Source organism: Quercus lobata, chromosome 3, assembly GCF_001633185.2.
Source record: "Quercus lobata isolate SW786 chromosome 3, ValleyOak3.0 Primary Assembly, whole genome shotgun sequence".
Taxonomy (NCBI): Eukaryota; Viridiplantae; Streptophyta; class Magnoliopsida; order Fagales; family Fagaceae; genus Quercus; species Quercus lobata.
Window position 1 is genome coordinate 26,967,707 of NC_044906.1, and position 72,089 is coordinate 27,039,795.

General features: G+C 34.3%; 4 protein-coding genes and 1 long non-coding RNA gene across 5 annotated transcripts; 2 read left to right on the forward strand and 3 right to left on the reverse strand.

The window, feature by feature from the left end:
* Window positions 1–4,713: 4,713 nt before the first annotated feature.
* LOC115980099 lies at window positions 4,714–8,322 on the forward strand. The gene is made up of 3 exons (XR_004089334.1): window positions 4,714–4,801; window positions 7,366–7,496; window positions 8,112–8,322. It is a non-coding gene; the product is annotated as an uncharacterized LOC115980099 (long non-coding RNA).
* On the forward strand, window positions 4,799–7,311 carry LOC115980097 (pentatricopeptide repeat-containing protein At3g04750, mitochondrial). Its single transcript, XM_031102367.1, has one exon. It carries the CDS (start codon window positions 5,102–5,104, stop codon window positions 7,052–7,054), a length of 1,953 nt encoding a protein of 650 aa, XP_030958227.1. The 5' UTR covers window positions 4,799–5,101; the 3' UTR covers window positions 7,055–7,311.
* Window positions 8,323–8,773: 451 nt separating the features above from the next.
* On the reverse strand, window positions 8,774–19,971 carry LOC115980100 (mediator of RNA polymerase II transcription subunit 14). Its single transcript, XM_031102369.1, has 8 exons — window positions 19,352–19,971; window positions 16,123–17,202; window positions 15,675–15,772; window positions 15,137–15,311; window positions 13,969–14,986; window positions 12,820–13,838; window positions 11,088–12,151; window positions 8,774–10,104 (listed from the first exon to the last, which is right to left on the reverse strand). The coding sequence occupies exons 1-8, from the start codon at window positions 19,628–19,630 to the stop codon at window positions 9,294–9,296; spliced, it is 5,544 nt and encodes a 1,847-aa protein (XP_030958229.1). The 5' UTR covers window positions 19,631–19,971; the 3' UTR covers window positions 8,774–9,293.
* Window positions 19,972–26,424: 6,453 nt separating this feature from the next.
* On the reverse strand, window positions 26,425–27,467 carry LOC115979490 (zinc finger BED domain-containing protein RICESLEEPER 1-like). The gene is made up of 3 exons (XM_031101541.1): window positions 26,862–27,467; window positions 26,663–26,759; window positions 26,425–26,549 (listed from the first exon to the last, which is right to left on the reverse strand). The coding sequence occupies exons 1-2, from the start codon at window positions 27,445–27,447 to the stop codon at window positions 26,674–26,676; spliced, it is 672 nt and encodes a 223-aa protein (XP_030957401.1). The 5' UTR covers window positions 27,448–27,467; the 3' UTR covers window positions 26,425–26,549; window positions 26,663–26,673.
* Window positions 27,468–51,096: 23,629 nt separating this feature from the next.
* On the reverse strand, window positions 51,097–52,678 carry LOC115981630 (auxin-induced protein 22D-like). Its single transcript, XM_031103911.1, has 4 exons — window positions 52,189–52,678; window positions 51,813–52,015; window positions 51,597–51,696; window positions 51,097–51,497 (listed from the first exon to the last, which is right to left on the reverse strand). Exons 1-4 carry the CDS (start codon window positions 52,404–52,406, stop codon window positions 51,422–51,424), a joined length of 597 nt encoding a protein of 198 aa, XP_030959771.1. The 5' UTR covers window positions 52,407–52,678; the 3' UTR covers window positions 51,097–51,421.
* Between the last annotated feature and the right edge of the window lie 19,411 nt (window positions 52,679–72,089).

Genomic DNA, 72,089 nt, shown 5'->3' on the forward strand with positions numbered 1-72,089 from the left:
AGCCATCTTACGTTGTAGTTCCTGAAATTCCTCCAAAGGAATGCTAGGAACCCCAGATGAATAATGCTCATCTGAGGAATCTCTACAGGATGAGCTACCTACACTACTTTCATCACTACCCTCACTCCCAGAAGAATCGTCCTGGTACTTGTCTATCTCCTTCTCTAAACTACTAGACGAAAACATGGTTGAAATGTAGAAAGATTTAAGATAAAAGCCTAAAAAGGAAGAGGAAACACCTGATAGAACTAGGAGGAGAGCTAGACGAGGCTCTTGGACGAGATGGCAGAAAGGAAAATGAAAGGAAAGTGAGGGGCATGAAAGAGAATGCACTATTTATAGGCCCCAGAAACAGGGTTAGTGAAACAACGCGCGCCACTCAAAAATTGACACGTGGCGGTTCCTTTGGGAAATGAGATCAACACGACTAGCCAACCAACAGCTTCGCGACACGTGGCTCACAAAAAAGTAAAATTTTGTTAAAATCACATAAACACACGTTAAATCACGACAATATCTTGGACGACCCTTTGAACAAAAGGGCAACTGATGGGATAGTGAAAAATTAGTCCGACTCCAGTTCGTCCATAAGGATCGTCCAGAGCCAATAGAGCAAGCAAGATCAAGAATCACCCAAGAAGAAGAAAAGATGTTCATAGACAATAATATCTCTCTTGAACAATGAAGTCTCCCATGGAAGATAAACTCGTCCATAAAGGTTGTCCATGGACGATTATCAGATGTCCAGGGACGACCAAATCGTCATACAATGGACGGACGAACACGCAACACTTAGGAAACTTTCGACTCTTTGGAACGGTTACTAAACCCGTAGCTATCGCCATGAATTCCTCGAATGAGTTAACTTCCGTTAGCGATTACAACTTTAGTAGCCGTTGAGAAAGTTATCTCCGGATTCATTGGCTTCCACAAATCTTGGGGAAGTTATTGGACAAATAACCATCCCCAGGGTCTCTATATAAAGGACCGGTCTGAACCAAATGAAGGTAAGAACATTCTGAGACTTGACTCCCAAAAAGTTGGAATTCCATTCCTGTGAGAGACTAACTTTGCCATCGGAGGGTGTTTGGCCGGTCTTCTCCGATCCCTTTTTGATAGCATGTTTACTTTTGTAGGCCTTCCATAGTTCAGTAGCCCACCGAAGCCAGAGTGTTCAACCTACTGATTCTAAGCGATATCACTTTCAATGCGAACGAAATAAACCAAAAGACATAGACCATCAATCCCCTAGTCCTCCATTGGAAAGGAAAAATTGATCTTTTTCTTTTTACATATTTTCATTAATTAATTTTTGAATAAATTATAATTTCAGTTTAGGACAAAATTTAGTTACAAAATTGGTTATAACCTAAGGCTACAACCTTAGTCAATAAAATGAACATTATTACATATTTTGAAAATCTAATCATTAAAGTACATGTTCTTTACGCTCTTAATACACATGTCAAATTTTGTATTAATCATATATTATTTACTATATAATCTATAAGCTTATATTTTATGCATAATTTTAAACTATAAAAACTTTCAGTTTAAACAATTTATTGATGACATAACTATTGATCTTTAATTTTCTAAAATATTTGTAAGTATGGAGGATATAAAAAGAAGATATAATCCAATGGTGAATTTTTCAAAATTCACCTCCAATAAAAAATATATTGAGTAAGGTTGTAACCTAAGGCTACAACCAATCTTATAGCTAAACTTTGTCCTTTGATCTATACTTTAAAGTTAGCCTCAAAGTTTTTTTTCCATAATTAATCTTATTGTTTTCAACTATATTTCAATTCTATATAAACTCATTACATGTGAAGCTATTAATGGAATAATGTAAAACAAAATGACGCCATTTGACTTGGATTAATAATGTTCATATATATTAAACATATGTGTTGAAATAATCAGTCTGGCATCTTTTATGCTATGTTTGGATGTTGGGGAAGGAGGGGGAGTAGAGTAGAGGGAGGGAGAGTAATTTAAATACCTTGTTTGGATGTTTTTTAAGGAAGGAGGGAGAGGGGTTTGGAGGGGTTTGAACTACTTCCAACCCCTCATTTTTAATTCCCCCAAATTAGAGAGATTTGGAGGGAGAATGGAGCATACAAATGGTTGACCAAATGAATTATCAAATTTACCCTTACTATATTAACAAAATTACAAATGAAAAGACTAATTATTCCCCTCCCTCTTACTTAATTTTAAAAACATCCAAACAAGGTGGAGGATAACCATTCCTCTCTACTCTCCTCTCCTCTCCTCTACTCTCCTCTCCACTACTCTCCTTCCCTCTACTTCCCTCTACTCTCCTTTCTCTCAAAACTTCCAAACATATGGTTAATTTAATAGTTAATATTAATAATATCACTAGAAATGAGTTTGTGATTGGAGTGGAAATGTTTTTGAACTTTAATGTTTAATTTAAAATCACTGTTAATTTGTAGGTTTAAATATAGTTGTCAGTGTCATAAAATATGTGGTACATATTGTATTGTATTCAAATAATTTCATATTGTAAGTACGCATGAATAATACAATACATAGGTATATATCGTATGAATCATATCGTATCGTATGTTAATTAAAATAGTCATTAGTTAGATATGTTCCAATATTATAATAAATATACCATTAAATATGTATATTTATAATTTTTTTCATAAATTTTATATAATTTTTTGTATTGTATGATACAAAATACATAAAAATGAAAAAAAAAATTAGTAAGATTCACATTTTGACAACTATGGCTTAAATTTAATTTGCCATTACCTTTTTATCCCTATCTTTTCTTTTTGTCATTTTTTAATTAGTTGGAAGAAGAAATGGATTAAAAGTTTCATAGGCTTATAAACCCACCACAAAAGGATATTAATTCATAATAGATTACCCCAATTCTCAAAATAGCTTAAGTCCATAGAGAGGAAAGATAAACTCTTAGATTTTAGCAAATATTGGGCCTTTTTTTATCATTTAATTTATAAGATGTCATTACAATATGGTAATTCTATAAGATCAATAGGATATACACTTCACCAAGAACCTTGTAGCTCAATTGATTTTTTTTTTTTTTTCCAATAGACACATTCAAGGTTCAAATCATCTCTCTCCCATTTTTATCACTAATTATATAAAATAAAATAAAAATGAAATATTTACACTTCTAAACCTTTATAAAATATATATTATGCAAATTATGATATGGAGCCTAAGTATCCGTTTGGCTTGAGTTTATTTGCCCATCTTTTAACTTTCATGTATGGTTTTTTAAAACCTAACTTGTTTTTTTCACTTTGTTGAAGTATAGATATACTTTAGCATATTTTTTAGCAAAAAATTCTCAACATAAAGTTAGATAAATTGTTCCCAACTGAACACTAGGTGTCTCGTTAATCTCTTCAAAAGTTTTTAGTCTTTCTTTCTAAGCTCATTGGTTCAAAATACAATTATATCTAGATTAAATGAAACTTTAAAAGAAGCGTATATATGAGCAGCTTCTTCCTCTTTTTTTGAGAAGAAGTGTATATATGAGCTAAAGATTGGAATATCTATTTAAAAAAACAAAGAGTAAGATAATCAGCTGGGCCATCCGTTGGATCTAATAACGTGATTCAGTTCAGCCCAAAATGGAAACCCAACCCAATCAGAATAGTTAGACCCGACTCTCTCGAAATTTTAGGGCTTTTTCTAGCACAGCTAGGGTTTTGATCTTTATTCCTCTTTACAAGATAATCTAAGCCCTTATTGAAATTTTAGGGCTTTGATCATTATTCTTCTTTCACACATTTCAGTATCAATTGGTAAGTTTTACTTTCTTTTTTCTTCTTTTTTTTTTCCCCTCTCTTTCCATTGAAACCATGTGCTTATGTTTGAGCTCGAATTTGGTATAATTTCTTAGCATTTGAGTTTGATCATACTTTCACTTTGATTTTTCAGCTAACCCATTTCTTTAAAAGTTTAATAGTACAAGTTTTTTGATGAAAAAAGAATTTTTCTACACTTAGTATAATGCATATGTGGTGGTGAATTATTATTGGGGGTTTAATATTATTTCTTGGTTACATTAGCTTGATACTGTATTTAAGTTTTACAGAATTAAAGATGCTGTTTTTGTTTTAGAGAAGACAAGAAATTATCATTATTAATGTATGTTAATTGAAATTCTGGGAATGTATGTTTTGGGGACCCTGATGTGAATTCTACTGGGAAAAGATCAAGAATTTTTTTAGAACATGTAGAATTAGAGACTTTTGTCAAAATTCTTGAAGCTACAGCTGAAATCAGATTTTGTGTGTGAATTTGATAGGATTGTCTGTTTAGATGCTTTAAAATGGAGCAATGTACAATGATTTCTATAGAATGTCTGTGTACACCATTCATGTTATGCGAGCATTCTGCATAGTTTGTGTTTGATGGGAAAACCGTTTTGAAAAAAATGGTAATAACCCATGTAGAATTGGGAGAAGCCTTCAATGCATATTTAAAATTGGATTTCTTAGTTGGTATTCATTGACCAACCGTTTTGATACCCAATATGGCCCTGGGGTCAGAAATGATTTCCGCTGCCTTTTGAAATTGATTTTTCCTATCAGATTGTAATGAGCATTTTTACTGTTCATTGTGGAGCTCTGCATGTTTTCATCTCAAGCACGAGGATGGGTTCCTGAGAATTGAGAAAGCTATGTGCATTGTATTAACGTGCAGACTTTTAACCTTGAAGTTTCAACAAGGAAGTGAAAGTGGCTGATTAAATGGAGCTCTTCAGGGTCATGGAGAAAAAGTATGCTCTTTTGGATTTTTAGGTGGTGACAATTTCAATATTAAAGATATTATTGGTCATTTTAAAGCTGGGGACTACAATCTGCATGATTGCTTTCCATTTGATCCAAATAAAAATTTCATGTTGATAGAAATATGGTCATTATTGTAGAAAAAGTTATTTGTAATAGTCAACACTGCTATATTTTCACAATTGATCCGAAAACAAAAGGTGATATTTTTAGACTATTTTGAATATAAAACAAAACTATTCTGTTCCCAGCACATATAGAGCTTTTTAGTATTCACTGAATGTTTATTTATGCATCGGTGTGGCCGAGGTATTCGCTTTCTTAGTTCATCTTCAAACACCCGGATCAACTGGGATCCAACTGTATCACTTGAACTCAATCACCCTACCCTTATTCTGCTTGAGAAATGTTGCATAAGGGATCATTTCAAGCAGATATTGGGCCAGATGATGAGGACCAATCTCATTGGGCAAACATTTCCCATGAGCAGGCTCCTCTTATACTCAGCAATCTCACATCCTGAAAATCTAGACATGGCCCTCCTCCTTTTCAACAATTATACTCCACATCCAAATCTCTACATTTACAACACCATGATCAATGCCTTATCGTTCTTGACGAATCAGTCATTTGCTCTCTATAATTCAATGCTCCAGTCAGGTATATACCCAGATAAACACACTCTGCTTTACCTGCTACAAGCCTCCCAATGTATATTAGAAGTAAAACAGATCCACTGTCATGCTGTTGTGTTGGGTTTGTTGTCTTATGGTTATCTGCAAAACTCCCTGATCAAAATGTATTTGGAGAATGGACTTTTGGGGCTTGCATATCAGGTGTTCCAGCATATGCCTGTATTAGATGCTGTCTCATTTAATATTATGATTGTTGGTTATGCTAAAAGGGGATACAGTTTACAAGCACTGGAACTATTTCGTGAAATGTTGGTTTCAGGTCTTGAACCTGATGACTTTACTATTCTAGGTCTTCTTGTGTCTTGTGGGCAGCTAGGAAATGCAAAATTGGGGAAGTCTGTTCATGCATGGATTGAGCAGAGGAAGTCCAATAGTTCTTCAAATTTGATCTTGGGCAATGCTCTACTTGATATGTACATCAAATGCAAGAAATTGGAGTTTGCTCAAAGAATTTTTGATGCTTTAGTGGAAAAGGATACCATTTCATGGAACACCATGATTGCAGGATATGCCAAGGTTGGGGAATTGGACCTTGCCCACACTTTTTTCGATCAAATGCCTAGGAGGAATCTTTTTTCTTGGAATTCTTTAATTTCTGGCTATTCCCAGAAGGGTGACTATATGATGGTGATGAGTTTATTCAGCAGCATGGTTGTAAATAATGTTATGCCTGACAATGTCACAATGGCAATCTTGGTCCATGCTGCAGCAGAAATAGGAGGACTGGACCAAGGGAAATTGATACACAGCCGGGTGGTTAGGATGCAGATGAAAGTAGATGCGTTTTTGGGTTCAGCATTAATAGACATGTACTGCAAGTGTGGGAGTATTGAAATAGCTTTCATGGTTTTCAGGGGGCTAACCAAAAAGGATGTTAATGTATGGACTACCATGATTACCGGATTTGCATTCCATGGTTATGGAAGCAAAGCTCTTGAATTATTCTCTGAGATGCAAGGGGATGTAATGCCAAATAATGTGACTTTTGTTGCTATTCTTACTGCTTGCAGTCATAGTGGACTTGTGGATGAAGGGATCAAAATATTCAATAGCATGAAGGAAAAATATTGTATTGAACCAGGAATCGAGCATTATGGGTGTTTGGTGGATCTTTATGCGCGATCAGGGAGGCTGGCTGAAGCAGAAGAAGTGGTTGACAACATGCCAATGAAACCAAGTCGATCCATATGGGGATCAATTGTGGGTGCTTGTAGAGCTCATGGAAACATGGAACTTGCAGAGAGAGCTTTGAGAGAGCTACTAAAGTTAGAACCTGAAGAACCAGGTGGATATGTTTTGTTGTCCAACATATATTCTACCTGGGGAAGATGGAGTTGTTCAGACAAGATTAGGGAACACATGGAAAGGAGGGGAGTAAAGAAGACTGCTGGTTGCAGCAGTGTGGTTATTGATGGAGTTTTTCATGATTTTGTGGCTGCAGATAAGAAGCATCCAAGATGGGAAGAGATTCAGTCCATATTGAATTGTATGAAAAGTGAAATGATGTCCAGCTCTGCTTTTTCATTCTTCTTGCAAATGTTACTATAGACCTATGTTGATTTCCGTTTGAGGCCTGACACTTGCTTTTTGACTTTGACGACAGTGATGCAGATATGGAATATTTTTAGTTTGCTGGTCATGTGAAATTAACTTCTTGTATGCTGTTCTTCTAGTATTTTCTCTTGACTATGCACGTCTTAGGAATTCTCTTCAAGGAATTTTCCTAGCGGGCTTTTGTTTTGCATATAATTTCATATAGAGCCTAACCAAAAAATATTTACTGGCTTAGCATTGCTGTTTGTTCATCACTGTATTTCCATTTTATATTATTGCATTTGTTGGGATGGTGAACATGTCAGTCTAAGCTGGAGGGAAGTACACAGAGTAGGCAACAGGTTTGTCAAACCTAATGCAGCATATTATGGCACTAGCAGATAGTCTTCATGCTGACAGTCCTCAGGGAGACTCATTTTACCGTGTATGAGTGAAGGTAGTCTTGAATGCTATGTGACTCATATTTTGGTTTCACTTATTCGTCTTTCTGACTGCTCATGGTCAGGTGTACTTTTAAACAATGAATTTCTATATAGTTACAGTTTTGTTAGGTCTTCTTACCCAAAATAAATGCTTTGTAACTGAATGTTATAGTGCTCAAATTGGGACTATTTGTGCCTTATGGGCAGTAAATGTTTGAGCAACCATTATATATGATATAGACACTAATTGTTCGCCTGTGCCAGTGAATGGTTAGATATGAAGGCAAAATCATGTGATTGCATGCTTATCTAAAATTTCCAACATACTATCTTTGGGGTGGAGATTACAATACAATTGTATCCCCGAATCGAAGGCCATGGGCTGATGACCTAGAACTATTGAACCTCCCTCCTTTTGGAGAGAGGCAGGAAGTGCTAGTCAACCCACAGGCCAATGACTGCTGACATGAATCAGTAGTGTCTTATAGTTCCCTTAATACCTTCAGATAGTTCCATTATACACATGCACACGTACACCCATCAATGACTAAAACTTGCTATAGTTATTGTTTTAGTATTTGCTAAGAACTTTTGTATGAATTAATTATGCTTCTTTTCGTTCATTTCAGGTGTGGCTCAACCTAACTACTTGGCAAGCTAAAGCCAGCTTTGAGCATAAAGAGCAATGTTGAGAGGACTGAAGGGTGTAAATACATTAATATTTGAGGGTGTAAATACATTAATATTTGCGTAGTTGAAAGGTTTCTGTTGTCAGTGTCTTTCTTAAGAGTGCATCTGAAATCCATTACTAATTATTAAATAAATCGTGTGATTATTAAATGGATTACAAGTAAATCTTTTGAACTGCCACCTAACAATTTGAAAGGATGACATGGAAGAAAATTCTCGATGAAAAATATTGAAATATATCAAAACCCATCAAGGCATATGTTACCTAGATCCTTATATACTGCTTACTGCAATTTGGTTTTTATAATGAACTTGATCACATTTTTCCTTACACTGATCATTTCCATAACCAATATTTCATTCAGTGCTTTTGGCACGCCACAACGTTGAGAAAGTGAACAAGTTCTCACCCGTGTGTGTGTGTGTGTGTGTGTGTATATATATATATATATTATAAAAATCATTCTCCTACAATACACTACAAGTCTTAAAGTAAGATTTGATGGATTTTCTAGTTGAGGTAGACCACCGAGTAAAGGCGTCTTAGGTTTGAACTTTTTTGCCAACGAGGACTCTAGAAGTCCACAATGAAGTCCTTGACTAAAATTGTAATCACAGGTTAATTATCCTTGAATCGCTTTTAGAGAAAATGAGCATCCTTAAAAGTGTCCCATAGGGGTATACAACTCCAGCTGAAACAAATTTTTTACAAAGTTCGTATCTAATTTGTCTAGTGTGACCTGTACAAGGAAAAACCACTGCCCCAAAATTATGTTACCAATGATAAAATATACTAATCTTCAAAAACATTTTACACCCTAATTATCAGATGATCTACGTCCAAAAACATCATCCGCCCTACTTATGAGAGGTCTAAGTCAGCTCTGTCAATCTCCCCCCCGCCTGCGAGCTCTGTGAGTTCATCATTCAAACATCTTTAATCACGTTTTACCCGGACTCTATTCACCCATCACTGCAACTCCCTCCATCGACTCAATTGCATTACCTAAGAATAGAAGAAAGCACATTCCATGACATATCTATACAAGACCCCCAAGAGACTCGCTGGCAAATACCAATATTTCAGAACCATATATTGCTACTGACAGGGTGCCAATTAATCACGTTGACCCAGAGCTTGCAGTAACCCCACCACCATCCCTTAACCCTTGAAGGAACTTATGCAGTGTTCTTTGCACACTATCTGCAACTATTCTCAATCTACCTTGACTAACATCTGCTGTCGAAGATCCATTAACCTCCACAGCTCGAGCCACCCCCACTCTACATTTCTCCCAGTCATCAACACGGAACCAGCAAGCTCGGCCTCCATGGCTTCCTTCCATACCAAGAAAAGACACATTCTGGTTTTCTCCAAATGAAAATCTTAACCTAACAGAAACACAGTAGGGCAACCAAGCAGCACCACCAGCAGCATTTATGTGAGGTATGTGTGCAGGATCCAGAACAACAGTGAGAGCAAAATCAACAGAATTATGGGGCCGATCATAATGGATATTGCTTTTCGCTACAGATGAGTTCTCAGAGTTCTCTTCCGTACTCAACCCTGTGTGATTTTCAAGACATAATTCAATACGTGGTTTCTGCGCAGGGGCTAAGTCTCCACCTTGTACCTGGGCTAATCCTTTTTTCCATGCTATTAATTTCAAGAATTCTCTTAGAATTGATATGGGTAAGGTGAGAAGAGTAATGAATGAAGCAACACGTGAAGCATCATATGGCTCTGATGCAACACGACGGCTAAAGTAGTCACATATCTCACTAATTTCAGGTTGAGTAAGTTCTTCCTGTGCAGCAGCGGAGTTTGGCTGCTGTTGTTGTTGCTGCTGTTGATGATGGTGGAAGCGCTTCACACTGAGGACTTGAAGAAGAAGTTGAACTCTATGGACACTTACAGCAAATACATAGCCCCTGCAGAAAGGCGTGCAATCAGATTTAGGAATCATATGCAATGCGCAAGGAATAAGCAATTAACTTTCTACATTATCCAAGCAGCATTAGAGTGCTTCCATTCCCTTATACAATGCAACAACTTATGAGAACAGAAGCTTTCAAGAATTTTCATTTTTCTAATTCATGGCTTTAACACCTCAAATTGCCAACAGAAGTAAAGTGTGCATGAGGTCCAAGCAATCAATTCAAAAACAACCAAAAAGGGTGGGGATCAAGCTACAATTATGAATTTGAGGGTAACAACTACATATGAGAAGTTGAATAATAATAAAACAGTAGATCAACTATCTCAATTCTGATGGAGAAGGTGTCTTGTAAAAAAGTTTTACATCCATACATCAGAAAATTGACACAGAACACGGTGGAATTTGTGAGGAGAAAACTGGAATTTATAAATAAATCCACTAAAAGTATGTTTAAACATTTTTCAAGTTGAGTAGTGTCAATTTCAACAGATCTCCGCATGATATGGCCTAGAGAACAATAATCTATGTCCTAAATGTTCCAGAGCCAACCATGTGCAGATCAACAAACAAACTATCCACGTCTCAACACTATAGAATCCTCATGCCAAGAGATTTGACGTTAAGCCATAAATGGGGATGCTACATCCTAAACTCCTAACGATATAAGAAGCTGTATCCTTACATTACAGCCATAAATCTTTTAATCTTCCCATTTTTTATAAACCCGTTAATGTTCCATCTTAAAAAGCCCAATTTGTGAATTCCACTACTTAGTTATTGCACGCACATCTGTGCTTTCATTTTGATATCATCAATGATAATACGAAGAAATTGAAACTAAGTAATTTGCAAAGCACACCATGTAAGATCATGGGCACCATTCTCTAAATAACAAAAGGAGAAACAAAACGTAGAAAAAGGAACGTTTTTAAGATGTGAACAGAAACAGCCAAAACAAACAGGAAACTATCTTACCCTACAAAGAAGCGCAAGGCAGGCTGCTCCTGGTCCAAATTCAGAAGTGCACCTTCATTGTCTTTCAAAATTGATCCTAGGATCTCTTTCAAAAGATTTGGTAGCTGGGCAAATAGCCATAGCACTCCAAGGTACTTGAGTATACCTCTTAGAACCTTCTTTAGTGCAACCAGAGGAACCCAACCACCTCCATACCCTCCATCATCCCCAAGACCAATAATGGCAGTATTCAGTTCACCTCGCAGATGTGCAGGGACACTTGTGCCTGGGGATCTACGTAAAGCCACTCCAGAGCCCATAACAGCTAAATTTGAAGTTCCTAGAGCATTTCCCACACGGTTTATACCAGCTACTTGGTTTCCTGCCCTAGACATTGCAGCAGAACTAGGGAGGTTAACTCGGTTTCCATTGGCAGCAGACAACTGAGCAACTGTACTTGGGTTTTGACCATTTGAATTTGCTAGCCCAGCCATCTGTTGAGTACTGGCAAAATTAGGATCTAAACAATTGAGTTCTTGGGCAACATGCTCCATAATAAAAGGGCGAAACTGTGGACATGGCAATGACCCTCCAACTGCAGAGCCCCCCTTCGGCGGTGTTGCCGGTTGCAACCACACCTGATCTCCAGCAAAGCAGCGCATGTCAACCGCAAAGTGCTTACGATATATGATTCGTATCCAGTAAGGACCACGTAGCACAACTGAGACATCAATAGGCAACAGAGAGCTTGGAACAATGCCTGGGCCACCACGCCCAGCAGCATTTAACATTGGCGCTCCATGAAGGCTGTGATTGGGAGGAGGACCTGTAGCTGAAGATGGAGTTGGGTTCCCTGGAGGAACAGAGGTAGCCTGACTAACATTTGTTGTTGAACTGCCAGGCAAGAGACCTGGAGATGTTATGTACCCTGGCTGTTTTGGGAAAGCTACCCCAGGGACCCCTGGAACAGGACCAGCTCGTGCCGGTCGAGTTGCACCTGAAAGAGCATGCAAGGGCCCTGTAGTGAGGCGAATGCAGTCCAAAAGTGATGCAACTTCAGCTCCATTTATGAAATCTTCCAGAAACTGTACAGAACAGAAAAGGCTTCATATACTTATTAAAAAAATAATAATAATAAATAAATAAAAGGTTTCATATATAAATTCACAGGAAAATTTTGCATTTTTTTTTTTGTGGGATGGGGGAAGAGCTACATATCTTATTTTCAATAATAAACACAAATATTAAAGTATTAGGAATTAAAGGAAAAAAGATAATCTTGCACAAAACATCTTGATATTTCACAGGATTTACTGCACTAAATAACAACACTGGCATATAACATAAATCCATTTCTGAAATTCCATGAAAGCATGGTTGCATTGTTCTTGATCATGAAATTTTCTGGAAAGGGTGCAAGCTGAAAAATTTTTTGATTTATATACATAAGGAGGAGTGTGAAGAAAGCAAAAGGGGGAAAAAAAGAATTAAACATGCTACAGTAGAGAAAAGACTAGGCCAGATACAGGCATAAAAGCCAGCACAACGCAGAGTGTATGTGAAGCACAAATTCAACTCTAGATTAATCCCAAAAGGATAAGGAAATTATTCACACCACTTTCTGATCCCCAGCCTCCCCCACCCCCCCGCCACCCCCCACGGGGGGCGCCCGCCCCCTTTGACCCCCCAAAAAAATAAAAGAACTTAAAGAAAAAAGACAAAGCAATACACAGTTAAGTAAAATTGAACAAACCTTTGTATGTGGCCAAAGTTGGTCGGGAGAAACATGCATTGTGCAACCCTCTTTACCTGATTCCCACTCAACAACAAAGCGAGCTAGAACACCTGAACCAAAACTAAACCACAAGCTCATTAGTCCAACTGCCTCAATTCTAAATGCCCTTCTCATCTGCTCTGACAACTTATCAGCTGTCTCAAGAGCACATTTGGCTCCAACTGGTGTTTTAACATCAGAGTTTGCACTGCACTCTTCTGGCTTCTCATCTGCTCTTACTCCAAGGAGTTTCCGCATGCCAAGGGCAAACATTCTTGCATTAGAGAGCCTTCGGATATCAGCCACCAACTTCTTTATACTGTCAGCCTCAACAGATTGATAACTCAGAACAACACCATCTGGATCATATCGAATATGTGAATCGATATCAGATGTATTGGCTATGCGAACGCCAGAACCCCATGGTGTACTACTGCTTCCTTTCTGAAGCTCCCATAAATCCCTGAAGTGCTGATCATTTATTTTGACGTCCCAATGCATGCTTCCGGGTCTGCCAAGCCGCAAGCAAATGTGTTGCCATGAGTCACCTCTAGCAAATGGAAGCCGGAACCATATGTTCGAGGATGCATTTCTTAACCCCACCTCTTCAACATAAGGGATCTCTAGTGTCTCCATCTGGCTAGTCAGTCTGGCATGCTTGATAGAGAGTGAACAGTGTCTGACCACTTGAAGCAGAGCTGAAACATAAATGCCGGAAGGCACATTGCCTTTATTTGCTTCAGCTATAAGATTCCCATAGCTATATCCTTCACTTTTAGCAACCATCTCTATTGATAAAAGTGCCTGAGATGAAGGCTGTTGAGAATGAGTGGACTCCGAGATTTTCCTTCTCTTATAAAATCCTGTATTTTCTTCGAGACCTTGAAGTGATGGAATTGAACTCAAAATATCTGAAACCATACGCTTTCGAGGATTTTTATCATGCTTGGAAACATCTTGACTAGGACTTTGACAAATTGCAGGTTCTGGTGTATGGGCTGAAACGAGACCAATCTCTAGTCAAACATTGATATCTAAAGAGTAGAACTGAACTGGGAGGTAAAAAAAAAAAAAAAGAAGAGTATATAGCCCAACTTAATGTAGATAAACACGGAGAAGGAATCTTACATACGGGAGTTGTAGTACATGAACTTGATCCAGCAACTCTGAAAGATCCAGCTAGAGGCCCGGTAGGTGAACTTCTAAGTCCATTAGGTTTTGCACCTGGCACAGGCATTCGAGGGCCAGTGGTTCGGGAAGGAGATAATAGTCGAGCTGACCGACTCCCATACACTGAATCCTTTGAAGTATCATTTAGCAATCTGAGCTGATCTTCATCTGTTGTGGCCTCAACTGAATGTGGAGATCTAAGTGAAGCCAAATCCTGCTCAGACTTCGATGCTGATAGCTTTTTCACAGTTGCACTCCTTCCTGTGACAGAAGATAGTGAACCAACTGAATTGGACTGTACAGGGCCCTTCAAATTGCCCGATGAATACAAAGATCCATTATAATGAGTTGCCATACTCGAAACTTTTGCAACATTATTGATCTGTGATATCTGCATACCTCCCTCCCACTTAGGAGAAGGGGTTCCAGCTTTTAAACTATGAAGATTCATTGGAGCAGAGCCAAAATGAGAAGCAGGAGATGTGTTGTACGATGAGGAGAGATTCTGAACAGAGAATGGAGGCACAGATGACCCTTTCTCAAGTTCAAACACCTCATCAACAACAGATGAAAAACTAGAAGAAGGACACTCTGCAAGCTGCATAGAACTCTCAAGACCAATATCAGAAAGAATACCATGTTCAGAAGTCTGATTAGGACCTCCTGCACTAGGCAGAAAGGAATGTCGTTTTCCCAAGTCAAGTAGGCTCAAATTCATTTCATCTTCAAGCATCTGCATCTGGCCAATATCAATATTCTTTATACGCATCACATTATTTAGGTCATTAAAAGAATGGGCTTTTCCAGATGGATCTTGCTGAGTCTCTAACAACTTAAACAGGGGTTTAAAATCCTTATCAAGTAACATCAACAGAAAATATGAGCTCCCACAGTCTGGAAACCCCATCAGCAACATAGATGAACCATTCCCAATGTTCTTGGGTACTTTAACTGCAGCAAAACCTTGCTCATATACCTGCAAGAACCAAATTATACAACCTTAAAGGATACAAATTGAAGTCGTAAGTTTTTTTTTTTAATACACATTATCTATGAAGCTGGTGGTATGTATAATTACTGATCGCTTTTCTTCTTCAAGAGAAAGCAAAAAAGAACAAACATTTACCTCAAGGCCTAAAAACCTGCCAATAGATGCAAATAAATGCAGAGTACTTTTGCTTCTCAAGCTTATGAAAACCTCAGCTGCAGTCATGCTTCCTTGGTTCAAAGCTTCTTCACATTCTGTCAATACTGAAGGTTCAAGAATATTCCGGGATGACTGAAGGAGAAAGCGACCATTCCTACAAGACACGAACACTTAGATATTCTACAGAAAATGATGAAATTGTGTCCTGAAACACCACAAAGTACAATTTAGAAGGGACTATTGTGTTTGCTTTTGTTTCTTCACTTTTTTCCTATGAAACAGATGACTATTTTAAAAGGAGTAGGAAAAGGAAAAAGAATCCATGAAAATTTTTCAATAGCTTTTCTTTTGTAATGCCTAGCCAAATCAATTTTAATTGTGAGTACAGTTCTCCTTCATTTTATCAATCAAAATAATAAAGCTTTTATTATGTTGCAGACCAAGTTAGCCCCAAATTAAACTGATGTCAATATAGGAAAACATAGAAGGTCACTATAGTTGTATGGGTAGAGGATACCTTATATTAATTCCAAGGGTAAAGAAAGATGAGCCATAGGCACGAACACGTAATACTTCCTGCCCCTCATAATCCCTAGTGCCAGACTTATTGTCCTTCTGCAGACAGAAATTCAAATAAAACAAAATCAAGTTCAGGAGATTCATCCCTTTAAAAACAGAAAAACAAAAGGAAAGCTCATAAGCTCTAGAGAGAAAATGCATGAGAAAGAAGAAATAGACTCCTGACAACAGTAAAGGAACAAAGACAAATAAATGAAAGATCCATGATAGAATTTTCCTGGTACAAAACCATCTTCTGCAAACACATAAGAGATACCATGCAATACTTTCATTTACAAACAAGTCAACAATCTCAACAGATTTGAAACAATAAAAGGCGCATGGCATTCTGCCAAATGAGAAACTTCAACACATGAGCAATGATTCCATAATAAAAGTCAACTGACCTTTCTATAGTCAATATCAGGTTCTTCCAAGTGTGACTGAAGGACAACATCACCTACCACTCGGCAGATCTGCACATTTTTCCCCAGCTCTTTCTGAATTTCAAGCAAACGAGTATACCTATTACAACATATAGCTCTTAGTAGCAACTTCTCAACATCAATGCAACTTTGGTCAAGAGAAAATTCTGCCTCCTTCCCAGTTAATGGATCTATAACAAATGTGCTATGAAGACACTTTATGTGCAGATCTGGTCCTGGCTCAATTTTAATAAATGGACATGATCCTGAGTCAGATGTCCCGGAGTTCTTATCAAAATCTAACCAGTATAAAACTTTTAATCCAGGTGTTCGGAGACCAGATGAATCAGCTTCTCCGTCTGGATTCAATTGTGTGGAACCAGCACTCCCTCCATGACCTGTACTACCATCAGATATGAGCTCAAATCGAATTGCATCTTTCCACCTTCCTTGTCGAAGAGCTTGTACTTGCCTTATGACAGTATCCATGACAAGTGCAACGCAAAGCTCATGGAGAACTGTATATAATGTTATAAATGGGTTTTCTGCTGCAGCCATTCTACGCTCTAGGTCATCTCCAAGAGCATGCCGTCGTAATTCCTCCAGCTTCACAAGCCCACTTCTCTCACCAACCAGCAGTTCCAAATGTAATATCCTCCACATTGATAGATGTCCTCGGTAACCAAGCGTAACTAAAACCTTAAATTCCCCATCTACACGAAGCAGTGCAGTGCCATCAGAAACTTTTACCTCAGAAATTTCTTTTGGCAGTGAAACTTCAAGTAATTTAGACCGCACAAGCGTGTCCAACTTTTTCAAAGCTGGCTTTTGCTGATCCTCAGTTAATGTGCTCTGAATACCCACGTTCTCTATACATTTTGGTAAGCGCTCATAAGTCCCTGTAAGGAGGACTTCTATAGCAGAAGGCACATCATAGACAGGAGCACGAGCTTGCTGTAGCCCCTCATGCATGAAAAACAGTGAATCTGCAGCTTGGGTGAAACATGTATCATGACTTGATAGTGTGGATCCAAGTTGCTGACAGTACTGTATCAAAGGAACCTGCAGAGTAGGCCAGATGCACGAAAAAGAAAATGCATTTAAAAAATTGTATAACATCTCTTTAAATATCTGTAATTCTATAGAAATAAAGAATGGGAGCAAATGAAGTTTTTTCAACCAAAATAACTAAAAAGGTTGAATTCAAAACTTCATATATTTGTTCATTTTCCTCCATTCTTAACAACCAACTGGAGAAGAAAATTCTATCCACTTAAAACATCAATGAAACATCGTAGGTTAATCACTTTCCAAAATAAAAACTAAACCCATCACTAATTTGAGAAGTGCAAGTGAACCGAGTTCAAAAGAACAACACTTGTTATTCATTTTCTCAACAATTAAAAAGTTGATGGCTTCAAGCAAGTATAACGAATTTAAGCTGAAAATGTACATTTGAGTAGTTAAAGTCAACTGATAAAACTGAACTGAATTTATTATTATTTTTTAGCCTAGCTGGCTACTGAGACAGATTCACAAATAGTAGAGGTTGAAAACCCCAACATGCAACCTAAATTCAAATTTTTCAAAAAAAGAAGTAATTAATTAAAATCTTGAAAATTGACATATTTAAAAACATGCATTTAACAAAAGAACCTAAATTCACATATTCTTAACCTAATTAGAGGCTAAAAGACAGAAAAAATTACATTTTCCAAACAAAATTCATTTAAATTATCAAAGTCCACATAATTTAACCTGATTGGCCTTTAAGTCAAATCCCACTAAACCGTCCAAGCATAAAACCCAAAACATCAATTAAACTTACATTATCCAAATAAAAGTCACATATTTTGCAAGCATAGGCTCAACCAAATTGACCTACTTGAGCCAATGAATCCAATGCATCAATAGAGAAACCTAAACTCCCATTTCTATCAGTTCCTTCATGTTCTGCAGCAATGAAAAAAATGGCAAATCCAATTGAACCACCCAATTTCACTATTTGTTTATAAAAAAATAAAGTTAAAACAGATATTAGCCAAAATTAATGAATCTCCAACCCTAATTGGTTAATAACCTAAATTCATAAAATTTAACCCTATTGAGCTACTTTTTTTCATTTTATTGGTAAGTCACCCTATTGAGCAACTTAATGAAACACCCTTCCCAAACTTACATTTCTTTCTACTTCTCAGCAACCAAAGATATAGCAATCCGACTAAACCACAACCCAAATTAGCCTAAACAAATAACTCTTCAACACTGATTTTTCACTAAACCGAAACCCACAACTTGGCTGAGTCCAAAACACAATTTTCTTTGCTTTTTTTGAATTTACTCCACTTCTCAGCAACCATTTCAAAATAAAATTAAACCATGCCAAGTCACAGTCTCTTAAAGATTGAGCTAAATTAAATTACATCCTCAATTATCCTAAAATTCATAAACCCTCAACCCTAATTCACCACCAAATCAAACATTCGCAACCCATCCAGGTCCAAAAGACAGTAGTTTTAGCAATTCTCTTTTCTTTTCAATTCTTCCTCTGGAAGAAAAGGAACACTTATTCCAATCAAAACCACCCAAAAGTCACATTCTCTTACAGAATCAATGCAATTCAACCAGACTCAAATTATCCCAAAGTTCAAAAAACCCTCAAACCCAACTGGCCATGAAATCAAACATTCACAACCCTTTCAGCTGCAAAACACCAAATTTCACACTCTCTCTGCTCCTCCTCCACTTCCTCATCAACCAAATAAATAAAATAAAATAAAACCCAAATCCAAATCCAATTAAACCACCCAAAAAAATCACATTTTTCAAAAAATAACCAATCCAAACCCAATAAAAAAAAAAAAAAAAAAAAAAAAAAAAAAACACCAAATTTCACATTCCTCCCCCAACCCCAAATCCAACTAATTCAACCCCAACACAAATAAACCAGAAATTCATAAAAATTTGTCACTAAAACCAATACACCCACACACACAAAAATCCAAAATTTCAAATTCTCTTTGTTTCTCCTTCCACCAACCAATGAAAAAAAAAACTTCAGATTCAGTTAAAACAACTAATTCAACCCCAAAACCAATAACCCAAAAAAACAAAAAAAAAAAACAAAAAAAAACCCAAAATTTCCTCAATAGAACGAACTAAATCCAAAGAATTTGGACATTCTCAAACAAAAGGAACAAACTTTCAGAACCTGTTGGCACCACTTGGCGAGAACGTTGAGGCGGAGCATGCGCTGCTGGGTTTTGACGATGTACTTGAGCAAGTTGATCTTCCTCTCCGTATCCAGCTGCGAAGCTTCGCCCGAAGACGACGACGACGTCGACGTCGATGTCGAAGACGACAACAACAGCGACTGAGACTTCTCCTTCTCCTTCTCCACCAGCTCCTTTAGGGCTACGAAGGAGTCCTCCGCCGCTCGGCTCACCAGCGCCGAGAACTCCACCGTTTGTTGCCCTAGCTCCGTCCCCATTGCTATTGCCTTAAGCCTTTCAATACGGTGTCGTTTTTGTTTTGGGGGGGTTTCAGAGATTCGAAGTCTCTGAGATCTACGGTATCCACCACCTCATGGACCCCAAATTAGGGTTTTTAGAGAGAAAGAGAGATAATTTAATTAGTGTTGAGATGTAATAAGAAATGGTATATTATAGCTGTAATAATAAGCTCTGTATTTCCAGCTCTCTCTCTCTCTCTCTCTCTCCTATTTTTTTCGTGTCTGTGTGCGTTTGTGTGGATTCTGATTTGGGAGGGAGAGAGAGAGAGAAAAGGGGGGAAGAAAAGAAAGGAAGGAAGCGAGAAGAGAAGAGAAGAGAAAAATGCGATAAAACCTCGTCCTCCTCTTGTCCACCTAGGCTTTATTGCAAAATGAAAAAGGAGGCCATGGGTGTGGGGAGATATTGCCACGTGGCTCCATAATATTGGTCAATCTCTACTTCTTCTTCTTTTTGACCTTTACTATGAAAAATGGTAACACACGACCTAGATGTTTGAGAGGAAAATCATGTGAAAAGAACAAATCATGAATTACGAGTAAATCTGGTCCTGTTTGATATGTGATTTCAAACAATAGTTTTCAGTGTTAAACATTGAAAATTGTGATTCTTAAAAAAAATAATGCATTTAATAAGAGTGTTTGAGTTATGTTACTCATTTTAAGATGTTTAAACACTAAATTTGGAAAACTCTTCTTACTATTTTTTGATTTCAAACAATATTGCTCAATGAAACTTTTGTAAATATTTTGATAAACATGGGGCCACTTGATTAGATAACACATAAAGCTTTCTTTTTCAAATATACATTTATGTTTTTTCATACACTGAAACATGTTATTTGAAACATATATGGTACTAAATACAATTTTTGCTTTATGAATACTGTAAACATGTGTTTTCATAACACTTTTTAAACCACAGTTTTCACATCATTTTAAACAACAATATTAGAAATCTCCAACCAAATGGACCATTTTTTATTATTAAGCCACTAATTGTCGAGCACTATTTCATTGTCTAGATGTTTCGTTCCTTTGGATTTCAACTTATGATATTTATTCCATTATGATTTTTTTTTTTTTAGTCAAGATACTAACTGGGTTTTAGTGTGGGTTGGGATTAAATCCTAGAACTGTTATCTGAGGATGACAAGATATTTTACTAGTTAAGCTAACTACAAACTATTACTTTGATTTTTTTTTTTTTATGGGACTTTGATTTTATTTCAATTAAGAATGAATGGTATGTAATAACTTATTTACTTGATTTTCAAAAAAAAAAAAACTGATTTACTAGTAACTATTACATATTTGTTTTTCTATAAATGATAATTACAATAATGGAGAAGAAAATTTAAACCTGGTTTTCTTTGTAAAGGAAAGTCGTTATAAGTAGAATGTAAAACAATATCACTTAAGCTACGAAAGAGAGAGGGGATGTACCCGTGCCCGGATAAGGAAAATATCACTTCACTCTATAAGTATCCATTTAAGGATTAGGTGGTAAATGACATCTACAATTAGGGTCTATTTAGATACCATTTATTATTGAAAACTGAAAATACTGTAACAAAATAAATTTCAAATGTGTGAATAGTGTCGTGGGATCCATTTTTAATAAAAGTTTTGTTAAAAAAAGAAGTTTGTGGGTCCCGTAAACAGTGTACAGAACCCACTGACAAATGCTAGATGCAGCTGAAAAAAATTTCAGCTATATCCAAACGTTCACTTAGTGTATGTTTAGATACCACTTATTTTGCTGAAAACTGAAAATACTGTAGCAAAATAATTTTTAAATGTGTAAATAATGTCATGGGACCCATTTTTAATAAAAGTTTGTGTAAAAAAGAGATTTGTGGGTCTTGTGAATAGTGTACGGGACCCACTGGAAAGCACTGTCCACAACTTATTTTGCTAGTCAAGAGGTAGTGGGTCCCATAGTGCATGGGACCCACTGACAGACGTGATGGAGCGCTTCTCAGTAAAAAAAAATAGAAAAGAAAGAGAGTTGAAAACGCAGACACCAAAACGCAGCCGCTTTCCAAACGCTGCTTTAGGGTCCGTTTGGATACAGCTGAAAACTGAAAACTGAAACTGAAAACTGAAAAACACTGTAGCAAAATAATTTTTAAATGTGTAAATAGTACCGTGGGACCCATTTTTAATATTTTTTTCTGAATAAAGTGATTGCGGGTCCCATGAACAGTGCGTGAACAGTGTATGAACAGTAAAATTTGTCTCCCGCACAGTACATGAACAGTACTTTTACTGTTCATTCGCTGGAAAAAAAAAAAAAAAAAATTTTCCAGAAACGCAAACGCGTTTGGGAAGCGCAAAACGCGCTTCCCAAACGCACTCTTAGTGTCCTCTTGAGTGTGAATTTATACTTTATAGAGTAGAGTACACATGAAAAAAAACAAATTTCAAAAAAATAGTGGGAGTTTGAGTAATTAATATTGACAGTCTTATTTGAATAATAATTCCTATTGTACGCATCTTATAATTCGCATCTAAAAAGCATAAATTGTTTCACAAAATCATCCAAATGTTGTAATACAAAAAGTATTAGATACAATTTGTTGACTTTTTTTTTTAAATAAATACAACTATAATTTAATTTAGTTTGTTTTTAATAAAATAAATCAATAAAAATAAGCTTATTCAAGCACAACATTAAAGAGATTCATTTAGCTTTTGAATTTTATAAGCTGAAGTATTTCTATGAAGAGCATTGATTAGTTTAGGTGAATAGTACCATCTAAAGTTTATATTATTGGCAAAAATGTGACTAACATTTGCCACTTCCAGAGAAAGTGAACCATTCTTATAACTACAATGTAAAAATATATTGCTTTCCCTCTCTAGAAAAATTCTACAAAATCTCAGCAAATGGAACTTGCATCTTGTTCCATTTCTTTTTTCTTTTGCTTAAGAGTTAAAGATAACTATAGAAGATAACTATAGCATTTTTTAATGCTTTTTCGGAGCCATCCTAGCCGGGTTTAGACCTCCCCTCCCTCATTGTAACTAATAAAAATGAAAAAAATAAGCAAATATCAAAATATTGTAACTTTGTTTGTCCTCTATTCCATTTTAGGATGTCCCAAAATATTGTCCTATTTCTAAAAATAAAAGTCATTAATTTACTAATGTTCCTATTATACCCCTATTAATTTACTTATTCAATTTTTTGATAAATTTATTTAAGAGTAGTTTTGGAAACTTATACATTTTTAAAAGGTAGACAAGACAATAAATGATGTTCCCTTAAAAAATTTGACTTTTTAAATAGGACAAACAAAATAGGACGGAAGGAGTACCATTTAATGAGTTCCCGGTGAAATAGTTGATCACATTTGTCAAAACACAATAAGAAAACAATAATCAAAATGTCAAATGTGGCTTTGGATTTATTGCAGTGGCATAAGGCTAAATTACAGACAAGCCAGGTTCGAATCTTGGCAAATAAAAGGAAACAGAAGCATCAAAATCACAATGTTAATATATACAGTAATTAGGGGCTTATAAAGGGTTGACTCATTTGATAGACTTGAGTTTGTAATTTGGTCACATTAATTACTCTAAGACAATGATCATGTTCTACCATTTAATAAGGGGCATAAATGACAAATTTTAATATTTATATGATCTATCTAACTTTTACTATTTAATATAAACACACACGAGTTAACTCCTATCATTTAACAAGTCTACTGCAGTAATATTAAGGTCAATTATTGATGAATAAGTAAAAAATGATGTCACTGATGCTTAAAAGAAGTAAAAGAAATGTTTAAGTTGCTGAGAAAGCAAAGCCATGAGGCTAGGATTTCGGACACAGCAGAAGAAGAGCAACGACATTAAGCTTTTGTTATTCACTTATTTCCTTCTGTTTTATTTGATAAGTGAAAGATACCAATGTTAAGGGTTTTGCAAATTTTACTACATTAGATTACGAATTGAGATGTCGATTGTAAAATACAAGACAAAATAGTTAAAAAGATTATTTATTATATGTATGTGATACCAATCACAATTGTCATGTTAGTTTGTAAGTATTTTATAGTAAGTGTATAACTTAGGTATGTATTTTTAGGTCTAATTAATACATTAAATTCACCAATTAAATTTAAACTTATGTTTCTATTTATTAATGAAGCACAAACAATATTAGTTTTTTTGAATGACATTTAAATTCAATTCAATTATATTTTTGAATTTTTTTGGGAAAGCTAACAAATACTTAAGTTTTTACCTTGTAGTAAAGTTCATGTTTTTTTTCCTTCATTAGCTTGTTAGGTCAATTTGTGATTTTCAAAACAGTGAAAACCGCAAGTTAGCGTTAAAAAGGTTCATGCAAAATCAGATAATGATGTTACTAATTTTCAAAAGAATTTTTTAAAACGTTTGGTTTGCTGAGAAAGCAAATCCATGAGGCTAGGATTTCAACCACCGAGTGTGTAGTCTAGTGGTTTTGGGTAAAGTACAAGATGCGCAGAGTGTGAGATTCAAGATTCAAGTCCGAATATAGACTAGACTCACTTGGATTGTCTCCCTCAACAGCTCAAGGTTCACTAGTGTCCCTCGTGGGGTTTAGAAGTTATGGCTCATCGTGGTACCCTGCACCCCAATAGAGCGTCGAACCCAGTGAGTAAGATGCTATTATGGTTACGCTCAGATATAATTACTATGTTGGTCGCTCACCTACCCTTTTTTGTTCATCAAAAAAAGAAAAAGAAAAATTGAGACTAGGACTTCACACACGGGAGAAGTAATTAACGAAAAGCTTTTCATATTCCTTTTTGTTTTTATTTGATAAATGCTTGTATTTCAAGTTAGTATCACCTTGAAACTAATCGATGAAAGTTCTTGTTTTCTTTTTTTCCTTTTTTTTTTTTTTTTACAGTAATGAGTGGCTCAAGAGGTTAAGTAAGAGTCAAATGATAATCTTCATTGATACACTATGTCAAAGATACCATTCTCACTGGTAAAAGTTATTACTATTTGGGTTTTGCAATTGCATTTGTAGGCCATGTTGATTTTGTGACTTCAAAATAGTGGAAGCCACAAATTATTAGTGTCACAAAAGTCTTGGTCCTTGTCCTTGAAGGAAAAAAATGCGTTTTGCTCATAATACAAAATGATTTCATTAATCAAGAGTACTGTCTCTGAAAATAATTTATTATTAGATAAGACAAAAGGTAAAAGCTATAGGTGTCTGATTTCGTTGTTAGAAAAAGGATATCCACAGTGCCATTTGTCCTATTGTTATCGCTTTACCTAGAGACCTTTGTGGAAAATGAAAGTTACGGATGAAATAACACAGTTTGAGCTCGTTGGTTTAAATTTGTATACATAGTGCGCTGAGATATACATATTTGTGTTTGGTGCCGGTGTTTAGAGCATCTGCATTAATTTCATAAATTTACACATCTAAAATTTACTTTTTTTATTTTATACTCTCATTTTTACAAAATACTCACATCAATTTGTCTATTATACACATTTATTCAAATAAAATATTCATCTTCACCCACCATCAACCCACCTAGCCACCATTAGGGCTGTCCACGGGTTGAGTCAGCCTGGGTTTGGGCCCAACCCGCACTCAACCCGATTGGGTCGGGTCACTGAAAAAGGGACCCGCAATCAATCGAAATATGGGTTAAACCCGCCGGGTCAGATCATCGGTTCGAACGGGTCGGATCATCGGTTTGGCGAGTTGGACCTCTTATTGGGCCTTTTCTGTAAATTTTATTGGATTTAATTTTTTTTGGGCCTTTTGGCCGAAATTATTGGGTTTTCAAGGAATTAATAGTTTTTGAATCTTAACATATCAGATTGGGCCTATTTTTTACTAAATTTCTTTTAAAATGGGCCTTCGTCTCTACTATAATTTGTCCAAAACTCCAAATTCATACTTCCCAGAATGTAAAATATCAATACATTATCAATTCAAAGTATGAATTCAAAGTATGTAAAATGGGCCTTCATTGAGTATGAATTCAAAGTAAAATCTGGATACCTGTTAAATATCAATAGAATGTAAAACCTAGGCATTAATCAAACAGATAAAAACACAATTATCATTTTGTTACCACATGTTCATCATCCACACATTATAACAAATATTTTCCAAATTGCCTAAGCCTTGAGGCCTGGGCAGTACCATTTTGTTTCCACATTCATCAATAAAACACAATTACCATTTTGTTACCACCTGTTCATCATCCACACATTATAACAAATATTTTCCAAATTGCCTAAGCCTTGAGGCCTGGGCAGTACCATTTTGTTTCCATGTTCATCAATAAAACACAATTACCATTTTGTTACCACCTGTTCATCATCCACACATTATAAATTTATAACAAATATTTTCCAAATTGCCTAAGCCTTAAGGCCTGGGCAGTACCATTTTGCTTCCACATTCATCAATCTGTCAAGGTGAAAACATACCTAGTACCTACCAACCATTCCACACATCAAATAAATTTCCAGAACCACACAGGCTACAAGCACTACTAAAAATACATCATCTTCATAATTCGATATATAAAGCCATAGAGGCAGCAGAGAAGGCAGTTATTGCACAAGGCAGTAAACTACCAAAGCAGTAGGCAATTCCCAACAGTATATATAATTAGTTACAACTATGAAATACTATTAAGTATTTCCAAAAAATAGCTTTCCTAAGGCAGTAAAGAACTACTCTATTATCTATAGTTAATATGTCCATAACTTATAGAAAGGAAAGCCTACACAGATGCTAAGTTTTCCTTCCTCTAAGCAAGACAAGAGTTCATGTATAATTAGAAAAGCTACACATCTGTCCAAAAAAGCTTCAAAATATATCCAAAAAAACTGCCTCCTATACAAAAGGCGACCTTCCATCCTCCTACAATACAAGGGGGAAAATATTTATCAATAATATATAAAGACAGAATAAGAGCTACAGAATAACCAAAAGGGACACCAATATGAACAAAAATTATAAGGGTAGAAACATACCCAATCAGTGATCATTCATCAATATTGACTGTGGTACGAGTACCACCTTTGTTTGAACAGGAACTAGAACTTGCTGCTGTTGTTGCTTGATTTAAAACTAGAAAAGAAAAAATTGAGACAATAGATTAAATTTTGCTCAAGTATATGACACATTTAATAACACTTAGTAGACAAGAAGATTGGAAGTTAAACATATTACCTAATTCATGAAATTCATCCTCCAAGGCCTCCATCTCGTCCTTTGACTTGCGAAAAGAAATTGGGACATGGGCTTGCAGCCAGTTTTGAGCACAAACAAGATTTTGAACCATGAGAGGGGAGAGTGAACTTCGAAATGGATCAAGTATGCGCCCTCCGGTACTAAAAGCCGATTCAGAAGCAACTGTAGAAACAGGTACAGCCAGCACATCCCTAGCCATTTTGGACAGCACTGGATACCTATCTGAATTGGCTTTCCACCACCCCAAAATCTCAAATTTCACATCCCTTCTACTCTTACAATTTTCAGCCAAATATTTTTCCATCTCATTGCTACACCCTATAGACTTCTCAGCCTCTAAAAACCGCTCATATCGTGAATTAACCATTGCATATGGATCACTACAACCAACTGTATCACCTTCCATGTGTGTCCTCTCATTCTCACTTGGTAGCACCACATTTGGTGAATCAACCCTAGAGTAATCATCATACAACCTAGCCATGAAATTCCCCACCAAGTCAACCATCTCATTAGCCACTTCATCCCCATAAATTTCAGAAAAAGAAAACTTCAAAAACCTCATTTTCTTCCTTGGATCAAGCACCACAGCCACATACAAAAGCTTATTAATTTTATTCCCTTTCCCCTAGTACTTTTCAAACTTAGCTTCCATTTTAGTTGCCATGTTTTTCAAGAGATGATTTTGAGATTTAATTAAATGAACAATATTCTCTTGAATCACAAACATCTCATCAAAGAAGGTATTTGAAGTCACATACAAAGAACCGGAGAACTTTTTTGTTACATTGTAAAAAAGTTTCAAGAAACCCACAAATGTCCTACAATTTTGAAAGTCAACCCCACAAGGAGATCCCAAACCACCACTATTTTCCTTATTCAAAAAGTATGAAGAATAGCTATCACCCTCAAAGTCCATTCTTAGAAACACTTTCTCAAATTTTTCAGCAGTATCTAACATGAAATAGGTAGAGTTCCACCTAGTTGGTACATCAAGACTTAGTAAACACTTGGATTCAATACCTAATCTCTCCATAATACTCCTAAAAGTTTGATTTCTATTTGGTAAGGACTTCACATACTTCACCGCTTCACGCACCCTAGCAATGGACGCATCAATTTCTTTCAAACCATCTCTCACAATCAGATTTAAGATATGTGCACAACACCTCATGTGCAAGAACTTATGTTCTAAAATAGTCCCCTTCCAATCTTTAGTTACTGTTTGTAAAAATTTAATGGTAGTACCATTAGAGGAAGCATTATCCACTGTCAAGGTGAATATGCCATCAACACCCCACTCACGCAGACACATCTCAATCTTTCTACCTATAGTCTCCCCCCTATGGTCTTCCACTTGACAAAAATTCAAAATTCTCTTATGCAAGTTCCAATCATCATCAATAAAATGACCTGTGAAGGACATATAATTCAGATTTTGAATACTAGTCCACGTGTCCGTAGTAAGGCACACCCTACGACCTTTCAAGGCTTCCCTTAGTTTCTCTCTCTCAACACCATAAATGCTAATCACATCCCTAGCCACAGTTTGACGAAATGTGATATCCCTAATTTGCAACTTAGGTTGTAAGGTTGTTGAATATTTTTGAAACCCATACCCTTCAACAAACCTAAAAAGCAACTCGTCTATTATAATCATTTCTGCGAGTGCCTTCCTAGAAGCCTCAACAGTAAAGGCTGTTGGTACAAGCTTAAACCCTTCCTCCCCATTCATTTTGAGTTCAAATGCTAAGGTTTGTTGCCCTTTAAGTGATCTCTATTAGGATTTTTAACACAGTTTGGTGTATGATTCAATAAATTAGTAGTACCATGACCCTTACTATTAGCACGGTAAGTTTTTTGGCAATAATGGCAAACAGCCTTAAATTGACCTTCACTCATTTTTATTTTTTCAAAATGATCCCAAGCAGTAGACTTTTTCCTGTTATTACCACAATTAGCAACTATCTCACTCACCTTGGTTTTATCACTAGGTCTAGGTGGAAGTGCCTCAGCATTTGTTGGAGTGGGAACAGGTTCAGCTTGGACAGCAGGTCCAGCTTGGGCAGCGGGTGTTGTTTGGGAAGGGGGGGCATCAGTAGAGGGTTCCATGACCTAAAGACATCAAATTTAAGCATAAACAAACAACCATAAAAAAACTAATATTAAGAAAGATCATTGTAGTTGACCTCTTAAAGGGCAAAATCACATACACTGGAGCTTTGTAGAATAAGAAATATCATTATGCATAAGAATTTACTTCACTAGTACTGATTTCATTTAACACTCAGTGTTCTGTATCAAGGTAAATTACATGGCACTTCATGATTTCATTTAAATTGCAAGTATGCATGTTTAAGAGTCAAGACAAAACTAAGAACTGATATAACTATAAGCATTTGAAAGAAATTGTCCTTGTTCAAAACATGGAGGCCCAAAACATTTTCCCAAATCTTTTTTTTTTTTTAATAAAACCAGATCATAGACACAACTTCAGTTGAAGTAATTTGAGACTCTCATTGTCTTTAGTTCTCTTCTTTTTTTTTTTTACTTTGCTTAGTTACACATAGCCAATGGTTTTTGAACAAACTTCCTCAACATCATAGTGTTCTTACATGGAAAGGAGGTGCTTAAGCTCAAACTCACTGCAGATGTACAATAAAAGTAACGGTGCACTAATCACAATCCGTCACCTCAAATATTTTTTTACTTCAAAAAGTTACAAACTTTGTTTGGTGTCTGTATTATTCGTTAAATCCTCACCACTCTTTATACAATAAGGCAATCAAATAATCTTAAAAGCATCAAAAAACAATCAGAACTGAAGAATTTAAATAACTAATAAAAAAGAGAAAGAACAGATTTTTAAGGTTGTTTGAGTGACACGAACCTGTTGACGAGGAAAGCGAAACCGCGGTCGCCGTGCTTAAAGGCTGAGAGGCGGCGGACGGTGCCCTTAGTGTGACGGACCAGCGATAACACTCCAATCTCCTGCTCAGCGGGGATACGTGTGAAGATGAGAACCAGCAAGGTTTGGTGTTTGGTCCGTTGGAGACTTGGAGAGTTGGAGTGAAGTCAAGTGTTTCAAAATAAAAGAGTGATTTTGAATCAGCCCTTGAGACTAGAGAGCAAAGAAAAGTGGAACAGAGAGAAAAATCAGATTTATTTAAAAGATAAAGAGATGAGGGTTGAGGGCCTCTTGAGGCTGAGGGAGGTTAACCGGCCATGGCTTGGGGAAGTGGAAATTTTTTATTATGATTTAAGGTGAGGTGAGGGTTAGCCGTTCTGTACCTCTGAGAGTCTGAAGAGAGATTTTGTGGGATTTTCTTTGATTTTCTTTTGTGTGTTGGAATGATTCTGTTGATCTTCAGAAGGATCAAGACTGTTGATCACGCTCAAATCGCACGGCCATGGTTGCTTTGTGTGTAAAAGTCTTAGGAGCAAGTAGGGTGATTTGAGACTTAGCATGTAAAACAAAAAAAAACAAAAAAACTCAGTGCTTTTAAGTCCAATCAGTCCCCTCTCTTCAGTCCTGGACAACACTCTTCAGTGACTCAGTCTTCACGGGTTCCTGAAGGCTGAATTACTCTTCTTTTTTTTTTTTTAAATATCGGTCGGGTCGGGTAATACGGGTTTTTTCTTCCTTAAACTGCTACCCGACTTGAATAATCGGGTTTTGAAAGAAACACGCCCAAATCTGACTCACTACAGGTTTCGGGTTCACCCGTTGGGATGCGGGTTGGTCGGACCCGGTCGGTTTGGACGGGTCAAAGAACCGCTGGACAGCCCTCGCCACCATTATCAACCCAGCATCATCAACCACCATCACCCCAAAACCCACTAATCAAATAGAAAATCCAAAATTGATAAACAAAAAATTAAAAAGGATCAAAGGTGAGTGAGATCGTATCAGTGAGGCTAGACTGATCGGCGAGGCTAATCAGTGAGGTTGATCGGCGAGGCTGATCGATGAGGCTAATTGGCGACGCTGGATTGATCGATGACGCTGGACTGATCGACGTCAATGAGGCTAAATTGATCGTGTCGGTGAGGCTGAATTGAGGGACCAGAGATAAAAGAGAGAGAGGTGAGAGTGAGAAGTTAAAAATGAGAGAGTGAGGTGAAGGAGAGAGAAAAAAAAATGTAAAATAAAAAATGTAAGAGCTACAGTAACCGTGCTATATGCACGGTTACTGTAGCACTTGTGCATAAATACACAATTTTATATCCACTGATGTGAGTGTTTTTTTGGTCAAAATGTGTAAAATGAAATGTTTTTTCGATTATGCAAGACTTTGCATCCACTGATGTGGATGCTCCTAGTCTCTTTCGCTAGAAACTACTGTGATACCCCAATTTGATTTGATTGTGTGATGTGTATGGGTGTGTGATGAGTCCCACATTGGGTATTTACTGGGTAGATCTGGGCTTTATTAACAATTACAAGGAGTTTCAATTGTGACTAGTCATTTTGAGGTATAGCGTAGATGTGGCTAGTGCTTTTCCTTGGGTCGTTACAACTACTGCTTGGAGTTTTTCAGTTTTTCTTCTCTCTCTAGAGTTTGAGGAAGTTGAATGTATATAGTCAATAGTCATGGTCCATTGTAAACCAAAAAGATTTATTTGGCGGGTAATTGTTGTAATTTTTATGTGAAAGTGATCGATGCATGTGGTTAGTTAAGTAGTGAAATCTCACGTTAATTTGATAATAACAACAAGAGTAAATAATTAATATAGCATAATAGAGTTAAACTTATTGGTGTAAGAGCATCCACAACCCGAAATGCCATCCTATCCTATTTTATCATCTCAAAAAGTTACTTTATTAATTATATCATACCATTTTGCAATACACCCAACATCCCAAAACTCTATTTTTTTCCCATTTTATTTAAATATTTTTTTTTTACTAGTTCTCTCTTTCTCAAACTTTTCCTCTCTTTCTTCCTCAACCTCTAGCACCGGCCTCAACCTCTAGCAAACCCATACCCAGCAAAATCACAACAAAAAATCACCCAAATTAAACAAGCACCAAAAATCCACCTGCCACCCTAGCAAAATCACAACAAAAAAATCCATACCAAAATCACCCAAATCAAACAAGCAAATCACAACAAATCTAAAACACAGAACCCAAATTGCAACCCAGAAGAACCCAGACCTCTTCCTTTAGGCATCGGTCACAAAAAAAAAAAAAAAAAAAAAAAAAAAAAAAAAGAAAACACACACACACACACACACACACACATAGAACCTAGATTGCAACCTAGAGGAACCGGATCGCAACCCACTTTAGTGGTGCTTTTTGACACTAGACTCTCCACTTCGGCGGCGCAACCTAGATCGCAACCCACTTCAGCGGCGCTTTTTGACCCAAATCGAGTCAGAGCTCTCTAACATCTGTGACGAAATCCTCAAGCTCCTTGACACCAGACTCATCCCCTCTGCCGCCACCAGCGACTCCAAGGTCTTCTACCTCAAGCACCAACACAAAGAGAGAGAGACGAGAGAAGTCAGAGAGAGAGAGGGAGACGAAATACTAAGAGATGCTGAGAAAAAAATTTTGACACAGAGGAGAGAGAAAAAAATAAAAGGATTAAAATATATTATTTTGTTTTGGCATAGTGCTACAGTACCATCTTACATGTAAGATGGTACTATAGCACTATGCCAAAAAAATTTGGCATTTCTCATTTTTGACCTTCCAGTTGCTAAGCATATTTTGGGCCGAAATGCCAATTGTAGCTTACATTTAGCATTTGCAAAGCCCACTGCTGATGCTCTAAGCTTTTAGATTAAGTGGTGTTCCTCTATTCTCATTGGAAAACAAAAAGGAGAGAGAGAGAGAGAGAGAGAGAGAGAGAGAGAGAGAGAGAGAGAAGGAGTTATGTTTATCTTATATTATATTAACTATTTTAGTCTTCTCAATGTATTCTCTCCCCTACTTAATTTGAAAAAAAATTTATTGCACTTTTTTTGTTTTTTTGATGAACAAACGAAAATGGGTAAGAGTGGCAATTTGAGTTGGTGTCTTTAACCTAAGTGTAACCAAAATTTTTTATTGCACCTAATATGAATACAATAGGTAGGGTATATATTATAATTTCTCCAACATATGCTCTTTTTAGCTTTTATATATCAAACAATTCTAATTAGGAGGACATGTAATTTATCCTAGATTCCTAAGCAAAGTTAGAAATGGATGTGATTAAAATTTTAAAATACACCAAACCGCAAAACATCAACATAAAAAAACCAATATCTTAACATAAAAAATTAAGGGTTAAGTGATTGTCTGATAATAATGGTATCTTAATTTTGTGGTGTTTTATATCTATGGTTTGAACTTCACATCATCCTCTTGCATTACCTACTTATCTAAAAAATAAATAAATAAAAGAACCCAATATTTCAACTCACTTGTTTGGATTAAGATATAATGTGTTTGGAAGCATTATGTTATTTGCAAGTTGTTACAACTCTAGGCTCTGTTGGAAAAGTTTATATATATTACTTCCCACTTCTTGACTCCTTGTCATCTTTTCTCCCCCTTTTTGTTTGGTCATGACTCATAAGGGTAACTCAAAACTGTACGTCACGCACTTTTATATGCATACAATGATAAGGTGCAGATTAAGATCATATTATCGCTTTTCATTTTTGGACTTTAATATTCCATATATTTAGTTTGATCTATCAAAGAGTGGGAAATCTCTAGAATAAATCATAAATGTGAATGTCTATATCTTAATAATTTTTAACCTTTACAAAAATAGTACTTTCAAATGGGGAAGCTTAGCCAAGGGAGAACAGAAGAGTAAAAGAGTTTACCATCTTTCTTGGTTGTGCAATTCATAATATAGAATTTTTGTTTTCTTCTCGTAAGGGCAAAATGGACTTTTACCCTTTTTTCACAAACTTTCCAGTAAAATGCTTCATTTCTAAAATTATTTAGGAAAATGCCATTGTTTTGAAACTCAAATTTTAGAAAATCGAATTTCAAATGTAAAACTCGATTTTTGGAAAATCGAGTTATAAATTTTGCCCCCCTCAACTCAAATCTTGGCTCCGTCGCTGATTGCGCATAATGGTAACTTAGTGCCTCCCTTGTTAGGTTTATTTTTAAATTTGCTGCAGTATCCTCACATTATACGAAGATTCTAATAATTTGTTATTCTTGTTATTGCATCATAAGGCTTACCTAAAAAATACTGTATCAATGTGCACTGTTCTGTTCCTAGAATTGAAACATATTAGAATTCCCGGCCAGTTGTCTTATATAAATGTAATAGAGTTGGCTTATGCCATGGCAAGAAGAATATCCGATTATGCTCCATGGTTTACTATTTAGTGATAATGTCTGAATGCATTAAATGTTGGATACCATTTTCCATACTCTTTGTTACTAATGTAGGTCTAGTTCAAGCGTCTTTCCAGAGAATGGTCCAGATAGACGATACTACACTAATGTAGGAGAATTTAAGTCCAAAGGAAAGAAGGCCCATTATTCCATTTCTATTTAGTCAGTTGCTACTACAAGGCTAGTACTTCATGTCTCTATGTTATGTTTTATTTGTATATATTATAAGGATTCGGAAAGTTAGTTATTATTTTTTTTACTGTAAAAAATACTCCTAATTTAATTAATCTATTCTTATTCATTGAAAAGAGAAATAAGGTTAAGATGGTAAATCAACTAAAATTTTCCCACTAACCTCATAGTTCTCACTTCCCAACCCCACTACCCCACATTTCTAATAAAAAATAAGAAAGAAAGGCTACCCACCCACGGCACCTATAAAATAAAATAAAAAAAGATTAAAAAAAAAACTACCAACGGTTCCAATTAAAAAAAAAAAAAAAAAACTTCCGTAATTTTTTTTAAAACACATAAAATTAAAAAAAAAACACTTGCCTGTGAGCAACTACTCACATCACATAAAATTATTTTACCACAAATGCTTAACAATCATCACACTTCCAGATTTTTTTTGTGATTGAAAAATATATTAATCATAAATTATTAACTTTTATCCAAAAAAATAGAAAAGTCTTTGAACACGTGAGTGAGTGCGTGCTCAGAGGCTAGTTTATTATTATGCTTTTAAGGCATATTAAGAGGTCTTGTAACAATCACATGACTTTTAATGAAATGGGATAATTATGATTTAATTGTTATATAAAATATGAAGGCTTGGGATTCTAGGGTTACTAATGGTTTTTATAAATATTTTCTCTTTTAGTCATTGTACTTGTGTGCTCAAAGGCTAGTTTATTATTATGCTTTTAAGGCATATTAAGAGGTCTTGTGACAAACCCATGACATTTAATGAAATTGGATAATTTTTTTTTTTTTTTTTGGTTTCTCAAAAAAAAAAAAAAAGGGATAATTATGATTTAATTGTTATATAAAATATGAAGGCTTGGGATTCTAGGTTTACTAATGGTTTTTATAAATATTTTCTCTTTTGAGTCATTGTAGGCAGCCTTTGCTCATCTCCTTTATGAAATTTGATCTCTGAATTTTTTTGAGATCTTTGAGCTTAGAAATTGATATTTGCTTGTTACAAATTTAATCCTATTATCTTTTCTTTGCTATAATCTTGTTTTGTTGCTGGAATTTCTTCTTAAACCCTTAATCTACACTAGTCTGAGTTCTACCTATCACATCACATACCATTGAACTTAGATGATCTCCGAAAAGTTATTCTGAATATCATCCTAGGGCCTTATGGTTAGAGGGAGAGGAACACCAAGGTATGTTTGAGAGAAGCCTAATTGCTACATTTATTGCACTAATTCTCCAAAAGGTTGTGCTCTAGAAGTGAAACAATACAGGCATATTAGTCTCATTGGTAGTGTATATAAAATATTCCCTAGGGTGCTAGCTAACAGGTTGCTGTTTGTTTTAGGGAAGTTCCTCTCCCAATTTTGAAATGCTTTTATCACAGGGGGGTAGATTTGGAATGCGTCCTCATTGCCAATGAATGTATTGACTGTAGAATGACATTGGGCATACTTGAGCTATTAAAGGGCCGTTTGTTAACATTGTTCTAGTAATATTGTTTGTATTTTTTGAAAATATATATAGGTAAAAAAGTGTGTGAAAATACGTGTAATGTTGTTTAAAAACTGAAAAGTGTTGCTTAAACTATCATACCAAACAGCCCCTAAATTTGTTGGATTTGAAGAAAGTCTACAACCATACTAATTGGAACTTTCAGATTTACATGCTGAAACAGTGCGGCTTTGGAGAGAAGTGGACGAATTGGATTATTTGTTGCATTTCTACAATTAGGACTTTGATTTTAGTTAATGGCAGCTTGAATGGAAATGTGGGATTTTTTTTTATAGTTCTAAAGGTTTACGTCAAGGTGATCTATTGTCACAATTGTTATTGATGATAGTGATGGAGGCACTGAGTAAGTAATTCGTAAGAGCAGTGGCAGGGCAGTATCTTGTGAAGTGCAGGACAGCATCTTGCTGGTTTCACAGTGGGAAGTAGAACATGTGATCTGTTGATGGTTTCTCACCTCTTATTTTTATATGACACTTGATTTTTTTTTTGTGGGAATGCCTGGAACAACTTAGGTACTTGAAATGTGTGTTGTGCTTTGAAATAGTATCTGGATGAAAGATTATCCTGGCCAAATCTGCATTGGGGGCAGTAAGTGGACCATAAGGCGTAAGCCTTTCAAAGCATATTAGAAGTGGTTGGGAAAATTTCTCCAGATTCGAGGTTGGTAATGGCACCAATATTTGCTTTTGGCATGACTTGCGGTGCAGAGATGTGGTTCTTAAGGAGGTATTTCCAGATTTGTATAGAATTTCAGAATCTAAAGTGGCTTATGTGGTGGACTGATGGCATTATTCATTGGGATATGTTGCTCACTTAATGCTGTGTGTGTTGCTAGAGGCTGGAATTATGTTCTATATGGGCTGCATCTCCTTTTGAAGGAGCTTTTGTCAAAGGGGTTGATTCTGTCTCATGGATGGCAAACAATACCAAAAAACTTCTGCATTCCCAAAGCAGTGGCCCTCACTGTTGGACCTTTCTTAGCACTGAAGCTTATGGAAAGCAGAACAAGGTTCCACAGGTCTGTACTAAGTTGAATATGTGTGGACAAACACACACCCATTTGATGGTTTTGGATCATTAACAGAACTTATAGGAATACAATTCTGGAAGATTCTGGTTTTTGTCTAGGGCATTAGCAAACATGACAATAGATAGGGAGTGCTGGTAGAAAAGAGTTTATTTGGCCAACACCAACTTGTTTAAACACGGCAATCATTAGTTATGTGCATTTATACATGTAAACTTTGTTAATTGGACAAGCTTTTATCCTGATGCAGGACAAAGGGTGGGAAAATAGAAATAAGAGAGAAGGAATGAAGAACAGGACAAATCCTATACTTCGCCACTTACAAATTGCTTTTAGTATTTTCTTGAAATTTTAAGCTTCACCACCTAAGGGTGCTAGGAATCACCGCCAAGCTTAAAGAAACATATCTAATCATAATTTTTTTATTCAAATTGCATTGCTTCAAACCATTCTTGGAGCCTCTTTTAATAGGTTATAAGGAGGACATCAAGCCACAATTACCATAATATTATCAACAATATTAAATTCTAGAATTCTAAAGTAAAATCTAGAAAAATCAGAAATTCAAAATTTAAAAATGAAATCTGAGACTCCACTGGATACCTCTGAATGGTGATTGTAATTATCCCCTTTTCAGTAAATTTTAGAGATTGGTGCTTATGGAGACCCAATTTTTACATTTAACCCCAAAGTTTTGTTGATGGATGGTTAAATTCCCATAACATGTATAAAATGTCTTCATACATTTAATTTTATAATATATTGCTTCACATCACTTAAAAGACTTAAAATTCTGCCGTGCATAATAAAATAGTAAATGGTGTTTACCATATTTCTAAAATTTTAGAAGCAAGAAATTATGTAAAATGATAGTAAAAAATTTTCTATGCTTGTGTGTGTTGTTGTATCATGCATGCAACTGTCCATATTTTTAGGTATATGAGGGTGTTTTTTTTTGGGGTCACTTTATTGAAAAATTTTTGTTGCCAGGAAAACATCCCAAGTGCAATGGCAGAGAAGGTGAAGGCAGGGCATGCTTGGGGGTGTTACCACTTAGCATTATCGCTAGTGAGTACATTATATTTGCATTATCGCTAGTGAGTACATCATATTTTTTCATTGGAATCATCACAACCAACTTGTTTTTGAGGAATGGTTTTCCTTTGGGAATTATTCAATGGATTCATCATTATGGTTCTTTATAATAAATGTTTGAAGAAATTTTTGTTTTCTTTTATTTAAAAACTAAAAATTGGATAAAGTTTTCTGTAATGACTGGGTGTTTGTCCTATCTTCTGGAGTATTACAGGGGTGCAGCTCATCCAACTAATACACCTGGCATCCCCTGTAAGAATGGCTCTTGGTTCAAGCTTAGTATCGGCAGCTGTAAGAATGGCTCTTGCCAATCATGTAAGTGCCACTTTTGCTCACTATTTCTTTTTATTTTATTTTTCTAATTTTTTATGGGATTTATTATATTTTACTTATTGGTTTGTGGTTGCTTATATAACTACAAACTCAGAAAAGTTAATCATGGTTTCAACTCAGAAAAGTCTATGAACATAAAGACTGTAAAAGTTGTGGTTCTATGTTCATTCAAGGTTTAATATAGTTTAAACTTTAAAGTAAAACATAATCTCAACAAAATATTTAATATTCACATCAGAGTTGGTCTTTTCCATGCAGATGGCAGATTATTTCCAAAGTGATTGAGCTCGCCCTGAAGAGTTTGCTGTTGGTTTGATGGATGAGTGTCAACCACTTGAAGGACATGATATTGGACAATTTCCAGGATTGGAATCCAAAAAACAAACAAATGAGGCTCAGGCATATGAACTTGCCTCTTGAAGTTGTACTAGACCATGAAAATTATTATAGTTTTGGTAAGTTTGTTTTTTCAAATGTGATTCAGATTTAAGCTATTTTATTCTTTTGCATAGAATCAGAGAAAACAAAATAAAAAGACCATGTATTCTTAGGTTCTCAGATAGATGGTAACACATTTCATGGACAGTCAAATTACTTCCTTTGTTAAATTTATATACATGATAAACTGGCAGTTTTTTAAGGCTATTTGCTGTCACAACAGTTGTGAAGGAAGATGCTGATGTTTTTGCTCTCCAACTGTCTCCAAGAAGGCCAAATTGTGACGTATAATTTAAGGTGGTTGAAGATTCATCTGCCCCATAGAGCTGACTGCTGAGGGAATATCTGTTACTCAGTAACTCATCACCCCAGGTGTATTGGTTTTTCAGCTCCTTGAAGAAAGTTTTAGACATCTGGAGTTCAGGTGGAAGAGATATTATGATATTAGTATCTCAGTTCTCCCAAATTCCAGCCTAAGTATGTGAAGCTTAGACCGGCACAAGGGCAGTGTGCCTACCAATGATAGATCTTCAATAATGCATGAAATGGCATTATTGCGTGTATTTTGTTGGATAGTTTTGGTAGATGTGATGATAATGTATTTTTTGTTGTTTTTTTTTTTTTTTGGTTGTTTTAGATATTTCAATAGTTGCAATTGGGAAGGAGGAATTTGAACCATAGATATCTTTGTTAAAAACACCTAGAGGTGCTAGTTGGTAATGTTTCACTATTTCAGATTTTGTATGATTTTTCTCAAAAAAAAAAAAAAAAAAAGATTTTGTATGATCAAATTTTAGAATTTTTGTTCTCATCAGTTTTGGTCATTCAGTTCAATGAATGAGTTGTCTTAGTTGAATTCTGCCAATGTGATTATGAAAATTTTTGTTCTCATCAGTTTTGGTCATTCATTTCAATGAATGAGTTGTCTTAGTTGAATTCTGCCAATGTGATTATGACTAGCTGTTTTGAATAAAAATTTAAATGGAGGTATGTAAATTCAAATTGTCCTTTCAAAGGATGACTTGCTTGTTTTTACAACATTTTTTTTTATTGGAAATTGCACACATACGGGTAGAGGTGTCATTTGAGCAACAACTTGTTGGCTTTATTTAAGATTTAACAAGTCAGATATTTTGCAAATGCAGAGTAGACCCATCATCTGATTTAGAGTCCATATCTTACTGTTGCAACTTGCAAGTGACTGGAGACTAACTTATCTTATAAACCTATTGATGTACTTTGTTTCACTTAAAAAATGTTTATTAGTAAATCTAATCTTTATTGGGGAATGTATCTTACAACTTAATTAGTTCCTGTAGAAGTTAAATCTTAAAGCTACATACTTACATAATTGGGGAGAATATAATGGCTTTTTAGATGAACAAAACATTGTTCAGTGGTCTCTGGAACTCACGAAAATTCCAGCTTATGCAGTTTCTAATCCATCTACTCCGCGAGTATTGTAGTAAACTACCAAAGAGGGAAAGAGAACAAAGCACAATGACTATAAATAAGTCCACCGCCCACAATTAAAATTTGTGACTTGAAAAATCCTGTCAGTTCCACATGTAAGCATTTGAAAGCTTGAAACTTATTCTACACCAAATCAATTACAGTTAACGATGTTGTTTTCCCTCTCTCTCTGTGACTTATGCAATATACAAAATGTTTGTCACCTTTTTTTGGCACTCAGAACATGTTACACTAAAGGAACAAAATACAAACTACAAAGCACTATAAATCTTAAGGAACAGAATACAAACTACAATTTTTTCCTTTCAGTTATGTTTTATTTTCATTTAGAGCACTCTAGTTCTTTCAATCATTGATGGATTCCAATTCCATTGAACGATTACTACCGATTACACTAACATCAGAGGAAGGCGAGATCATTCAAGTGCGGTCGAGCCAAAGGTAGAAAATCCTTGAGGAGTGTGCATTGAGTCTCTTTGGGAGATTTTTAACCAGCAAACCGATTAATCTAAGGGCGGCCAAGAATTTGCTACGTAACACATGGAAATTTGGCCCTGAACTAAAGATATTAGAAGTCAGTGATGGGCTCCTTCAATTCAAATTCATCATGGAATCCCAACTTCAATGGGTACTGAATAACAGACCTTGGAGTTTTGAAAACTCTTTTCTGCTACCACGTCGATGGAAGAGAGGCATGACGGCCTGAACAGTTCCTTTTACTCACTGTTTTGTGTGGGTGCAGGTATGGTGATTGCCGTTTGATATTTTTAGTGAGGAAGTAGGGTACGACATTGGTATGAGTATAGGACGGGTGGTGGAAGTTGACTATAAGGGCTTCACCTCGGACCAAGCAAGGTTTATTCGAATCCGAGTTGAGATTCCTTTGAACAAGCTTCTTCGTCGAGGCAGTCAGTTTAAAAACCCGGAAGGAGAAGTTAGGCATGAAGCAAGAAATTGCGATAAACCAAGGGATAGAATAATCAATATGAGGAGTGGTTAAGGGCTGGTTATCGAAGGGTGGACAATGTAAACATGAATAGAAACCATAATAAATTAGAGAGAGAGAGGAAGCTGCACGACACACATCAGTTCCTGGGCTTCAGCGCGTGTAGTTCAGCCACCAACAACAGTCATGCTGTCATGGATAACAGTTATGGAAATTCCAAAAATTAAGGAACTGAGATGGAAATTAGCACGTTTCATACAGGAGAAGGAGACGTTACAAACTCTACAAATGTAACAGTTACTCTCCCTTTGGTAATTGATATACAGCCCACAATAACTGCTAGTAGTGAGGAGACAGGTAAATCAGATTGAAAGGAAAGATGCAATTTCTGAAAATCATGGAGATGCCTTATTTAGTGTACCAATCTTTGAGGTAGGGTCCACCCAAAACCCTAGTCTAGGGAAAACTATTCCCATGGGTCAAGCACATGATATTGGAGTTAAGGTACGGTTGAAGAAAAAAAATTGATGGAAACACGAGACAAGCAACATGGAAGAGAGCTGATAGAAAGGAGGGTAATACAGAAAAAGATGGAATAAGGGGATTAGGTAATGTGGGAAAAAAACGAGTGTACAAGGCTCAGAACCAAAGGGGGGATGGAATAGGAATAGAAGGCAGTAAGAGGAAGAAGATATAGGATGATAGTATAAATATGATTCCAACAGCGAAGGCTAATATTCAGCCTCGCCGAGAACAATGATCGTCCTAAGTTGGAACTGTTGGGGGCTTGGGAATCAACGTGCAGTCAATGTCCTCTCTCACTTGGTGGGGAAAAGCTCCCAATGTTTTGTTTTTGATGGAAACAAAACAAACTATTAAAGAAATGAGACGGATACAGAATGATTTACAATTTGATTCTATGGTGGCGATTCCATGTTTGAGATGATGGGGTGGTTTGGCTATGTTGTGGAAAGCAAATGTGTACTTACATATCCAAACGTATACACAAAACCATATAGATGCCATTATTTTCTCAAATCTATCATCCCCTCCATGGTGAATTACTAGGTTCATGGAAAACCGGAAGAATATCTTAGACATGAAACTCGGGCCTTGTTTAAGCATTTAAGTACTCAAATGTCGGCAACATGGTTGTGTATCGAAGATTATAATGAGATTCTAGCATATGAAGAAAAATATGGTTGTATTAAAAAACCGGTGCACCTCATGCAAGATTTTCAAAGCACGTTACTGCATTGTGGGCCTGTGGCTTGGTGGATTTGGGGTAAGTGGGGAATATGTTTATATGGGAAAATGGATAGGAAGTGGATGCGTATGGACAGGAGAGGCTTGACAGGCCTTGCACTACACTTGAGTGGTGTGAATTATTCCTTCATAGTAGATTATCACACTTGACAACATCTTACTCTGACCATATACCCATTATACTCCATTCATAGGTAGAGAGTAACCATAACTGGCCTAGGAGAATCCCTAAGCAGTTTGAAGAGAAGTGGGTGACACACCCTACTTGTGAAGATGTAATCAACCATGCCTGGACAGAGGTGAGAACCATAGGTGGCCCCATGTTTGTGCTATTTGAAAAAATAAAGCAATGTCGTATGGCTCTAGTGGGATGGAGTAGAGCAACGTTTGGGAATTCAAAGACCAAATTAAAGGAGAAGCATCAGATTTTACAGGAGTTGTCTAGTAGCAACAAGGCCGAAAACTTGCATGAAATCTGAAGGGTAAAAGAGGAGAATTATGCAATGCTTTACCATGATGAATTGCATTGGCGACAACGTTCTAGATCTATTTGGTTAAAGGTTGGTGATAAGAATACCAAATTCTTTAATCAGAGAGCAAGCCAACGTTGCCAGGAAAACCACATACATTGAGTATTTGACGAAGGTGGAAATTGGTGTGAATTTGAAGATGATATTGTAATGGTGGCTAAAGGGTATTTTTAGGAACTGTTTAGGGCAGCAAACCCGATCTCAATGGGAGCAGTTCTGGGTTCATCAGTTGATTGAGTTGTCACATCGAGAATGGGCTAAACTCTTCTCCTACCTTATACACCTAAAAAGGTAAAATTAGCATTATTCCAAATACATTTGTCTAAGTCTTTTGGTCCAGATGGTATGACTCCCTTTTTCTTCCAAAAAATTTGGCATATTGTTGGGGTTGATGTGACAAATGCAGTTTTATTTGTTTTACATTCTAGCCATTTTTTGTGAAAAATGAATTATACATATATTGTAATTATCCCAAAAAGAATGTACCTTTGTACATGTCTAATTTTCGCCATATCAGCTTAGAGAATGTGGTTTCTAGAATTGTTTCCAAGGTCATCACAAATAGGTTGAAAAGTGTTTTGCCAAATGTCATTTCGGATGCCCAAAGTGCTTTTGTGCCATATAGGCAAATCATTGACAATACTACTGTAGCTTTTGAAGTACTTCACAGGATGCGCAATAAAAGAAAATGGAAAAAAGGGCAGATCATGGCAGTGAAGCTAGACATTACTAAGGCATATGATCGAGTGAAGTGGACTTTCATAAGGTAAGTGATGCTTAAACTGGGGATGGATGAGAGATGGGTGGATTTGGCAATGGAAATGGTATGTACAACAAGCTACTTGGTCTTGATAAATGGGGAATCTAGAAGCTTTGTTCAACCAACTAGGGGAATAAAGTAAGAAGATCTGCTATCACCTTATTTGTTCCTGCTTTGTGCTGAGGGTTTATTCGGAATGATAAAGAAGGCGGTGGAGAATAGACAAATACAAGGTGTTTTATCTTGCACAAGGGGGGTACGCATCACCTATCTTTTATTTGTAGAAGATAGCCTATTGTTCTATGAAGCTTTTGTGGGAGAATATCAATGACTTTTACATATTCTGGGTTAGTATGAAGCAGTATCTGGTTAAGCCATTAACAAATAGAAGACTTCTTTGTTTTATTAGTAAGAATACAAGAGCGATGTAAAGCAAGAGGTTCAAACTATGTTGGGGGCTAGAGTTATGACTGATTATGAAAAGTACTTAGGCCTTTTGATGACAGGAGGTAAGTTGAAGATTAATACTTTTAGAGAGCTTCATAAGCGGATCAGTAAGAGAGTAATGAGTTGGAAAGAGAAGTTCATATCTAAAGCTGGGAGGGAGATTTTAATCAAGACTATTGCACAAGCCATCCCTACTTACTCTATGAGCCTTTCTAAAATCCCAAAGGTGGTGGGTAATACTATTAACTCTACTTTGGCCAAGTATTGGGTGGCTCTATTATTATTATTATTATTATTGTTTGAAATTGACTTGCTTGTGTATGGTTATTTTGTAAAAGAGAAAGATGGTAGATTATATATACTAGATGAGAAAGTCTAAAAATACAACAATGATGAAAATACTCGTCTTATTTTGAGTTATGCTGGATCCATATATATATATATATATATATATATAAGATAGGTTCAAGTTACACCTCGTGTAACTCTTTAGAGTTACACATTTTCTAAACTATTAGATTTAAGTAGATCTAACGGTAAAAAAAAATAACTCATTAATACTGATATTTTGATTAGTATTTCATTTATTATCATTTATTTATGACATTCCATACCAGTTTCTCATTACCAAAAACGAGTTATATGTTCTCTCTCCTCCTAGATTATAGATGATTCTAAGGAGCCACCATGTATTATGTTGATTGTTGAACACCACCAAATCAGATTGGTTACCTGCCTTGCTGCAAAGACTCTTTGTGGCCGATTTTTTTTTTTTTTTTTTCATCATTAGCCTGTTTCATAAGTACCTTGAAACAATGGTGTTAGAAATCAATGGTTGAGGGCCTTGAGGCTTAAAGTGCATAGAACCAAAAAGATGTGTGACAGAGAAAGGAGAAAACGATGACGGTGGAGATGGGAGAGTTCAATGCTTTTTTTCTTCCCCCTACATTTAATAGGAAGAGTTAATGCCAACCACTAATTTTTAGGGAATAATTATGACATAGCATTAATGTTTTCTAATCTTTAGATCTAAAAAAATCTATGGTCTTAAAAATGTGTAACTTGAATCCATCTCTCTCTCTTTCTCTCTCTCTATATATACATATATGACCCATGGTAGGTTGACACCTTAGTTCAAAAATGGCCATGATATTTTTGCATATAAGAAATGAAAAACGATACCAATTACATTAAAGAAACAAACTCTTACCAAATTATTCAAGACTTGGAGAGTGCATAATATGAATTTTTGTTTTTTAATTCCAAAAAAGAAGCACTTGACTGGGGACTGTGGTTGTTTTAGGAATTAATTCCAAGGGGGATAAATATAATTTTTGCCAATTTCATTATTGTAGAGAAATTCTTACAAAAATATTAAAGACTTTGAGAGTGCATAATAAGAATTTTCCCTTTTTTCCAAAAAGAAGCACTTGATTAGAGATGATGATTGTTTTGAGAATTAATTCCACGGATAACAATGATCATATTTGCCACTTCGATTATTGTAGAGACAAGGGCCGGCCTGTTTTACACTCCACCAGCAATTGGATACGCATTGTTGCAAGTCTCTTTTATAGATGTAGACATCAAAATAGTGTGATGCGCCTATCCAATCCATACTGCAATAAAATTGTGTAGTAGGAAACAAAAATCTAGGTTCGAAATGAAATTCAAATGTGCCACCAATACGGAGTGCATGGATTCCAAGATCGTCATTCTTGGATTTACAATGGATGGTCAAGACCGAACCATTTTCCAAATTGTTAGTGATTTTCAGATCTACTGCTTCGCACACAGTTATGAGCAAGAGAAGTAGCAGGGATGCTAATGTAACGAACGGACTCATTATGTTTGATTGAGATTAATTTGCTATTGGTTGGAGATAACTAAGGATTTACATGGGTCTTATTTTTGTGGATTCCTATTATATAACATTTAGCAACTTAAGAAGTTAAATAAGATGAAATCTGAAATGGAAAAAGTAGATATTCTTTGGAATATTCTGATTCTGTTCCATTGAAATGGAAAAAGTAGATATTCTTTGGAATATTCTGATTTTGTTCCATTGATTTGTGTGAAACTTAATTTGAAGATAGACACCTTATTTGTGCTTGTCAATTCTAAGTTAAAAAAATAAAAAAAATAATAGTAAAAATACTCACAATGATGAATATTGTTATTGTCTCATAATGGTCAATTACAAGGTGCCATGTGCTACTTAATAGGTCCTACTATTCAAAGTAACAAAATTTTGTCAATTGCAACTAAAATAAAAATTATAAAAAATTTTCAAGAAACAATCACATGTCGATATTTTAATTAAAATGACTTAAGCAATCTAATTATAGTCCTATTTGGTAACAGTATTTAAATAACGAAAATTGTTGTTTAAATATCATAACACGTATTTTTATATAGTCACACATTTTTTCATCCACATGTATTTTCACAAAATTTAAATGTTATTAGAAATCTCTTACCAAATGGGTCCTATATATTATCCTGGGTTACTTAAAACATAATTTGAAGATAGATACCTTATTTTTGTTTGGTTCAAAGTAAGTTAAAGAATTAAATATAAAAAATAACTTGTTTTTGTGATGTGTGTTTTGTTGCAATTATTCAAAATCTTAGAAAATATTAATAAATTCCTCCAAAGTCGGTATTTTACCCGTGGAAAAATGTCCTAAAAGAAAAAAGTAGATTCTTTTGGGGTGATTAATATGATTTGAGCTTATAAAAAAATTGTCAAATTACACTATGACCTCTAAATTTATCAAATGAGTGCTTTTGGTCCCTAAAGTTTTGTATTGAGAATTATTAATCCTTCAAGTTTTAAAAAATGAGTCTAATTAATCATTCTTACTTGTCATTAGTTACTGCCATTAGTTTCCTTACCTATATGGTTAATGGAGCAATGGCGTGAAAATATTTTTTATATTAAAAAATTACACATCATAAAACACGGAAAATTATTAGGTACTCTCGGAGTACTATAAATGCGTACACCCTCTTCTCACATGAATGGTGGGTCCTATTTAATTAGTGAGACCCATCATTCATATGAGAGGAGGGAGTATGCATTTATGGTATTCCGGGAGTATACAATAATTTCCCCATAAAACACATGACCTTCTTCCCCAAATCAAAGTCATACCAAATTGAGCTTAACTCACCCCACACCTCTAGCACGGCTCCTCCCCCATGTGTACCAAACAAATCCCTAATATCTCCATCATTCACTGGAGGTTATAGTTTTGTTTGGTTGCTAAATATTTTTTTTGAAAAAACAAACATTTTAGACTCTTTAAATTTATTTTTTTTATTTATGTTAATTGAGAACGAGAGGAAGTAGATACCTCCAGTTGCATCAAGTTGAAAGCTAATCGGCTTGAGGTGTATTAAGTTTCTAGTTTATTCTCTTTTTCTTTGGTTTTCAATTGAAAGTTTGTATTTTTTTATGGTCAGTAATTTGATTTACATTGAGTTAGAGGTAATTTTGCATTTAGTTTCTCATAAGTGGTTGGAAATAAAAATAAAGCCTAAAACTTTTACAATACTTGCCAAGTTTTTATTTCACCTTCGATTTATGTGATGATGGGTAGCTTTGGGTGTGGGGACTATTGATGTTACTACTGGATCTTATCAGACTTGTCATGTGTTTTTTGTTGTTGTCAATAATTATATGTAATTTTTTAATATTAAAAGTATTGTTGCATCATTTGAAAATGTTACATTATTGCTTTGTTAGCCACATAAGCAAAAATACTAAGGATTGTAGACACTTTATTTGGCTCCCACTTATACTCGTGATACTAGCCTTAATGTGGAAGAACCAAGCTGTTACCAAAATGATCAGCACCACGTGTGAGGTCTAATCTCAAAAATCCTAGTTTATGGCCCATAAAGAATCAAAGTTTTGCCCAAAGTCCCATTTCTAGCCCAACCAACCAAAATTGTCTTGGTTGGCGAACGCTAGGTATAGGTGGCATACGCACTAGATTCCTTGCATACTCCAGCTTTGACAGAAAGCCACATTTTAAACCATTTTCATTTTCGTGAGATGATTCGTTAACCAACTTGATCAACTAGCTGGCTAAACGTCCCATTGAAGGCCTAGTACCTATAAACCTCTATATATAACCCCCCATTTCCACCATCCAAAAGGTCAGAACTTTTTTCATAGCGAAGCTCTGTCGAATTCACATAAAAAATACTCTTTTAGTTTTAATAGTGTAAGGACAATTTGTTGAGGAACAAGTTGAGTTTTTTTTAATATATATTTTTTATTTACTCTAGTTGTTGAAAAACTAATTTCCTTCTCAACATTTCTCAATTGCACTCTCCATTTGGTGATCCTAATTATTCCATCAAAATTGTTGTCCCATTTTTCCTCCCAAAACAATTCCAATCAATTCTCTTCCAAGTCATTTCTCACACGCAAAGTTGTGGTTGTTGGTGTCAACTGAGGGGTCGGTAATCTAAATCTCTTTAAGGTGAGAAGGGAGTGAGGTATGAATTTTTATCGTAATCCGTACTCTGCTCCTTGATTTATAGTCTCTTTTAATGTTGTTTTATGTTGTATGCTTTCAAACATGATGCATGATTTGTGGCCTGTTGTTTGATGGTTTTTTTTTTTTTTTTAAGTATTTATTTTCTGCAAAATAAAATGGAACTAAAAATTTGTGCAAAGGTGTGTACGCATAGAATGATCAGTGTATGCATCTTCATTCTGGCATACGCCACTTTTGGACAAATTAGGGTTCTTGTTTTGGTCATTTTCCTGGAAAACCAGTTGAAGCCATAGTCCATACGTAGATAGAATGATGCGAACGCGTCCATTCTGTGGCGTATAAATTTTTGGCCAAGACCCATCTTTTGATTAATTAATTAATTTCTTTCATTTGATTTTGTACAATCTTTTCTTTCCTTAATCATTTCATTTTTGTATAGTTATTTTACTTACCTTGCTTGCTTGTTTATTTGCTTTGTTGTGATTAACTTAATAAAATCTAGGGTTAATTACAGTTTACTTACCTGTGGATAGACTCGATTTAGTTAAGCTTGATTTAGTAGTGCCTACCTGTGATTTGAATGTTGTTATTTTACTCACTTGAGGTAGTCTCTGTTAGACTTCCATAAACCATCTCATCACTGTAACCTTAAAAAAAATTAAAAACATTTTTTTAAAAAAAAACATAAAGAAGTCAAGATCTAAAAGTGTTACTTTAAAAAAATTTATACTTGGCTCAAGGACACAATTTTTTTTTTTAATTTATTTATAAGAACAGTCAAATATTCCAATCAAATTATGAAAATAAAACCCATCCTATCCTAATACCCTTCCATTTCTTTAGCTCGTCTTGAGCCTCTGACTGCTAGTTCTACAAATGGTACAGTGCTTGTTGTGAAAAAGTTGAAGGTGGGAAATTATAAGAACCAAAATTTAGCCTTAGTTGTGGCAGCCCCAATAAAGCTAAGCAAGGCCAGTGGCAATAATTAATATCTGTATAAGTTTAGCAAGTGGGTCTAGAAGTACGGGTTCACAGGGAATTTTGGCTTCTGTAGGCAAGGATCAGATATTGTTGATAGTTAGAGAAGAGTTGGTAACAATGAATTCTGACCCGAGGAGCCTAAAGCTCTTGTTGATTAAGTTTCTTGATCTTGCACCAAAGGTAATTTCTGCCTATATGAGGGCTGGTGAATACAAGAATATCTCAAGCAATTCACTATCTGCCACTAGTGTCCCATTGAAAACCTGATCTACATCTAGCTTTTCTCAGCTATTTGTGTAGAAATCTTCGACAAGAAAGGGATTTATTTGTGGAACCCCAGAGGCTTGCAGTGGGTTTGGTGGTGCAATTAAGGACCAGAATTATGAAAATCTAGGCTACGTAACTAAGGTAGCTTCTATGTGTACATCACTTACCCTACATTTGTGGTTGCTTGGATTTTGTGTGCAAACTCAATCTTCTAATCAACAAGTAAACCATATGTATTTTTAACATCATAATAATCTACCACTCACCTGTTAGAAAAAGTGAATTTAATCACTTTAATCATTATTTGAATAATCTCGAATGAGAATTTCAAAATTTTAAGATTGAAAAAAAAAAAAAAAACTGAAAACCACAAGTTATAGTTATTAACTTATTATTTGTAATAAAGCAAAAAGTATGACCACAGATTTTATTTTTTGGGTTTAATTTCAATTCTACTGACATAAGCGCATGCTACCTCATAATTCTTGGAAGCAAAAATTAAATTAAAATTTCACAGAATTATTTTTAATTTTTAGGAGAGAACTTTCACAAAAGTTGTGACCGGACGAGCTCTATTTGTTTATAAATCTTTCAAATGATGATTTTCCTACAACGTCACAAGAAATTCCTATTTGGCACCACCAAAAGAGTTTTTGAGCATTATTTATTTCCCTATAACATGAAATATTTCGTAGCATATAAAGTATTCAGGGATTTTGATAATTGATAGTCGTAATATATATGAGTCAGGGGTGGACACGAGCTATATACATCCTCCACATGTTGTTAGATAAATAGTGTGTCTGGTTGAGATGTTTTTTTTTTTTTAATAAATATTTTATCTTAATTATTTTTTTTACAAAAATAAGTTGTATAAAAATCTAATAAAGCTAAAAAAAATAAGGCTCTAAAAATCTGTACATACATACTTTGATCATGAAGGATTTTGATCAAGGATAACGATGCTTATATCATTTGTTCCCACGCAAAAATACAACCTTCTTCTCTCATGTGATCACTTGTGTGTCTCACAAAATTATATTAATTTGTTAATACAATGACAAAAATAGTATATATGATTTATTCATGATATAAAAAATTGGGAAAGCTTAAGGTTTTTTTCCCCTTAATACATGGAAATTGGAAAAAGGAAATTGTGGAGCATATAGGTAATGTTTGTAAACTTTGTACAATCCCTGTAAAAGCAAATATGCCGAACTATACATGCACTTTTTTTTTTTTTTTTCCCTTTTCAATTTTTCTTTTTGCAACTGAGGTGAGGGAGATCTACATCCAAGTTTCTTCAGCCCAATCTCTTGAACAAAATAGATTTCCTCTTCTTCTCCATCCTTTCTTAATGGCTTTAAAGTGGGACTTTACAGTTTACACAGCACAACCCAAGCCTCTAGCTTCTGACCCTTTCATGATTCTCATCCTCTTGCATGAAGAGATGAACATACTGTATTGAAAGAAAAATAACCATTAGATTTTGTTTCTTTTTGGTTTTCTTGGAAAAAAAAATTGTAAATTGCGAGAGAGATATATAGAGAGAACTTACTCCCATGGAACATCTCCAACCAACATCCAATCCCCATCTTTGTCTTCATAAGTTGGCACAAATTCTGATCCATTGTAGCCTTCTCTCTCAGAATATTTACCTAAACAAAGTACAAACAAATTGAAGATTAAAATAAATCTCATTTTTATATATTTAAAATATAATATTTTCTACCACTACCACTATTATATATTAATTAAAGAATAAGATGCTTACCGACACTGAACTTGAACATATCTTCCAAGGCTTTGAGCAGTTCTGGGTATCCTTTGTATACCTTCAAATCAATCTTTCTCAGATAAGGAGCTCCATCCATGCTAACTTTCACGTACATGCCTGTGGTTTCAGCCTCCATTTTCTTTGCTTGGAAACAGTTTTTCCTATAAGATCTCACTGGTGGCCACCCCACTACTTGTGCCCTATAGTAACACATAGCCATCGACCATGTTAGCCCATAAATCACAACAAAGCATACCCAGAAATACAATAACTATATACAATCATTAAAAACAAGCTTATATACTACATGTAATTCATTGATTTGATATCCAACATAAGGATTTTAACATAAAAATTGAAGAAAATTGCTTACTTGGCAGGTGGAGCAACTTCTTGGTCACATATTTTGACATGTGAGACATTAGAATTGTCCTCAGATCCACACTCCTCACTCATGTCGGGCAAAACTCTTTTGTTGCTCTTGATGGTACTTGGTGTTTGCTTTTCTGACTCCTTGGTGCCTGGTAGGCCTAATCTAAGCTCTGTGGCCTCAAGGTTAAGGTCTTTCTCAAACGCTATACTTTTCTCCATTTCTGAATGATCTTGGATGAACTCAAACTCTTTTGTCTCCCACTTCTTAAGCTAACCACGTAGGTTTTGCCTAGAAACCAAATATTTCAACCAAGTTTTGTACCCAAAAATTGATTGATACTTCTTCAAAAGTTGTCTATCAGACTTAAGAGAGAGCACAACCGGAAATGTCTATGGCAACTAGACAATGAATTTCTCTATATTCCGATGACTTTGCACAATTGCTAGGAAAGGCAGAGAAATGTGTATTTTAAGCGTAATGGTACTCAGAGGTATTATATAGAATTGTAGACGGAAAGAAAGTAATAAAGGCAATAGATACTGTCTAGGGGAAGAAAAATAAGACTACCATCTCCACCATTAGCGCGTGCATGACACATTATGCACTTTTAAATAAAGTAGATTATAAGAAATACTTATATTATGATTTTGATTGAATTTTTCCATTTATATTAAAAAAATTCGGATATTAATATTTTAATATATAATCAAATTAAGGTTATTTTTGTTTATATTTTGAATAATGCTTTTTTTTTTTTTTTAAATTTCTACAATTGACATTTTAGTGCAATAAATCATACTGCTTATTTTCTGAGGTGTTTGTCGAACAAATGATAAAATTCTCGATAAGAAATAATGAAAATATAGAATTATTTTAAACAATCGAAAACCACCTTCCAAAATAGCTTGATAAGAGAATTTGAAAATAGGTTTTTTAATTTTTTTTTTTAAATTGTCTTTTGTGAAATTTTATTCATCACCAAAACTTTTTATTAGGGAGTGTAAATTAGTACTTCCCTTTTGGCTAGAAAGTAGATACACGCACCACAAAAGAGGGTGGAAAGGACAATATAGGGCATAGTATCGGAATGCATGAACTTAGACATGGCAGCTATGGTGTTTGTCACATGAACAACACAATTGAGGCATTTGTCCTTACATTTTGGGGACAAGGTTGGGACAAAGGCTTAGCCGCCCAAATTGAATACTGCGATTCCCAATAGATCAAACGGTCCAGATGAAGGTATTGATTCCCTGAAAATAGATCAGGGCCCTTGGATCAAGAGTGGGTAGGGTACATCCCATGTGACTAAGACCCACATGGGGTGTCGTTGATGGGCAAGGCATGGTGTTGGTTAGGGCTTTAATTTGATCAAAGATTGGGGCAGCTATGTCATATGGGCAAGGTCAAGTCCCATGAGCCATTGCCTTATATCATGGGGGGGTTTCCTCTCGAGCAAAAGACTTCTTCTCATTATTCAGCAAAAAAAGATAAAGAAAGAAAAATTGACTTCTTCTCATTTATTTGGTAGTCTTAACTTCTGTTTGGATCTTGAAAAGAAAAAGGAAGATGATTAATATGTCAAAAAAAAAAAAAAAAATCACAACACTTAATGTAACATGTTGTAATTGATTTACATTACTAAAGCAAGGTCAATAACACTACAACAAATTCGGAGTATAGCCGCATTTTAAGAATATGGCTATAGCTCCTAAAAACGTGGTAATAGGTCAGTTTGGTTTATAGCCGCATTTTCTATAGTTGCATTTTTAGACGTGGCCTAAAACTTGATGTTACATTGAAACTTATTACCTTAGTAAGTTATGAAAATAGCGAAAAAATATATATATTTCTCGAGCTTTGCTTAGTTAGTTAACTCAGATGGAAAGTATGAATATATTTATACAGCTAAGGCTGTGTTTATTTTGAAGTAAAATGTTTTTTGACTTCATGGGAAATTTTAGTATTTTGTTGTGTTTATGAAAATATTCTGGAAAAAAAAAATTCAGACATTTGGCTCATATGAAAAATAAAATAAACTAATCCTATTGAAATATTGAACTAAACATAAATATTATGTTCATAAAGAACACAAAATTTTCCATACATGCATTTATCATTGTTCAATTTCACAAAACCTAACGTAATGAACGAAAAATCCATGATATCAAAATATAATCTCAGAATAATCCAACCAACGTTGGATTAAATTAACCACAAAAAGAAAAAAAAAATGTTCTAACAAAATTATCATGCCAAAAATTTGCAGCCATTTTGAAAATTTTATAGCATCAATTCCAAATCTAAAAAATTCAAAAATTAATTTAAAATAAATAAATGGAGAGGGTGCAAGAAGCAAATTGATAGAGAAGAAGGCAAAGAAAATGGACTTGTCACCACGATGGCTACCATTAAAAATTGCCACACTAATGCAAATGCTCTAAGAATCCTGGCCCTAAAAATGAGGTGTGTGCAAAGGTTAACCTCATTCCTTAGTCAAGTACTTACATTTTACTTAAAAACACCAAAAAAAAAAAAAAAAAAAACTATCTAATAGGCCTATAATGATTTTGGTTTTGTAAACAATAAAGAGTTAGGAAAGAGAGAACGAGCACATAAAAGCATATTAATAAACAAACCCTATTGGAACTTAAAAGTGAAATAAATTTATCTTTCAACCTGTGAAGTGTCTCTATAGAAAAATTTAAATTTTATGCTAGACAGACCCACATTTACTTTTAAGAGGTGATGCTAGTCCTTCAAAGTTCAAACAAATGTTTCTTTTCTTATTATATATGTTGGGTTCTAAGACTTTAGATTTAAAATGTATTAGAACTTCAATTTGTAATGTTGGCAAACCATGATCAAAACGTTTTAGTATTTGTTTTAGACTTGCTCAAAGTGTATTTATATGTAAAGTTGGAATCGAGTAACTGTAGGATTTACTGTGTAAATCTACTTGGCTCAATCGATTGAGAATTAGACTTGATCAATCGAAAGTCATGCAGATTGTTTTTTTGCAGAATTTTCCAACTCAAGTTAAGCCCGTTTGATGTGTAGGGTTTTATGTTTTGTCTTAAGTATAAAAGGGAAAACCCTAGCCACGTTTTGTAGTGGATCCATATGCTGTGTGTGTGAATCTTTTGTGAGATCAAGAGGTGGTTGCCTTCACACATACTTAGGTTTTCCAAGTTTCAAGATTATGTCAAAGACTTGATGATCGATTCAGTTGCTACATTAAGAGCTTAAAGATACACAAGCGGAGGTGCTTGTACTTGTTGAGAATCCAAGAAAGAAGTAGACTGTAGACTCGGAGTTATCACGTGGTCGTGGTAGTAAATTTTCTACTCAAGGTAGCAATAAAATGTTAGTAGTATAAGTCGTTATTGTGTAAATTTCAATTCTTTCATAGTGGATTCAGTTTTACCTTGAGAATAATTAGGTTAAATCCTCCCTAGGTTTTTTATTGATTTGGTTTTCTTGGATTATCATATTGTTTTGTACTTTATTTTCCGCACTTTACAATAATATGATATATGTGTGTTTACCTAGACTTGATAATTTGACTAAGTAATCACTTGACTAATTACTTAAGTTAATTTGGTTGTGTTTTAAGAGGTTTAAAAACGTACAATATATATGTTAACTTTAATATTTTGAAATAGCCCTATATTAGTCAACTCGATTGTCATTGTCAAATGTTTTGATTATACTCAATGTCTGTTACATTAAATTTATAATTGAGTAATGAACAATGAAAAAATATTGGTTTTTTCTTCTTCTCAAATGCTGACTACAACCGTATAACCTGTAAGATTTCGTATCATCTAAGAATTAATTCCCTAGAAGGATATATTTGAGGAAGTAAGTTTATACTCTACTTGAGGGTTTAACAACAAATTTTTTGTTTTTATATGAATAAGATATTTGATTCTCACTGAAAACAATACAACTCAAAAACAACAAGCTTTTTGCCTTGTACTGATTTTCTGTTTTTTAGGTTTTTTCAATTTTCACCATTTCTTTTTAATCATGTTAGGATATTTTCAACCATTTTGAGTGGAAGTTAATTTTTAAATGTACATAACGACTATTCACAAACCATATGCTGATATATATGCATTAATGCAGCAATCTAAAGGAATCAAATCTGAACTTGGCAATTCCTAAGTCATCGTCTTAGCCAATTGTTCAGTAAAAAATTGGTACGTAAACTAAGAAAGATGGCTATAATATTGCTATGAGAGTATATATACGAGCATCTACAACCATTTAATGTGCTTAACTGATAAGGCGCTTGTAATGAGACTTGTGTTTTCGCTACACAGCAATGGAGATAGAAGTTCAAATAAGCTGGATATAATTTTTTCAAGAAGGGCACAGTAAGTTGGTGCTGCAGACTATACTGCATGTTGTGCTATTAATAAGCCCTAAGAATAAGCAGTAGACTTTTTCATTGCTATTGGAATTTTGAAGCTTTGTTTCCCTGTTCTTGTACAGCTATGGTTTGATTTATTTTCTACAGTAGTAACATTGCTCCAATGGGTATGAAATGAAATGGTATATTTGGTTTGGGCTAAAATAGTTTGACAGTGGGTTTTTGACGATGCCTTATATCTACTCATCTATCCCTTGTTCACTAACAAAAAGGAAAAAAAAGAAAAGTAATTCATCTATTTAAAGGCCGTATTGATAGTGACTGATAACCACAGTTGCTCCCATTATATTTCACAGACAGCTTTATGAAAATCTTAACAAAATGTGAAAAAGAAATGGAGGCAACTTCACTTGACTAGCGTTCTAAACAGTTGAAAATAATCAATGATACTTAGCGTTTATTTGGATACAACTTATTTTTGTTAAAATTGAAAATTGAAAACTGAAAATACTGTAGCAAAATAATTTTTTAATGTGTGAATAGTGCCGTAGAACCCATAAACAATGCGTAAACAATGTATGAACAGTACATTTTGTCTCCTGCACAATAAACCCATGTGATGTTACTGTTCACGTACCGGAATGGAAAAAAAAAAAAAAAACACAGACTTTAAAAGCAAATTTGTATCCAAAACCTCACTTAAACCAATGTCTTAATCCTAGTGTAAAACGTTTCTAAAAATTAAAAAAAATAATAATAATCCTACTGTAAAACTGTGAAGTACATGAACAGTGATTCAAAAGAATCCCAAGTCATACATATTAGTTCATAGCCACTTAAAAACAATCAATTATTATACAAGAACAAAAGCTCTACCACCCTATTGTTTTAGGCCAAGCTTGCTATATGCTATTTAGGCACTTTAATTAGCACCGACACAGCGACACCTCCACACGTAAATGGTCCTATTATACAGTACCGATACAGCAAATTTCATGTGATTTAAGGCCCTAGAAAACCAAACCCTCATCTTCGGAAGAACCACACGCACAAACAGGGGTCCATTACCCTTGGTGATTTAGGACACAACATTATGAGCTTTATCTAGTGCCTTGGCTAGGCTCACTCCTCCAACCATATCCAGCCAATTAGAAACCTGCCCGATCACGGTGTGGGCCCTCTCACTCAATGTCGAGACCAGAACCAGATGGGTCCCCTGAAAGCTATCTCCAGTTAATCATCAACTTGTTTCCATCCTCCATCAATAAGTTTAAAGATATATACAATAAATTTTATAATTTTTTTTTTTCATTTGTTAAGGTGGTAAACTATAATTAGTGTAATATGAAAATAATATCAATTGTGGTTTTAGTGAAAATGATGTTGCATTAATTACAATTTATTATCTCAATAAATTGTAATATTTTTGAACATTTTATTTTCAAGAATATTTATTTTTTCTGTTTTCCATTTGATACTCTTGAGTCCTAATATTATTTAATTTTAATTTTGACGTACTATAAAAGCATGCTATTTAAATTAATCCATATATAGCTAGACAATTAGTTCATTATTTATCCTAAATGAAACAAAAATCTAGTAATGTCGTATACAAACAAAGATGAAAATTTGAACATGGGGTTGTCTTTTATTGTTCAAGAAAAAATTGGATAGCGGTTTTGTACTTTTGTTAGTGTTTAACCTGGTCAGTTACTATGGGAATTAAAGTAATATTTTTGAGATGGAATTAAAACTTGTCCTTGTCTACTGCAATTTCTTTCTCTGGTGAACTCACTTAAAAGAAAAGGATTTAAAAAGAAAAAGAAAAGGATCATCATGTATATTATTAAGGATAGTAAATCAGTCATAACAACATTATTCATATCTGGAGGAACAGAGTCACAGACTCCATTCAAACCATAGGTGAGAAAAAATGCCTTGTTCTCTGGACTAAATTATATGCAACCGCATTATCTTGCCTAACAGTATCAAAGAAGGAAAAACTCTATAAAGAACTAGCAAAAGATAGTGTATCTTTAATGAGGTGACCAACAGAAGAATGAAACATATCTCTATGCCTAAGAGAATTCATAACAATCTCCGAATCTCCTTCAAAGGAGAATTGATGGAAACTAGTTTCACAAATAAACTAAATAGCGCTCATATCAGTTTTTGAATAGAAAGAATTAATATATTAGTTTTTCGTTCCCTATAGGATATTGTGCCATTGTCCGGGTTTGACACTCATATCATATAATTCATATAAAGAAAATTTAAGGGCATAATTATTTTTGCGATTGTAACATAAATATTGGTAAGTAACATTGTGATTGGAGCAATATTGCTTTAACAAAATCCATTACTATAATACCACTTATATATATATATATATATATATATATAATTTTGGTTAAAATTACACTTGATATAACTTTAAGCAATATTATATTATTCAATATTTTTTAATTGGACGTGAATTTTGAAAAATCCATCACTAGATTACATTATCTTCATATATTCTAATTATTACTTGCAAAATTTCAAGAGGATCAAAGATCAATAGCTTATATTATCAATTGATTATTTAAATTCAACTTTTTTGTAATTTAAAATAATGCATAAAAAATAATTTTATGTATCGAATGATAAATAATATCTGATTGGCATGAAAATTAGTATGCATGTTAAGAATATATAGAACATATAATCCAGCGGTGGGATTTTCAAAATATAAATTCAATAATAAGTTATTGGGTGATGTAACTTGGAACAACCTCTCTCTCTCTCTCTCTCTATATATATATATAAACTTATAGTTATTGATTCATATAATTCTTATCACACTGACTTTGAAAGAATCTTATATACACTTTTGAAATTCGGCCCGAGCAAAAATGAGTAGTAGACTCAGAGAGAAATGGGAGCCCTAAGATGCAAACCTTCGTTGAGATAGAATTCATCCTAGTACTGAGTTGTTACCCCATCCAATGAAGGGAATGAACAATGAATATGCAACTAGCTTGTTTAATCTCATTGTAGTCATGGTTGATAGTTATCTCATCAACATAATTTTTATTAAAAAAAAGAAAAAAAGATAATCGCTTTCTCATTAATTATTTGACAAGGTCGGAGGGAGACAACAGACAGCACACTCGTGACCTCAATAGTCAATACAATCGCTTTTTAGCCTTTGATAGGTTAGACGTGTGAGTTTGATAATAGACTCATATAATAAGTGGTCAAGGAGGGTGATATAGACGGTTTTCCAATTTCCATGAGTTACGTATCACTAGAAAGAGTGAAAATCATGTAATCAATGCCTAGTAATTTAGTAAATTATATCAATTTCCTTTGAGATTTTAGAAAAAAACACATACTCCCAAAATTTTATTGAGAAGAAATTATCCCTAAAAATTAAATTAAATCTAACAGATTATAATCTTGATCATCTCCTTGCACTCGTAATAATTCTAACAGAATGTTATGTTTTTCTTTTGAAAAACTCATACATATTTATTAACTTGTGTCAATCATAGTTTTTATTTTCTTGCTGTTGTGATAATTTGATAATAAAAATGGAGAGGGGAGGAATTGAATTCTTGATGTCATGGACATACTATGTCAACCAACTAAGTTATATAACTCTTGGCAACCATAGTTAAATGTAACCAACTATACCAACCTATTCTTATCTTTATAGTCTTCTTCACCCCTAACCAACCAAAACCAATTGCTTTCTTCTTCTTCTTTATTATAATTTATTATTAATCATATTTAGTTTTGCTAATTTGTTCAAATTCGAAACCCATAAGAGACAATCTCAAGTAAAACCCCAAGGGTAACATTGGAAACTTTGTTGTCTTTTAAGGGCAAAGGGTATTTTTGTAGTGGGTGCTAAAAAAGCTAACTCAAAACAATAATTTAAAGTTTTAAGCCAAAGGTAAAATAAGAAGGTTCTATTTAACAAAATAAAGTTAGCTCATAAAAATTGAAGAAAAAAGTTTGACTCCAAATAGGTTTGGAACTATTTTTTTCCAATCCACTATGTAATGATTGAAGAAATTATTTACGTGTAATTTTAGTTATATGACTTTGTTAATGAGTAATGTGATTTGTTTAAATAATACATATAAATAATTTATAACTCGCCATGTAATGAGTTGAGCAAGATAGGTTCAAACATGCTAAATTTTGTTCAAAATTTTAACAACTGTAAATAGTGTAAACGTCAACAAGGTTTTAACCCCTAGGTGGCCTTTGTCAAACATGTGGAAAAGTTATTGTTGATGAAAATTTCGGCATTGCAGTTGAAGCTACAACATCAATGATAGCTACTTTGAAGCCGATATTCTACGTCTTTTACTCGACTTTCAATGGTATCTCTTTCATCTCATTTGCTATTGCCTGCCTTTTACTTAATAATGGATTCTCACTACAATCAAAAAAATGATTATTGCAACCAAATTTTTTATTGCATTAAAATTAAAGTCATTACAATAAGATCTTATTACTACAAAAACAGTCATTGCACACTATTGCAATGAACTCCGTAGCGCTACAACAACAACAATGAAGGGTAATGAGCCAGATCAGTCCAATCAGCCTCCATACCGTGCCATTTGGAAACCGCCTCCATGGCCGATCCTGAAGGTGAACTCTAATGATGCGATTTTCTGGGAACAAAATTCTGTGGATGTTGTTTTGGATATGGGAGGTGGATTAGTGTTGTTTTGGAGATCAACTATTGATATAATTGTGGAGGGTTCGAGCACAAATTATATCGATACAATGTTTCAAGAAGAAGATAGGTTAGAGATTGGAGTGATCATCCGAGAATGCCAAGGAAAAGGCTTGGCACACATGGTCGGAATCATCCCTTTCCCCCTAATTGTCATAGAGCTTGAAACTTTGGCTATATCAAAGGCTTTACAGTTTGATGCTGATCTGAGTTTGGAAGATGTCATCCCAGAGGGAGTTTCAGAGATTGCAATGAACGCTTTGAATGTAAATTCGCAGTCTTTGGAATCCTTTGGTTTACTTAGTCGTGATGTTAAATGTTTTGCAAGTTTATTTCATTGTATTAGGTTTTCACATGTTCGTAGAGAAGGATTGCTGTATTTTCACATTAAGAGAAACAACAATGGAGTTGCTCATAGTCTGGCAAAAAATGCATTTTGCATACCAGATTTTCAAGTATGGATGGAAGATGTCCCATCTCATATTGGTTCGATTTTACAATTGAATGTAGTTGAATTTTATTAATAAAATCCATCAGTTTCTTTCTCAAAAAAACAAAAAAAAAAAAAAAAACTCTGTAGCGCTAAGTTATTGCAATAAAAAGTATCAATGCATTAAAATCATTGTAACGAATGATTTTTTTTATATTTAAAAAAAAATGTTGTTGTAACGAAACTAGTTATTGCAATGGCAATAAGTATGGATTACAATTGATTGAATGGTTTGGCAACTACAAATTTCTAGCAATAAAATATCACAATGACATTATTTATTGCAATAGCAGTCTTTTAACGGTAGACTATTTGTTTTATAGAAAAACAACTGTGGATATTATGTCAAAATTTTTGGTTTGGTGTCGCATAATGAAAAAAAAAAAAAAGAATTTCAATGAAAATATCTTAAAAGGCCCCTCCCCATTTAAAATGTATAAAAAATGACATGAATTTGAGGAATTTTAATTCATATATCTTCTATAATTAATTACCATACAAAAATTTATGAAACGTATAAAAAAACAAGAATAAGAAAGATCATATTTTGATTTAAATTGAGAAAATTATATAAAACATATTCTTCGTTCCCGGTGGTGATTAGATTAAAAGAATTCAAAGCACTTATAATCTAAAAAACTTCTCTTTTCTTTAGATAAATAGAAAAGATGAATGGATGAAATTTCAATGCACTTACATTTACATTCTTATGAATCTCATCTCCATTTAACAACATGCACGAGACTGTCTGACCCATAGATTTCGAAGATTTGTAAGGAAAGGACGAGTTGATAAGAATTGCAGAACAACTATTCTTGTTGGTATATGGACTATGGAGCAGTTGCAAACAAAAAATATGCTGGGACAACTATGAACTTTGACAGGAAACAGTACGGAGAAAAATAATACTTGTTTGAAAAGTTGAGGATTTGCTATACCGTAGTCTGACCGGTGAGAGAAATTTTAGAGGTACTATCAGCATCAGCTTATTAATGACACACACGTGTGGTGTCTGTGTCTCAGAGTTCCATAGATAAGGAAGGGTGTGAAAGTGAAAGTGAGAGTGAGAGAAAGAGACAGAGAGAGAGAGAGCGGTGGTAGCATCCAAAGAACTACACACGTTTGGGGGTCTTGAAAGTGGGCCTTAAGGGGCCCAACCCGCACGAGGAATCTGAATGTAGATTGGTTGGCATGGGTCTCTCTCTTGTTTGTCGTGGAGGGCGATGTCCTTTTCATTCTTGCTTTCTGTGTTTTGTCAGTTTTTAAGGAGAGACTGAATTCAAACAAATTAAGTACGAATAGCTTTGAAAATTTTGGTGTGCTTGTTGGCGATGCCATGGTCATCCAAATCCAATGGATCAAATACAAATTTTGATTTCATCTTTTTATAGGTGTCTAAGGATCATAGCTTCCATTTTTGAGTGGCCTAAAAGAAGTATGTTAAGCAATCTTAGCTTCAATTTATTCTAGAAATTGATTCTCTCATACTCAAACTTGCAATTTATCATTTTTTTTTTTTTTTGGTGAAAAACACTTATCATCGCATTAAGACCTGACTTTCATCTGTATTAATTCCGTTTGTATTAATCGTGTTCTTATCGACAAAAAAATATTCATGTATTAATTCCGTTTGTATTAATCCTGTTCTTATCGACAAAAAAATATTAGTGTAATCATTGGTATATGATTGATATGTACTGTTATTATCATCCAATTTAAGTTAGGTGGCGTCTTAGGCTATATAACTTTGCACAATATGACAATTAGAATGGATTGGGATTCAAAGCACGCAACATAATGTGGCACCATATCACCAAAGTTAAGTAAAAAAAAAAAAAAAAGAATTCACCAAACTCAAAATGTGAAAGACCTATAGCCCTATCCTATCCACCTTGCACAATGGCATTAAGAATAGATTGAGATCCAATGCATACTGTTCCCCAACTTTGCTAAATTCCAGATTTTTCCCTCCAAAACCTCTTCACCATCTATAAGTACATCTCATACTTTTTACTGTTAGGGTTGCCCACTATGTGTTTAAACATGCACCCCACCATTAGCACCGAATATATTACCTTCATCATCAAGTCCCTAATCTTGATCTTGTCATTTTGGTCTATAGCTTCAATCAGTTCTAAGATTTGGAGGTTATTTCAATCACTAATGCTATGTTGGTTAGGTTGTAAAGGGAGAGGTTGAAAAGTGAGGAAGGAAAAGGAAAAAGAAAATGTGATTTTCCATAGTTTGATTGTGGTGAAAGGGAGAGGAAAGAAAATTATGTGATTGAAGTTTTCCACCCTAGTCTCTCTCTCTCTCTCTCTCTCTCTCTCTCTCTCTCTCTCTCTCTCTCTCTCTCTCTCTCTCTCTTTTCTTTTCTTTTTTAATAAATCCAAATTGGGAAAAAAGAAAGAAAGAAGTGACATGTTTTTTTTGATCTGATAAGAAAAAAAAAAAAAATCTGTGTATCCTCACAACCAAACAAAACCTAAAGCAATTGACATTTGAACTTGGATTGAATAGAGGAGCATGACTTAATTTCTTGAAGCACGAGTCAATACTTGAGATCAAAATCACTTAAAGTAGCTTCTTGATCTGTTGATCACATGGTCTTTCATGGTGTTTCACTCACATCAGGAAATTTAAAAACCGATTGAGAAGTGTAGATCTGTGTCCAATCAAGACGACATAATCGAGTTGAATTGTTTGTTGTTATACGTATATGCATAGAGAACCCTATGATCCAATTACCCTCATATGATTCGTGCAAAGTTTAACATATTTTGCTGGGGGAGGCCACCAAGCGATATACAGTGGTCCTGGCAGAGTTGGGTTCATTTTTATTTATTTTTTTCCACTTTTGACTAAACAAAAAGAACTCATTTGTTTGGTGAGCTATTCTGTGGATGCAATCTAAGGGGGCACAGATTATAAGATTTTCAATATTAATACATTATACAAATTTTCCATACTATTTGAAGGCTGTTAACTAAATGTATGGGGGCAGCTTCTATCTTCAAATCTTCCTCATATAGATTCAAACAGAATATTCAGATAATAACTTGGAACAAATGCTAGTGATCCTGTGACTCTAGCTTTTTTAAGGTGGAGAATTTGGACTAAAAAAAAAAAAAACTTGTAAAAAATTATTGAAATCAAATTTTGATTAGTTTGAAACTTTGAATAAGAGATTTCTTTTTTTGTTGAATGAATAAGTGATTAAGACGTGCAAGATGTTCTTTGAAACATATATAATACTCATTCTATGTGAAAGTAATAAAATTTTATCTACTATTAATAATATTTCTTTACAAATATAAATTTTCTGCACTACCTTTTGTATTCCACTTTATTAGAAACTTATTAATTGCTAGAATCTTTTGAAGTTGTAATGATCGAATCATACATATCATGGAACTATATATATATTTATTTATATGTGTATATATATATATATATATATATATAACTGACTCTATCCAATAAATTATTCAAGGCTTAAGATTAGCAACAATTATGTTAATGTCCTTTAGGTCAAAGGAAATTATTTAGTATTTCTAGCCGAGACATTTAGACTTTAAATGTCCCGGCCCACCTATATTGTACATATAAAAAAATATAAATTAACAACAATTAATCAATTATAACAATTTAATAAATATCTTTTTTAAAATCTAGCTAAAAGAATCTTCTATAGACATTATTCATGTATATTTTTAATTAATGACTAATCTAATGAGACATTTAATTTGTTTAAAATTTTAATAAACACTACAAGAAGCGCTAGAAAGTGCTGGCATAGAAAACGCCAATATAACTCAAATGGACATATACCGACACTTTCAAGAGCTATAGCATTTTTGAAGCACTAGGATAGACTAGTATTTTTGTAGTGAAATTATATGATTCAATTTAAAAAAAGAAAAAGAAAAAGAGTTTCCTAATTTAAATAAATATTGATGGTTTTATGAATTATCATGTAACAAGTTGAAAAACATTATATATATATATATATATATGGGTAAATTGCAAATTACACTCCTAAAGTTTGAGGGTATTTGAATTTTATACCCTGAAATTTTATAATTTAGATTTTACTCTTTGAAGTTTGAGAGTGTTTAGATTTTACACCCTAAAATTTCAAAATTTGGATTTTACTTAATAAATTAGAGGGGCGTTTGGATTTTACACCCCTAAAATTTAGGGGTGTTTGGTTTAACACTTTAAAGTTTAAAAATTTAAGAGTGTAAAATCTAAACATTTCTAAACTTTAGGGTGAACAATTCAAACTTTAAAACGTTATAGTGTAAAATCCATACACCTCCAAATGTCAGGGGATAATTCTAAATTCTAAATTCTAAAATTTGAAGATATAAAATCTAAATAACCCCAAACTTTAGGGACATAATTTACAATTTTCCTTATATATATATATATATATATATATATATATGATAAGTAGAGATTATTTTAGATTCTAGAATAAGATTTTTATTTCGGGAAAAGTTTTATTTTTAACTGTAGTGTGGCGAACCATGAATATATATATATGCACGCGGCAACGGGATCTCCACCTAGAATTGGCTATGAACTTTTGAGGAATCAATAGTGGAGCCCACTTATCTTATCCAAAAAAAAAAAATAGTGGAGCCCAACGTTAGGAAATGTCAACGTAAGAAACACATGTCCTACATTTTATTGGTCAAGCAGGTATTCTCTGGGGTCCACTACTCCACCAACGATGCATGTCACCCAGCTTCCTATCCAACATCCCATGATACAACAAAAGAAACTTTTTTTTTTTTTTTGCTGAATAAAAGAAACTAAATTAAAAAAAAAAACCCTCCCATGTGCTATGTATCAATTATCACAACATTTGGTATAACTTTACACCAATGTTGTTGTTTAAAATTAAAAGGTTGTCTAAATATAATCTTTTTCTATCTTTTATCTCAAAATTAAAAGATAAATCCTTCAACCAATGTTATTATATATATTCAATATTTTTTTTATTAGATGTAAATTTTCACTGTCATATTTGAATTATATTTCTTTTTAATACTCTCCATACTTGTAAATTTTCAATATGATCAAGGATATATAACTACATCATCTATCAAAATTTTAAATTTATATATATATTTTTTGCAATTTAGAATTATGTATAAAAGACAAGTTTTTGTAATCGAATAAAATAACATCTGATTGATATGAAATTTGTGATGCATGTTAAGAATATAAAGAAAATGTAATTCAACAGCGAAATCTTGACAAGTCTACATTGGATTATATTTTCTTCTTATACCTTTCATACCTGTAGCATTGCCTATTTCTCCTCACAAAGCCTATTGTTCGTTCTTATCGCCACCTTTTGGCCTGAGATCGTCAACTTTCCTTTACACTTCAAGCTCAACATGATTCCTTTATTCAAATATTCAAGTTCTCCCTTGAAATTTCCATCAAAGAGGGATACCCTCACTGTCTCTCTACAATCATGAATCTGGTTGAATCAAACCTTCATCCTCATGAAAGTCCCATTGTAGATTTTTTTTTGGGGGGTGGGGGGGGGGGGGGGGGTGTGGTCGAGAACAATAGATATTGTTTCTATCTTTGCAAATACCTATGCACTTATAGTTCAAAGATGATCTTCATTCTAGAACATTGTATCCTGAGGGCATAAGTTAAGATTGTGATAATTCTTTAGGTTTTCAATACCTTCATTGAGTGGACCTTGTAGGATTTTCGAGCCGCATTTGGATGTTCCAATTTCTAAAACATGGTACACTTTGTCATTAAAATTTATATTTGAACTAATAATAAGTTTTTGGCTAAACTGCTAATTACATCCTCTAAGTTTGATTGAAATTCATTTTAGTTCTTTAACTTTACTTTCATTCAATTGAGTCCTACATGTTTCAAATTTATTTAATTTAGGCATTTCATCCAATTCTGTTAAAACATTGCTATAAGTATGCAATTAACTAATGAAAAAAAAAAAATTCAAACGTAAAAAATCTATAAAATATTTTTTATTAAATTTATAGATTTTTTTAATTTGAGAAAAATATTTTTTTTAATGGAAAAATTTTAACGAAATTGGAAGGAATGCCTAAATTGAATAAATTTATAGCTTATAAGACTCGATTGAACAGAAGTAAAATTAGAAAACTGAAATGAATTTTAGTCAAAGTTAGGGAGTGTAATTTGCATTTTAGCATAAGTTTTTCTAAGAATATATAATTAGTTTAAACATATTAGAAGTGATTCCAAATGAGATCTAAATAGAATGGTTAGAAAGTAATTTTAGACAGATTTAAAATAGTTTTAAATAGGTTGGAAGTATTACACATTCAAAGTTTTACATAGTAGTTTAATAAATTTGTAATTGAGTTGTCTTATGTATTTTAAGTTTAGGTTCAAGAATCTATATGTAACACTTAACAAAAATGTTAGGTTCTTAAGATTTAGGAATAAATATTTAGAATCAAATTTTTATTTGTGTTGGCAAACCGAGAACAAAACATGTTTAGTCTATGTATTAGGCAATGCTTAAAAGTATAGGTTTCAAGTTTCAAGTATCAAGTACAGCTAACTGCAGAAAAAGGGAGTCAATTTCAATCAAGCTTGATCGATCGAGAAGACTCAACCAATCAAGAATTGTAGAAATCAGATTCTATAGAAGTTTTAAACAAGGCCCAAGCCCACTAAAACGTTTAGGTTTTCATTCTAATCTGTCCACATATAAAAGGGAAACCCTAGCTACGTTTTTTCAGACTTTTGGAAGACTTGTGTGTTACTCTTTGTGAGATCTGAGAGGTTTTTTACCTTCTAACTACACAAGAATCAACCAGAGCAAGATCTACAATCAAGTGGTGGTAGAACCTAGTTGTTGCAACAAGATCATTATTGCTGGTGATCTGAAACTTTTGAGTGGGATCTCAAAGTTACAAGCAAATGAGCTTGTGTTGCTGAAAATCCAAGAAGAGAAGGAGTCTGTAGATTCGGAGTTTGCACATGGTCGTGTCAGTAAGTTACTACATGAGGTAACAATAGATTTACGGTTAAATTTTTTGTAAAAATTTTGATTCTCTTATAGTGGATTTATTTTACTTTAGGGATAGCTAGGTCAAATTCTCCCTAGGTTTTTACCTTGAAGTGGTTCATTTCATCGGTTTTCCTAAGTTATCATATCGTGGTGTTATTTACTTTTTCGCTTTTATGCATAATATGATATATGTTTGTTTAACCTAGATCTGAATAATAAACCTAATAATCAACTCGGTTAATTAGCTAGGTTAAACAATCTGGTTTAAGGGGTCTAAACGAGTAAACAAGTGGTATCAGAGTGGGTTAGCTCTTGTTTATAAGTTTCTTAACCTAGAGTTGATCCTTGATCTCTGTTGTGATGGAACACGGTCACTCTCTTGTGATTCCTTCATACTTTGATGGGAATATCTATGCTTATTGGAAGGTTAGGATGAAAGCCTTTTTGAAATCCATTGATGAGAGAGTATGGTTATCTATAGAAAACGGTTGGGAAAGACCAACCACTACTATAGGTGAATGGACCACTGCCCAAAAGGAAGTAGCTAGCTTTAACCGTAAGGCTATGAATGCCACATTCAATGCTGTTTCTATGGAAGAATTTAAGAAACTCAAATGTGGAGATTGCTCACATTGCATGGAACATCTTACAAACAATGCATGAAGGCACAAAGGTAGTAAAAATTAATAAATTACAGCAGTTGACCTCCAAATTTGAAAGCATTAGAATGTTTGAGGATGAGTCTTTTGATGAATTTTATGCTAAGTTGAATGATATTGTCAATTCTGCATTTAATTTGGGTGAAATTTATTATCAACCTAAAATTGTTAGGAAAATTCTAAGATCATTAACTGAGGACTTTAGACCTAAAATGACTGCTATAACAAAAAGTAAAGATGTTGATTCCATTCTTGTAGATGAACTTGTAGGATCACTTTTGTCTTATGAATCTAACTTACCAAAAACTAATAAATCCAAATCAATGGCTTTGAAATCTGTTGATGACGTTGATGATTGTGGATTTGATGATGAACTCTCATCTACTGAGATTGTTTATCTTGCTAAGAACTTTAGAAATTTTCTAAGAAATAATAATAAAAGGGCAAGAAATAGAAACAATGATGACCCTCAGAATGTGAAGAAGAATGACACTGCCAAAAACAACAATTCTGAAAAATCAAAAGACAAAGTAGGTCAATCTTCTAATAGTTCTTTAGGACAACAATGTTATGGTTGTCAGGGTTATGGTCATCTAAAATCTGAGTGTCCAATAGTTTTGAGATCTAAAGGAAAAGGTATGGCTGTTACTCTAAGTGATGATGAAGTTTCTGATCATGAGTCTGAAAGTGATCAAGAAGGAAACTTCATAGCATTCACTGCTACTGCTGTTGTAAGTGAAATTGAGATTGCTGATGAGAACACTTCTGATGAGGAACTCTCTGAGAATGTTGACTTGCAAAATGCTTATAATAAGCTATGCAAGATTGCAGCCAAAGATGTTATGAGTGTTGAGTTAGGGTTGAAAAAGATAAACACTCTTAAACAAGAAAAGAAAATTTTGCTGTTAAAATTGTTTGATGCCAATGAACTCTTAAATTCTGTTAAGATTGAGAACATGACTTTGCTTGAAAATGTTAAAAGCTTGGAATTAGAATTAGCTGTTGCTGGAGAACAAATAGATAGAACTTCTACTTCTGAACTTAATGATATGCTAAATTTTCAAAAATTTGTTTATGGTAAGATAGGATTAGGGTTTGTTGAGAGTGGTTGTTCTTCTACTATTCATTCTCCCAAGTTTATCCCTGCTACATCTTCTTCTATTGTTCATCCATCTATGTCTGAAGTTAAGGTACATAAGGAAGAAGTACTAGCTTCTAGAAGAACTAGGGTAGATTTAAGTGAGTCAAAACCTAAGAATCCCAATCAATTTGGAAGCAAGAAACACCACAAACCTTAGTGGCTTTGTCATTTTTGTGGTGGAGATGGGCATACTAGGCCAAATTGCTTTAAGTTGCAAGTTTCAAAGCAAGGATCCAAACAAAAAGTGCCTATGTCAAAAGCACAAAATCCTATGGCACTTATCCATGAACTGGTAAAGGTTCTTAACCTTTATGCTAATACTGGAGCTAATTTTAGGGTCAATTCAAATAGAAATCCCAACTCTAAATTTGCATCTAAAAGAGTCTAGATGCAAAAGACCCAGTCTCAGTGAGTTTGGCTAACATGGTCCTTATGTTAATTCTTTCAATCTCTTGTGACCAAAACTGTTTTTCTTTAGGGTTTGCATTTGCATTACTTTCATACATTTCATTCTAGGTTTGTTTTCGATGTTTTTCATTTTTTTTTAAATTAAAAAAAATCAGGAAAAATGTATTTGTATTATACATCTTCAAGATGTGTAATTAAGGTTAGCCTATGAAATTTACATTTCATGACTGTGTACCTTGTTTAGCTTTGATGAGCTTTATTTTTCTGCACTTTGCTAGTTTATGCTACGTAGTGCTTATATTGTGTGAGTTCTTTATGATTTTTAAACACATGCTCTTGATTTTGAAGTTACATTCTTTTGATTGTAAGGACAAAAAAAAATCATAGGAGAAAGACATGAATAACCATCTCATCACTGTTACTTGCCTGTCATGAACACCTATGTGCAAATCATAAAAGCCATGCTCGGTAAGGTGTAGCACTTGCACAACAAGATATTTAAGGTGTTGCTATGAAAATAAATTAAAAGAAGCAAAAAGGCAAAATGAAAAACAAAGAAAAATATGCTTCAATAGAAAAAGAAAAAGAAAAAAGAAAATGCATGGTTGCAAGTGTGTTTTCTAGGAGATGTGAAAGTTAAATGGTGTAACTCTTTAAGTGATAGTCACTTTTAAATTTGTGTGATAGATAATATAGAAATTGTGCTTATTTTCAGTCTACATATCACTTTGTGAGTATCACATACACTTACTAGTTGCACACACCACAAGCAAATCTTTGTTAAGCTTTGTATATGTGATTGAGTGTTAAGCTTTATGGCCATCCTAAATTTAACTTCTTGATGTGTTTAATGCATTTTGGGGGAGTGAGGAAAGAAAAGTTAGATAAAATTTGCTAAGGTTTGAATTTTTCTTAGAAAAGTTCGGTTTTGTAAAATATTTGAAATCATGAACATGCATCTCATTTTTCAAATGTTTCTGCAGAAAAGTTTTCCAATTTTTTCAAAAAATTCTGTTTCTTCAAGATTCGATCGATCGAGTTTGTT

Bases quoted from the DNA above. Each gene is read 5' to 3' on its own strand.
- LOC115981630 (XM_031103911.1), bottom strand. From the start codon at position 52,406: ATGGAGAAAAGTATAGCGTTTGAGAAAGACCTTAACCTTGAGGCCACA. The intron at 52,016-52,188 runs GTAAGCAATTTT...GTGTTACTATAG, and splicing joins GAAGTTGCTCCACCTGCCAA to GGCACAAGTAGTGGGGTGGC. The intron at 51,498-51,596 runs GTAAGTTCTCTC...CTTTCAATACAG, and splicing joins GTTGGAGATGTTCCATGGGA to TATGTTCATCTCTTCATGCA.
- LOC115979490 (XM_031101541.1), bottom strand. From the start codon at position 27,447: ATGAGGTTTTTGAAGTTTTCTTTTTCTGAAATTTATGGGGATGAAGTG. The intron at 26,760-26,861 runs GTAATATGTTTA...TTTCTTTTCTAG, and splicing joins GGATGAATTTCATGAATTAG to TTTTAAATCAAGCAACAACA.
- LOC115980097 (XM_031102367.1), top strand. From the start codon at position 5,102: ATGCATCGGTGTGGCCGAGGTATTCGCTTTCTTAGTTCATCTTCAAAC.
- LOC115980100 (XM_031102369.1), bottom strand. From the start codon at position 19,630: ATGGGGACGGAGCTAGGGCAACAAACGGTGGAGTTCTCGGCGCTGGTG. The intron at 15,773-16,122 runs GTCAGTTGACTT...TTCTGTCTGCAG, and splicing joins CTGATATTGACTATAGAAAG to AAGGACAATAAGTCTGGCAC. The intron at 13,839-13,968 runs GTAAGATTCCTT...GTCTCGTTTCAG, and splicing joins ATGTACTACAACTCCCGTAT to CCCATACACCAGAACCTGCA.